The 72,089-nt window shown below is 38.5% G+C and overlaps 3 protein-coding genes, 1 non-coding gene and 1 pseudogene across 9 annotated transcripts; 3 read left to right on the forward strand and 2 right to left on the reverse strand.

Moving 5' to 3' along the window:
- Window positions 1–3,911: 3,911 nt before the first annotated feature.
- LOC107135589 (tripartite motif-containing protein 5-like) lies at window positions 3,912–27,959 on the reverse strand. Of its 6 annotated transcripts, XM_015477549.2 has the most exons (8): window positions 27,763–27,958; window positions 16,734–17,212; window positions 16,077–16,172; window positions 11,976–12,206; window positions 7,209–7,231; window positions 5,802–5,902; window positions 5,507–5,533; window positions 3,912–5,132 (listed from the first exon to the last, which is right to left on the reverse strand). In XM_015477549.2, the coding sequence occupies exons 2-8, from the start codon at window positions 17,151–17,153 to the stop codon at window positions 4,579–4,581; spliced, it is 1,452 nt and encodes a 483-aa protein (XP_015333035.1). In that variant the 5' UTR covers window positions 17,154–17,212; window positions 27,763–27,958; the 3' UTR covers window positions 3,912–4,578. The 6 variants fall into 6 exon arrangements, 5 of the variants coding, with proteins under 5 accessions (XP_015333035.1, XP_015333037.1, XP_048644153.1 ...); XM_015477551.2 differs by lacking the exon at window positions 11,976–12,206 and having other exon boundaries at window positions 27,763–27,959; XM_048788196.1 differs by lacking the exon at window positions 5,507–5,533 and having other exon boundaries at window positions 27,763–27,959.
- Window positions 12,830–15,626, reverse strand: LOC125612026 (annotated as a pseudogene).
- Window positions 27,960–38,954: 10,995 nt separating the features above from the next.
- LOC107133560 (olfactory receptor 52H1-like) lies at window positions 38,955–39,896 on the forward strand. The gene is given in 1 exon segment (XM_015475879.1): window positions 38,955–39,896. A coding segment is annotated over 1 exon segment (942 nt).
- Window positions 39,897–46,944: 7,048 nt separating this feature from the next.
- Window positions 46,945–47,051, forward strand: LOC125612215. Its single transcript, XR_007342550.1, has one exon. It is a non-coding gene; the product is annotated as a U6 spliceosomal RNA (small nuclear RNA).
- Window positions 47,052–50,747: 3,696 nt separating this feature from the next.
- On the forward strand, window positions 50,748–51,695 carry LOC107133571 (olfactory receptor 52H1-like). The gene has a single exon (XM_015475884.2). The coding sequence runs from the start codon at window positions 50,748–50,750 to the stop codon at window positions 51,693–51,695; it is 948 nt and encodes a 315-aa protein (XP_015331370.1).
- The last annotated feature ends 20,394 nt before the right edge of the window (window positions 51,696–72,089 follow it).

The raw sequence follows: 72,089 nt of genomic DNA on the forward strand, positions 1-72,089 counted from the left end.
TGGAAAAACACCCAGGATGGGTGCACACAGAGGAGGACATGCGAGGACCCAGGGAAAAAGAGGACATCTGTAAACTACAAGGAGAGGCCTCAGGACAAACCTGTTGACACCTTGATCTTGAACTACCAGCCCCCAGGACAGTAAGAAAATAAATTCTTTTTATTAAAAAATCATATAATTCATGATATTTTGTTATAGTATCCCTAGAAGACTAAGATAGATTTAAGATTCTGCTGTAACAAATACCTAAATATGTGGAAGTAGCAATGGCACTGGATGATTGATGGAGGCTGGGAAATTTTTAAGGTGCATGCTAGCAAAAGCTTAGATTTCCTTCACAATTTTGTTGGCAGGGATATTGATGTTACAGCTGATTCTGGTGAGACTCAGACATAAAGGAGGAACATGATGTTGGAAACTGGAAGATAATCTTTGTTATAAAGTGATAAAAGCTTTCTAATTGTGTTCTAGTGTTTTTTGGAAAGTAGCTACTGCAAGTCATAAACTTGGATAGTTAGCTGAAGAAATTTTGAAGCATGGCTTTGAGAGTGCAGCCAGATTTCTCCTTACTACTTACAGTAAAATATAAGTGGAGAGAGATAAATTGAAGGATTGTTAAGAAAAAAATAAAAACAGAACTTAAAGATTTGGAAAAATTCTCAGCCAATCTGTATTTCAAAAAATGAAAAAGCATATTTTAATGAGAACACCAAGGATGTATGTGGCTGGAAAATAATTTGATAAGATACTATGGATGTGAACCACAGAACTAATCCGTCATCTTAGCTAAAGCCAGGAGAAGATAGGGTGCTATGCTAGCAGAAACACTGCCAGCTGGGATTGAAGAGGACAGAAATAGAACAAAAATGGAGTATTGGAAGTCAGGGCTTCACAGGATGATAGGAGAGAGCTGTTCAGTTCCAAACATGTATTGACTTCAGAGATCAGCAGAGCTGCCTTTCTCATGGTGGGCCCAGAGATCATAGGCCTGTGGGAATGAGGTTGTCTCCTCTGTTTCACTGGACACACCTGACATGGAACAAATCTCAGACATGAGGGTGCAGCTCAAGGCCTCAGAGACTAGGCCACTGCTTAGGGCTGGAGGAGTAAGCCCACTTCTCCAGGGTGTCTCTAAAACAGGATTGCCATCACAGTGCGCCCAGCAGGGAGGGCCACCTTCTGAGAGTTCTTTATGTATTCTAGGTATTCATGTTCTCTCAGAAGAGTAGAAAGCAATGTTTTCTTTCAGTGGGTTCTTTTTTCACATATTCCTGTTTTTTTTTTTTTGAGGCTCAGAAACTTTTAATTTGATGCCATCCCATTTACTAACATTTGCCATATATCCCGAGCTTTGGGGGTCCTATTGAAAAAGTAGTTGCCTGTGCCTATGTGCTGAAGTGTTGACCCTAAATTTTCAACTTGATAATGAGTGAATCTATATTGACTATTCTTATTTTATTTGTCATCCTGGCTGGGCCATGAGATGTGCCAATATTGGATCAAATGCTCTAAATGTTGCTTTGAAAGATTTTTGTTTGTTTTTGTTTTTTAAATGAAATTGACAGTTCAAACAGTAGTGTTTGAGTAAAGCAGATTACTCTCTATAGGGTGGTAGGCTCATGCAAATAGAGGTTCTTCACAAAAAGTGGCAGTTTTGTCTCCAGACTGCCTTTTATTAGAGTGGAAACATCCATCCTTCCCAGTCTACTCTGCAGATTTTTGACTTATCTGATTGCGTATATATGTGAGACAGTTATTTACAACAAGTATCTCTGACTCTACTATAGAAGAATAGTAGAGTCAGAGATATCAAGAATGTACCTAGAGAGTCTCAGAAATAAAGCAATACTGAGAAGAAAAGGAATGTTCCACTTCTTTTGCCAATAAGACACGAGACCCTGGGCTGGGAGGACATATAATTTAGTAGAGGCATGACAGAGGGGTGTAGTGACTGCAGGCACTGAAAATAAAAATGTACCTGGCATTGGAATACACGGGGATATTTAAAATCAGGATGCAGAGACTGTGCAACACTGTGTTTGGGAAAACTGGAAAGTCACTGGCATCCTGTGCAGGTGACTGCAATGTCTATTGCAATGAGGACCTCAGAACCCCAGGTCGACAAACTTCTGATCACTATTTGTTGATGGCTCAAGGTACACAGACTGCACATTGTCCATGGATAATTCTACTAATTGAAGAGCTCATTCAGTCCTCTCATGGGACCTAATTCTTGGCACAATACAGTCCTAAGGCATCAGTAATGCAAGAGAGCATGAATGCTACTCAGAGTTTCAGAGGTAATGAGAAAACCTTAGAACTGATACAGAGATGGACAGCAGTCCAGTTGGTTTTCACTGGACTATGTGAGGCCAGGATGCCTCTCCAGCCTCTTACTAAGAAAGACTGAAGCTGAGTTCATTTAGAGGCTTCCTATTCTTTTCTGCAGAGGTCTTCATTTCTGAGACCAGGAGCCTCTGTCAAAAAGTGGATAGATACCCTGCAGTACATCCCTCTCTTCTGTTGTTTACACAATTTCTGGGTTTTATTTCCTTGTAACTGCAAATTTCATTCTGAACCGGGGTACTGGGTATTTCAGTCCATGGAAAGACATGAACGTCACTTGTCAAGAACTTAAGATAGTACTAATTGTTTCTAGTGACTGAACACCTCAGTCATCAGAGCAATGGGGTGACAGGAAGGCAAGATTTAAGGGAAAATTCATAGGTTTGATTTTCTCCAGTTTCCAAGGATAAGTACTGAGGTGTGCGTGTGCGCACGTGTGTACACACACACACACACACAGCAGTTGCGCATTGTCTATCTTGGACTCTCATTAAAATTCACCCAAAGATGAAGAACTTGGGAATTCCTATGTCAAAGAACTGCTGAGAACAGATACTACTTGACCAAACAGACTCCCTCTTTTTTTTTTTTTTCTTTTTCTTTTTCTTAGCCTAGAGTTCAACTGGGGAAGAAATGGAATACATAGGGCTCCCACGGTACCCTGCACAAACATTCACCACAGAAACAATTCTCCTAGGAGCTCACTAAATAACAGGCTTTTTTCTTCATCACAATAAGGAAAAAAACAAAAACAAAAACAAAAATACTTACCATACTACTGTTCAGAAATCCTCAAATATGCTTCTAACTCCCTGTATCATTGTAATTAATATACATGAAAATTTATTTTAAAACAGAGAAAAGGACTTTCAATGAAACAGAATTACTACAGAAGTATGAAGAAAAAAAAGACTAAACAGGCGTGAAGTTAACATTTTTAATTATACAGAAACACTTATTTACAATTTATTTAAAATTTAAAAATCTGTGATCTTTTAATCTAGTTATTAAAAAAATCATTTATTTAATCATTGTGAGGAGGATAAAAAAGAATGGACATCAGGCTACAGTATTACATTTTCTTACTTTTTTGAGGGGGTGCTGAGGACTGAATTCTAGGGCTTTGCATATGCTAAGAAAGAATCTATCACTGAACTACTCCCTACCAATGGATTACTTCTTATCAAATCAAGGTAGGTTATTAAAAATATCCTGTTGGTTAATTTTCACAATAGTACATGGAGTGAGTTTCATAAGGATTATTTATCTATTTCTTTTAAATGGTGATCTGAATCCCATACAAATTAGTTTCGTTTACTTGATAGGGACCAACATATGGCATCACCAGAATTAGAAAAACAAAACAAACAAATTGAAAAAGTAAAATACATAATATATACTTGGCACATAGGTGGTCTTGGAATTAGTATCCAGGACATAAAAATGAGACTCCAGTAAACAGTCAATCCTAGCTCCCTTTCAACAACCTGTTTCATGGGATACTGATAGCACTGATACTTTCTAGTATTTAACAGAACAAATACTCACTGGGACACTTCAAAAGATATTTTGTACTTCATTTATTTTCTCACACTGATCCAAAGTATCAGTTACAATTTTTTAAGCCAAAACCAGTTTATAAAAAAAAAAAGCACATCCATTTTTGTTGTTGTTATTCAAGGTTACACGGCTAATCTGTAAAGGGACAGAATCTGAACATAGATACTCCATACACAAAACAACTACTGTTAGTATATACCATTTAGGACACGTCTTCTTAACTCCTTGATTCCTTGATGAATAAGAAGCATCATGGGTAAACTGACGTAGGGTTAAGGGATCATTCTATAGAGAGGTACTCCTATGCATAGCCCTCAGTAATATAGAAAGGTGGTAGAAAACTCTCCTTCATCTTCTGTCAATAGCAAAAAAGAATAGAGTTTTAAAGATTTGGCAGAGGTGTTACCTCAATAATGGGATTATTTAATGAGGAATTGGTCATTTTGCCTTGGAAGCATGGAAGATGATGGAGGGATAAACGTGATATTGGGATAAATCCTCATATGAGGATTCATAAATCCTTATATATACATCTATGAGTGAACGATTTCCTAACAGAAAGGCTGAAGACAGCAAGGAAAGGTGGATAAAATGGTGCAAGTGAGCTCAGGTGCATGGGATACACAAAAGGGCCAGAGGCACTGCACAAATGGGGTGAAGGTATAAGAAGTTTCAAGAGCTTGGCCAGTGTAGTGTCATGGGCTCTGGACATGTCCCAGGATTGAAATAAGGAAAAACTTCCTTAGGAAAGGAACATCTGGAGAATTTATAGATAAGAAACCCATGGTTTGTAACATTGTAAAATGAAAGTTCACGAGCCTCATAATCTAAGAAAACCCCGATACGTTGTGGAGGAACAGTCACAGAGAGGACCAAGGTCAAAGGATCACGGGCAGCATCCTCCCCAAAAGCATTATATTCAACATTATATTCAAATGTGTGAAGCCCTATAACCCAATAGCCACATCTAGGTTGATAATTTTTACTCCGTCCTTGGAAATTTGAGGATTGAAAATAACTTCTATCACACAATCCCAGATACCAGGCCTCCTTCCTGGATACATCTACCATCCAGTAATGTTTTCCTGATGTGATAGGTGGGTAGCCCAGAACACCTTCATGATAATTCCCACGCTTGCGCCAGTATTGGGGTACATATCTTAATTGTCTCTGGTCCTCAGAAATGACAATATTTGGATTGTTGCTTGGAGACAGTGTCAGGTGAACTGTAGAAAAATTAGAGTTACATGACAGATACGATTTAGCTTTATTTGTGATGTTATTAAAGGAATCCTGGGGCTGGGGATGTGGCTTAAGCGGTAGCGTGCTCGCCTGGCATGCGTGCGACCCGGGTTCGATCCTCAGCACCACATACAAACAAAGATGTTGTGTCTGCCGAAAGTTAAATAAAGGCATTCTACCTATCTACAACTACCAAAAAAAAAAAAAAAGTCATAGAGATAGAACACTGCAGAAACAAGGTATGTGAGTAACTGTTGGAAGGAGCAACATGGACCTTAAAACATGAGAACTACCAGAGAAATCAATTCTGAAAGACGTTGAGGAGACTGTGGCTTATGATACAGTAATTTCTGCTTACCCCAGTAGCGTTGAACGTCTGTCAGCTCTGAAATGATAAAAATTCATGGTGTGAAATACAAAGGTGTCAGCACTGAAATCCATTCCCTTTCCAGATTAGGAAAAGGAGGAGGGATATCATAGGGCAGTAAACTGACAAGTGAGGATGAATGGCCACTCCCCATTAAATATGATCACATGGTGAACACACAGAGTCCACTCTCCCTTGTCTCCTCTACCCGTACCTAGAAACCAACATCTTCCCCATCTATCACCTGCCACCACTAGAATCACACACTTAACCTAGCTCTTCTCACTTTGAGACACCTGCAGCATCCCCTTCAGATCAGGAGCTCGGAATACTCTTCTTTGTTCCTTGGGGAAAGTTTTTGGCTTCCTCAGCATTAAGTCCTTACACCTAGGGATGGAAAAAGTTGACCCACACTTCAGACCTTGTGGTCCCCACCCCGACAACAACAATTTCTTCCCATCATTTCACCCCATTGATGCACTTGAATTTTCTTCACCAAGGATCCTGAGAAGGGGAGGGAAGATTCCTAACCCTGAACTCCTAAGAAATGTTTCATGGTCACCTCCCTATTTACTTTCTTTGTAATCTTGTGAGGGTCTTAACATCTCAGAAGCATAGTTTCTAAAATGAATCAAGTTGCCCCTCTCTCTACCTCCTAGAATGCATGGTCAATGGTGAAATATTGGATTTTACAAAACTGTGGTGTCTAAGAAAAAAGAATATGAGGAATATCAGTGCTATGAATGTGTGTTCTGGAGAAAATGTTCAGAAACTAAGACTGCAGGTCCTGGCTCCTGGGTATTTGAGAAATAAGATATGTAAGAATCATATCTGGAAATATTCAAAGCTTATGGCTAATAGGGAAGCCCTCAGGTGACATCTGAGGTTTCATATTCTCTGGGGAAAAATGTCAAACATTTGGCAAGGGCAATACTATGAACACAAAAGTCATAGTAGTCTGAATTTTATGTTTCTGGAAATATGCACCTTTCCTAAAGTATGAGATGTACATGGATCAACTGATTCTGGTGTGCTACTATCCTTGCACACCAAGGCAGTGCCTTCTGGCACCTTCAACTTAGTTCCTGATGGTTCAGACTCCTTATCATGCAACTGGAAGATGCCTGTACATACAGAAACTCTTTCATACACTTTATCCCTGACAGACCAACTTCAACTTCAGTCAAGATTTTTAATTATCCAGAGATTCTAGTTTGTTTGTGAAAATCTAAATAGAAATCACAAAGAAGCCCTTGGTCTCCTTTATTCCCAGAAGAAACATACAAACATGCAGGAATTGTCCCAAAGAGTAATTCTTAGTACTTATCAGACAAAGAAGAAAAATCTTGCCTACAGTAAATAAAGCAGCCATTACAACTGCAACCAGAGCTAGAAGTAGGCACATGAGGGCAAGAAATGCTGGTTCCACAGGGGGTCTGATGTTAGAACATCTTATCCCCAGGACAACTACTGTTTCAAACTCTGACCTCCACAACCCAAGTCCCCATCATAGAATCTGTCTAGTCCATACAATACTCAAATCGTGATTTGTGACTATAAATTTAAGATAATACTATATCTAAATTTACCTGATCTGGGAGATGTTGTATTCTAACTGAATGCCAGATAATTCTACTAAGTACAAATCTCTTCTTACTACACAAAAGGATCATCCCTGGTATCGCACACGTACCTTCTCATGACATCATTCGTATCCTAGAAAGAAGGGGGAAAAAAACACAAGTTACTAAATCACAGACTGTCCTCACTGACCAAGCTTCATCACATTGTCACCAGCCCCTGCTCTGCTGAGAACAGAGATGGTCACAGTGTGATGAACAAAATAGCAAAGATAAATTCAAGGGCTGGGGATATAGCTCAGTTGGTAGAGTGCTTGCCTCACATGCACGAGGCCTTGGGTTCAATCCTCAGCACCACATACACACACAAATAAAAAGATAAGTTCAAGCCAGTCATTCCATGGCTCCCCATGAGATAATTTAAATAATACACAATTCGTTCACTTATTCAACATTTACATAAACTGATATACTATTATTTGCCAAGTATAAGCAGACTCTGGATAACCAAAGTTGAGTAAAAGACTGAAAGAAAAAGGAAAATGCCAGAATTCCACATAAGGCAAAAAAAATTCTTCAAAAATGAAGGGAAATAGATGTAATACCAGAAGAGAATTTAGAGTGTATTGCTGGCACAGGAGCTTGATGATTTTTTTTCTTATTTTGGATTTTTTTTGGGGGCGGCGCGGGGGGCCCACTGGGGATTGAACCCAGACACTTCCTCAGTTAGTGAGACTGACCTTGATGGAACTTACGATTCTCCTGCCTCAGCCTCCCAAAATATTGGGGTTATGGCATGTGCCATGGTGCGTGGCACAATATTTAAAGATGTTCAGCTACAACCAAAATTCCTTCAACAAGTGGGTCAAATTCATAGAAAGAAATAAACTATAAAAAACTCTATAGTTCATTTTCCAAATTACTTCTTAATAATTTGGAAATATATTAACACAATAATTAAGTAATACTTTGATAATTTATATATGTATATATTGTGTGTGTGTATATATAACAATAAGATCACAAAGAAGGAGGAAGGAAATGAAGTATTTGTTCCAAGTTTCTATATTTTGCAGGAATTAAGTTAGTATTGATGTGAAGCAGATTGAGACAGAATAGGGTGCATTTTGTAATCACCAGATCAAGCACTAAGACAACAAAAATACAGCTAGAAAACCAGGAAGACTAAATTTCTATCCTGGAATATATTTATTCAACAATAACAACAACAACAACAAAAAAGGCACTTAAGAGAAGAAAAATACCAAGAAACTTCAGAAGAAATATAGAACACAAATAACAAAGTAGTAAATATAAACACAATTATATCAGTGACTGCACTGAATTCTATGGTCTCCATATCCTTATCACAATAGAGATTGTCAAATAACCATCAAGCAAAAATAAATGACATAAAAAGGCTAACAATAGATGAAAAAAAATGTTCTTTAAGAGTTAATAAAGGTGATCAAATGTAACTAAACTGACTAAAGAAAGAAAAAGAAAGGCGAAGTGCAGTGGCACAGGGGATCACAAGTTCAAAGCCAGCCTCAGCAATTCAGTGAGGTCATAAGCAACTTAGTGAGACCCTGACTCATAATGCAAGGATGCTTCAACATACAAATTTTAAATGTGATGCACCACATTAACAGAATGTAATACTAAAACCATATGATGATTTCAAAAGATACAGAAAAAGCATATCATGAAGTTCTATATCCTTTCATGATAAAAACTCTCAACAAATTAATTACAGAAGGAATATACAATAAAATAAAGTCCATACATGACAAACTCAGAGGTAATACCATAATCAACAGTGAGATGGTGAAAACCCTTCTTCCAAGATCAGGAAAAAGCCCATTTTCACCACTTTTGTCAACCTAGTACAGAAAGTCTTAGCCCAAGCAATTAGGCAAGTAAAAGAAGAAACAGATATCCAACATGGAAGTTAAATTTTTCCTCTTTGCAGACAACATGATCTTATTGAAAACTCTACGGATTTCACAAACACACACACACAGAAATCTTAGAATAAAAAACTAATTCAGTAAAGTTCTAGGATGTAAAATCAATATACAAAAGTTAATTGATTTTCTATACTAACAACTATCCAAAAGAAATGAAGAAACCCCCACTTATAATAGCTATAATAAAATAAAATACTTAAAGTTAACAAGGAAGTGAGAAATCTATATACTGAAACATATAAAAAAAAGTTGATACAAAAATTGAAACAGACACAAAAAAGTGGAAAGATATCTTGTGTTAATGGGTTGAAAAAACTGATATAGAGAAACACTAAAATATTTCAAATTCAGCTAAAGAAGCAAAGCTGGAGGCATCACAATGAGTTTAAAATCTATAACAAAACTATGTTTTTTTTTTTAATAGGCACTCTACTGACAAAGCTATATTCTCAGCCCTGACCTGTAATCTTTTTTTTTAAATTTTTTATTTATTTTTTAGTTTTCGGCAGACACAACATCTTTGTTTGTATGTGGTGCTGAGGATCAAACCCCGGCCGCATACATGCCAGGCGAGTGTGCCAGCCCCAATAAAACTATGCTAATAAAGACACAAAACAATGGCAATGAAAACAGATTCACTTGTCAATGGAAAACAATAGGGAGTCTGGAGGTTGGTGGGATTGGGTGTATTTATGGTCAGTTGATTTTTAATACACTGTGTACAAGAGTACACAGAAGGTTCAGGCATAGCAGCAATGCCCACTAAACCAGTGACTTGATCATATGTTCAAGCCAGCCTAGACAACTCAGCAAGATCCTGTCTCCAAATAAAAAATAAATAAATAAATAAAAAGGGCTAGGGATGTACCTAAGTGCTAGAGTTCCCCTTGGGTCAACCCATAGTGCTGGGGGTTAAGTACGGAGAAGAAAGGACTGTCTCTTGAATAAATTGCATTGGGACAACTGGATAACTATATGCAGAAGAATGATAATTAAGAACATATCATACCACATACAAAAATCATTTCACAGTAGATAAAAAACTTCAACATAACACATGGAACTGAAAAACTACTTGAAGAAAACCTAGTGCAAAACTCCATGTCATTGGTCTGAGCAATGATGTTTTGACTGAACCCCAAACCCTGGCAACAAAAACAAAATTAGAAAAATGGTACTACACCAAACTGAAAAGCTTTTGCACAGAAAAGGAAATAATCAACCAAATGAAAAGACAGGCTACAGAATGGAGAAAACATCTGCAAAGTATATGTTTTTAAGGGGTTAATATCCACAATATATAAAGAACACATATACACGTATAATTGAATAGCAGAAAAACAAACGTCCAATTTAAACACTGGCAAAGGACTTGAACAGACACTTCTCAAAAGAAGACAAACAAACTGCAGGTATATGAAAAAATGCTCAAAATCACTAATCATCAAGGAAACACAATTTAAAACTACACTGAGAGATCCCACTTCACACTTGGTAAGAAGACTATTATCACAAAGGAAAGGCAAGCATTGGCAAGGACATGGAGAAAAGGAAACCTTGGCAAAAATGTTGGGGGGAATGTAAATGAGCACAGCTATGATGACAGATAATATAGAGGCTCCTCAAAAATTTAAAAATGATCCAGCCACCCAGCAACTTGGACTATATCCAAAGTATATGAATAAGTATGTCCATGAGATATCTCTCAGATTTACTAAAACACTATTCACAATAGCCAAGCTTTGGAATCAACCTAAGCACCCATCAAAGGATGAATGGATAAAGAAAATCTCTCTCTCTCTCTCTCTCTCTCTCTCTCTCTCTCTCTCTCTCTCTCTCACACACACACACACACACACACACACACACAATGGAATACTATTCAGCTTTAAAAAAGACAGAAATCTGTCATTTGCAGCAACATGAAATGAACCTGCAGGAGATTACACTAAATGAAACAAGTCAAGCACAAAGAAACAAATGCTGCGTGATTTCATTTAAGTATGAGGAATGGGCAGAAAATGATCTCATACAAGTAGAGAGTTAAAATGGGGCTAGTCAGGGGCTAAAGGGCAGGGAGAATTGGGCACATATGTGATAAATACATACATTTTCTGTGAATTAAAATAGAGTCAATACATAGACACATAGACATTAAAAGGATTACAAAGAATTCTTATGATTAATTAGGATTACATATTTGAAAATCAGATGAAATTAACAAATTCCTATAGGATATCAATGACCAAAAACAGACTCAGGAAGTATAAATCTAAAACAGCCAGACACCAATAAAAAAGTTTAAAAATTTGTACCGCACCCAAAAGGGCAGAATGGACTGGGATGGCTTCACGGGTGAATTTCACTGAATATTTAATGAAGAAATAATACCAATCCTTCCAATCCCCGCCCCGTAGGAAATACAGAAAGGGGAAAGTCTCAACTCATTCTATGAGGGAAATGATAGATACATCTCTTGTAACCGGAAGCCATTTGTTTGTCAGCAATGAAGCTGAGGAAAAGATGCTTAAGGGCTGGGGATGTGGCTCAAGCGGTAGCGTGCTCGCCTGGCATGCGTGTGGCCCGGGTTCGATCCTCAGCACCACATACAAACAAAGATGTTGTGTCCACCGAGAACTAAAAGATTAATATTAAAAAAATCCTCTCTCTCTCTCTCTCTTTAAAAAAACAAAAAACACAAAGATGCTTAAAAAAGCAGAAAACAAGGCCTACCAAATATCACTGGTTACAGTGGATCTTCCCTCCAAGGTTTAACTTTTGAACTGCACTCGATAAAATAATAAAAATTGGATTATTTTCCTTGCTATTTACACATTTACTTATTCCATAAGCTTCATAATTGATTTGGGAATGAGGCACTTCAGGGCCCAGAGAAGCTGAAAGTCTTACCTGCAGCATCTCAACTGTTGACCCTTCCAACCGATGTTCCAGATCTGAGATGAAATCTTTCACCACCTGGCTCTGCTGGATCAGCTCACTTTCAGACTCTGTCAGGCTGTTCATAATAACTTCCTCCTCGTTCTTCAGATTTTGAATCTCCTGCTCCTCCTCAGATTGGAGGATGTCTCTCAGTTTTCCAAACTCTATCTGGACATTTTCCACCTCACTCTGTATTTTGTTCTTTGGGATGAGAGAGAGAGAGAGAGAGAGAGAGAGAGAGAGAGAGACTGGGAATAGGAACCATAAAAAGAACTATTTTACATGGGGAGTTCTCACAGGGTAGTCTTGGAACCAAGGGAGAGATTCTGAGGGAGGCCGATCTTTCCCTTTCCCTTCCTTCATGACATTCCAAAACAATGACCTTAAGTCAGCATTGTCCAGACTCAACCTGAGCTGCAATGGAATGCTTGGGTGTGCCTCAGCTTCAGCTATCCAGGACACTCCATATCTGCTCCTCATTTCATTTTCTTTCTTTTTTTTTTATTAGTATAATAGACTTTTTTTAAGTCACTGCCTATGCACTGAGACAGAAGATGGTATTTACATAAGCAGAAGATGTAACATTTTACAACTTCTAAAATCAATCTCAACAATTACAATGACCTTGCATGTCAACACAAAGGGGAGGCATAAATGTTTAAATCTATGAAATCAAACTGGAATACTTACTGTAAAGAAAAATTTAAAAGCTTTCGAATAAAGGCCATTATTATTATTATTATTATTATTATTATTATTATTATTATTTTGGTACTAGGGAATGAACTCAGAAGCACTTGACACTGAGCCATAACCCCAGCTCTATATTATATTTTATTTAGACACAGGATCTAATTGAATTGCTTAGTGCCTCGCCTTAATGAAGCTCACTTTGAACTTGCCAACTGTCTCAGCCTCCTGAGTTCCTAGGATTACAGGCGTGCATCACCACAGCCGGCCTAAAGGCCATTATTGAACCTACATGAAGAGCACAACTTGAACTTTTGAATTCATTCATCTTTTAAAGCTCTCCTCTGAATAACTTCAGTTCTAACCATGGAATTCAGTACTGCGATTATTCCTTGGATTGAAGTTTGGCAATGATGTAGTCCAACTGCCTCCTTACTTCACACTGTGAGAAACTGCTCATGTCATAATATTGAGGGGCAATTTTCACCAGCCATTCTGGCTTGATATCTGTACATGTCCAGATGTAATTCTTTGTTGTTAGAACTAACTCATTATAAAGCACCTATTCAGCCTTGTGGTCAAGAACTCTAGAGGGATGCAACTGAATGACCTGATTACCTTTCACAGTTAAGTAATGGCCTGTTCCTTCTAAATGTGCCACCTGCATAAAATACCCAGTAACCAAAGCTTTTCTTATGTTAATATAATAGTCCCTGCTTATAAAGTCAGTACTTCTATGAGGCATAGAAGTACTTTATAAGTCCATAATCTGTCCATAATTCGAGATAGCTACTGGTGTACATTGTCTGTGGATATCAGGGACTGGTAGTTGATGAAGTTGCCATAACACCACTGAACTGACCCATGATTTTGTTTAAAAGCATAATAGACATTCAGCAGGGTCAGATGATCTCCATCTATGTGGGCAAATCTCATCTTGGCCTCCATGGGGCAAACAAAACACTGTGGGACTGACAACATAGCAGTAATAGATAGGACCTCATTAGAACAATTGTAGTTGCAACTTGCAATAACCATTTTAGCAAGCTGTGGATCTAGAGGAAACTCTGCCATCATGGATCCCAATTCAGTCAGAGCTCCATCATCACTTAAAGCACCCAGATAATGCAAAATTTCTAGGGTTCTCATCAGAGTTTCAGGAGCTGGTGGATCCATAAAATCAAAATGCATCAAATCATCAAAACCAAGTTTCTTCAACTGTAACACCACTGATGCTAAATTAAAATGCACAATCTCAGGATAGGTGTTATCCTGCATTCCTGTTTTATAATGTTTCTCTGTGTAAATCCTGAAGCATTTCCTAGGTCTGGTATGTCTAGCTCAACCAGCTCTGAAGCTGATCTGAAGCTGCTCTAATTGCTGTCACCAAAAGAGTGACAGTGATGTCAGTGATGTCCTGCAATGTTAGTTGACATGACCACCATTCTTCCAATTACTCCATTTTATTTATTGGGAGGTGGAGGGTGCTACTGCTGGGGTGGAGTGCAGAGAAGAGTGGAATGATTTTTTCTTTTAATATTCTTGAGGATAACACTTAGATAAACTGAGAAGAAAATTTAGACAAGTCTATGGTTTTCTCAATTCTGTACACTGTTTTAGAAATACCTTATCTTGATTTTTAAAAACTTTTGGTTTTTTATTCTAATTTGTTATATATGATAGCAGGATGCATTACAATTCATATTTTTTGGAATAACTTTTTTTTAAGTATTTATTTTTTAGTTGTAGGTGGACACACAATATCTTTATTTCATTTTTACATGTTGTTGAGGATCGAACCCAGTGCCTCACAGGTGCTAGACGAGCGCTCTACCAGTGAGCCATAACCCCAGCCCTGTGGAATAATTTTAATGTCACCAACTTCAGAACCCATAACATCAACCTCACGCTTTATTCTTTTATAGGCTTCACCAATTTCTTCTTGATTGGTAAAGAAAAGTGGAAGATCTCCCTCCTCCTCTTCCCACATATGTATCTGGATCACTGTTTGAATTGCTGCTTCAAGATAGTTTCTCTCTGGTTCTGGAGTATAAAAGATCTCAACAGGATGTATGAGGCTAGGCATAATTAATAGTGGACAGTGATCAAAGTAAATCTGAATTTTCCCTCATGTAGAGTAGTATTCGTAACTATTACCTTTAAATCGAATCGATGTCTCACAACTTGCATTAAAACACCCATGAGAATATATGTAGCCAGTGTTCTTTCATGACCCTTATCAACGATTATTACACCATAGTGCTCCAGGAGGGGATCGTTCACGGCTTAATGAAGTAACATCTCATCAGTCATATAATTAAGTACAGTTTTTGCACTACTGCAGTCTTCAAATCAAATGGAATAACCAACTTCCTGGCCCAATGTCACATCTATTTCATCAGCAACTCTCTGAGCCACGCTCATTGCAGCCACTCTCCTGGGCTGGGTACAGGCAACTCCTCTCTGGGGTCCTGGTGAAGATCGCACATACTCCACACACAACTGTGGAACTGTGTTGTCTTACCAGACCCAGTCTCACCAACCAGAACAAATAACAACCGGCATATCTGTAAACCTATTCAAACAAAGAGCTGAAGTCATTTCTTTAGAATATCATAGTCATCAAGGTGTATGGGGTAAACTGGCAAGTGGATTAATACACTGCAGAAGTGATTTGAGTCCTGCATGTCCAGTGTGTGCTCTGAATGAGCAGAATGTGTTGAATGAGATAAATGAGGTTTCAAAGGTCGTAATACAGCGCTGATAAGCATAGCAATTGGTTGAAGCTCACAATTCCTTCTGCCTTTCTTTCTCCCTCTCTTGCTCTCTAAGCCCTCTATCACATTCTCAGTCCTTCTTTCTCATGTTCCCTGCAGGCTTCTGGTTAGAGGAGTTATCCTCCCCTAGGTCCAACCGGCGCTATTTGGGCATCTTAGTCTCTGAGCAAGTGGTTTGGAAGGAATTAAAAAGAAAAAAAGGTGGCGACTGTATTGGCACAGTGGAGAAGAACCACTTAACTCTTGGGGATGCCCACCCTCCAGCTACAACTTCCTCATTCCACTCTTGAACCTCTGCCAAAAGCTGAACATTGAAGACAGAACCATGACCCATTGCCTAAGTATTCCTTCAGTAGAATCAGAGTCTCAAAAAGCACCACAGCAACAGGATGCCAGCCAACCTCACTGGAGTGCCTCCCTGTGAACAGCTCTCTCCAAACAGCTGTACTCCTTTGTGTTGTACCCACTCTCCAGCCTCCACTCCAAAAGGAAAAGGGCAAAGAGGATTATTCAAATGCTTCCCACCTTATAGACTGACATGAAATAAAGAAGAAGATCCTGCCCAGAGTTCTAGCTAATTCCCTCAGAAAGTATTTCCCCCTACCTTCCAGAAAGTTCTCTCAGTTTGGATGTCAACTTTCCACTCCTCAGCTTCTTCCCTGGATCTCTTCAGGTTTTGCAACATTTCCTCAAACTTCTCCTGTGAGAAAAGAATCACACCAGAGTCAAGGGAAGAACTTTCTTAGCACCTAGAGAGAGGATAAACCTGGAAGAAATCAGGTTGATCTCAGAAGAAACTAGAGCTTTCCGAAACTATGTGAACAGACAATGGTAATCTATGAACTGGAAGAAATCCTGTGGTGGAAGGTGTCTTCTCTAAGTCTCTGGTAATAATGTTACCAACCTCTCACCAACAGTAGTCTAAATATTTTTGCACTAGAAGAGGAACCTGATGTTGCAGCAAGGAAAGAACTCATATACCAACCCTTCTCATTCACTCTTCTGCTGAAAGAGCTTTTCTTCTACTCGAAATCTCTACAGATCTAGCACAAGGCACTGTATTTTTATGCTCCCTGTCCAAGAGTTTCTACTCCAGGCTTAGCAATTAAGTGAAGGTAAAAATTCAACCTTTAGGCCTCAGAAGGTAAGCATAGCATAGCATAGAAACAAATCACAGACATCGGTTCCATGACACAATGTAATTAGACTAGAGTGTAAAGAGGAGATATCGTCTCTGTCTTCCCCCCACCTGATCTCTTACCTGGTACTCCTTTACAACCTCCTTCAAGAGGAATGTGGAGTGTCCACGGTGCTCCTGAGAACGCTCACAAAGCCAGCAAATGACCTGCTTGTCCTCCTTACAGAAGAGTAGGAGTTTCTCTCCATGGCGTGCACAGTGATACATCTTCTGCTCCTCCTCTGGGTTCAGCTTGACACCCCTGAGCCTCTCCACTATGTTGGCCACATGCCGATTAGGCCGCAGGTTCTCAAACTCGTAACTGATTCTGCACACAGGGCAGCTGCTCTCCCCTTTTTGACTCATCATGGACTCATAGTTTGATGTGATGCAGGCCTGGCAGAAGCTGTGGCCACAGTCGATGCTCAGAGGTTTTGTCAGGAGATCCAGGCAGATGGGGCAGGTCACCTCCTCCTTTACATTCCCCAGGATTGCTGAAGCCATAGCATCTGTTTTCCTGCTCCTGTCTGTCCTGACTTCTGAGATTCCTCCTGCTCAGATTCCTACATGATTGGAAGATTAAAAGTGGGCAGAGTAAGAAAGGTTGAAATAGAATGGATACTGACTATGTAGAAATGATAATAGACCCAGACCAAAATTTTTAAAAAAGAGGAGAAACAAAGAACAGAGTTTGGTAACATGGTGTAAGATCTTTTCATAATAAATATCAAGTAGGTCACGTCACATGATAAATTTCATATATGTAATGACTGTTATTTCCCTTTACTATTACTGGAAAGGCAGAGAAATAGAGGCCTGTTCTAGCAAGAATTTTGTGTAACCTACCATCTATCCTTGCCTGTTTTTCCCCAGGCCAAAAACACATCCTCAATGTTAAAAGCACCAAACCACTTATGCTTCAGGCATTTCACCCTTGCTCTTTCCCAGTATAGAAAGCTCCCTGATATTAGTATGACTCCTTACCTGTTATCTTATCACAAAGAGCTGCTCTGACTACCTTACCAAGAGTTCAAACACCATCATCTCTGATACTTATGCAATGCTATTTTTTCTTATCAAAAGTACATAATAAATAAAAATGAGTGTGTGCTCCTGGAAGTGTGTCTGAACCTCATAAGTTATAATCCTTTCACTAGATGTGTGAATAGAGATACTAAGTGACTTACTATTTTCAATGTGATTTATCTTCAATACATTGAGGTGAGATGAACTTATTCCATTTAGGGTCCATTTAGAAGTCTCCTCTCTACATTACAGTTAATCCAAGACAAAAGAGCTAACTGCATAGTTACCTGTTAGTCTTGTAATCATTCTACAAAATGTCACTGACGATGTGTTAGCAAATAGATTAAATATCAAAAACGTAAAATGAGCCCAAGCACAGTATAAACAACTAGGGATTAATCAACTGGACAGGCATAGTAAATTAAATAGCCAGAAGGAGCAGACATGATAAACACTACTAGAGAGATGGGCAAGTTGCTGCAAGACTAAACAAAAGGGGCAAATAGAAGATTTTCCAAGAATTCCAAGGTGAAAACAAAGGTTTAACAAACCAAAAAAGCATGAAGGGGAATATGGGATGAAAAAGGGGACAAACGTGTTAGGTAAAATAAATCACCCTTATGAAGAGTCTACTCATGTATGACACAAGCTCTTCAATGTTTTTGAAATTGCTAGCATAGGCTGGGTGTGGTGGCATGTGCCTATAATCCCAGCACCTTGGGAATTCAAGGCAGGAAGATTGCAAGTTTGAGGACAGTCTCAGCAACTTGGTGCAGACTTAAGCAACTTGTTGAGACCCTTTCTCACAATAAAAAAATTAATAAAAGGGCTACGGATGTGGCTTAGTAGTTAAGCACACCATGGTCCAATTACCAGTACCTAAGTAAATAAACAAATGAAGAAAATTGCCAGAATGCCTGATGTACAGTGAGTTGTAGGGCTTTGGTATCATATAAGTCTGCAGGAAACAGAAAATGTGACACTTCTCAATTATATAACACTAAGGACTATTTTCTAATAATAGAGAGAAAATATCAGTCTAAAAAAGTTCCTGTGTCACCCCAAACAGAACTTTGCCTGAATCATCCAACTGTGTGTACTGGGGCCAATCTGACAGCATGCCTACCTCTCAGGGAAGCAGAGCCCTCATTGAGCTAGTCCATCCTGCTCTTCAGGCCAAAGAGCAGAGGTGCCCTTCTTCCTCAGAACCAAACTTGCACTCTGGAATCTGAGCTGCTGTGGCACCCAGCCTCCCAGGAGTGGAGTCATCTCTGTGCCATACCATCTTTGAGACCTGAGCTGCTGTGGTGCCTCAACTTCTCAGGACAAGGTGTTATCACTGCACTGTTCCTGAGTTGGGAACTGCAAGGCCTGAGCCACAGCTGTGGCCCACCATTCCTAGGTCTTTGCTGCTGCTGCACCATGGCCCCCAGAGCCTGGGCTTCCTCAGAATCCTACTGTCTTGGTCCATATTTGTGCTGCTACAAAAAAATACCTGAGACTATGTAATTCTTTAAAAACAACAACAACAACAACAACATTCATTTCTTAGGTTCTAAGGGCTAGAAGGTCCAAGATTAGAGATCTATGTCTGCTGAAGCTTTCTTGGGCATCATCTTGGGGCAAAAAGAAGTAAAGCGCATACATGAAAGAGGCAGAATATGAGACAAGTGGGAAGGAGGCCAAACTCATCAGCACCTCACTCCCATGCTAACTCTCTCCTGTAATAACAGCATTAATCCATTAATGAGGACAGAAGCCTCATGACCTCATCACTTAGAGGGCCCACCTGTCAAAAGCATTGGGGATTAAGTTTACAACATGTACATTTTAGCATAGATTCGAGGGTTTGCCCCATTCCACCCCATGTCAGAGCCATAGCTATATGTTCTCTCCCTGGGCCTCAGCTGCTAGGGTACACCTCAGAGTCTGAGGGTAGGGCTGTAAGGGTGACCTACATATACCCTGGTTAATGATCTTATGAACCAGAAGTTCCTAAGTGCCACAGAAGTTGGTTCCACAAGTCTCTAAGTCCAGGATCCTTGCTCTGCAGCCACTCTGAACATATGTACCCTGGAACCCAAGTGGCATCTAAAAGCTACAGACAGGACACCAGCTGTGTTGCCATGGCTGTTGCCACAAGTTCTTGCAGTGCAGGCCACTGAGTCACATTCAGACTTTGCACATTGATTACAGCTGACAGAGCTACATGAAGACTCCACCATTATGCCTACCTAAAACCAGAGCCACCCCACCCTGTTCAAGTGGCACTCTTGTAGTCACCTGAAGTGAAAGTCTTTCCCCAGAAAAGATAATCTGCAAAGTTAACATGCAGACAGACACATGTATACTCAAGAAGTGTGAAGAAGCAAAGAAAGAGGAATCTATCAAAGGAACCTCCAGTAACTGACCCAAGGAAATGAAAATCTACAAACTGCACCCAAAGCAATTCAAAATAACAACAAGCAAAGGAGAAAATCAGCAAACTTAACAAAAGAGCCACAGAGAAATATTGGAACTGAGAAATTCAACAAAGGAAATGAAAATTGCAGGAGACAATTTCAACAGATTAGCTCAGGCAGAAGAAAAAAAAAAAAATCAACGAATTTGGGAACCTAGGTACGGTGTGCATGCCTGTAATCCCAGCTACTCAGGAGGCTGAAGCAGGTGGACGAAACTTCAAAATTAGCCTGTGCGACTTAGTAAGACCCTAAACAAAAATCTAAAGGCTGGGGATGTAGCTTACTTGTAGAGTGCTTGCCTAGCATGCACAAGGCCTTGGTTTTGATCTCTAGTAAAGCAAACAAAGAAACAATGACAATAAAAACAAAACACAAGTAGGGTTTATCTGTGGCATAAAAAACTAGCACATACAAATCAATCAATAAGACACATAATATTACAGAACAAAAGATTAAAACCACATGGTGGCCAGGTGTGGTCGTGCAAGTCTGTAATCCCAGTGGTTGGGGAGGCTGAGGCCGGAGGATCTTGAGTTCAAAGTCAGTCTCAGCAAAATTGAGGCGCTGAGCAACTCAGTGAGACCCTGGTCTCTAAAAAAGGGTTGGGGATGTGGCTCAGCAGTAGAGTGCCCCTGAGTTCAATCCCTGGTGAAGGGCTATGGAAAATAATATTCCTACAAGAATCCCCCACCCCCAAACAACAGAGGGACAGTGTGACTCAGGAGAAGGAAAGGAAACTAGCCAAATATTAAACCTCTCCTAGAAACAAGGGGCCCCAAGGTAAAAAAGCAAACTTTCATCCCTTCCTGGGTTCATCCCCAGCATCTCCACCAAAAGCAAACATTCATCCCTTCCCAACCACAATCAATCCTGAAAGGAGGAGGCAGGTATTGAAAAGCTAGGCCCTGGACTTTTACCTTTTCCCATTGCAGATGAGTTCTGGAAGGTGAAAAGCCAATAGTGAAACTCTAGGCAACAATGGGTCCCAAAGGAAGGAAGATAAGCAGTGAACATGAAAAACAAAACAAAACAAAAAAAAGTTCTGAGCTTTTCCCAGTGACAATGAGTTTCAAACTTTTGACAACTGCCTTCATGAGCTAAAATTTTAACCTGCACAACTAGGTCCCTGATTGTTCCAATAGCACCTCTACAGTCTCCAATGATTAATTCACCCTCATTGTAAATTATAAAACTCAGACTCCTTCTGTAATCTGCAGGCCATTTCTGTAACCAGAAAATGAGCCCTCTCATGCCAAATTGATTGACTGCCCTGTAGAATAAAGGAGAGCTTGCTGATCTGTTTGAGGTCGGCTTCCATCCTGGTTATTTGTATTTTCATTATGTTGCGGAACCATGTTGGTTATTTTTACTTACACCTGGTAGCTTCCCAACAAACAAACAAACAAAAATGATGACCACAACTGGTGCATGAAAGCATCTGACAAAGTACAACATCCTTTCATCATTAAAAGTATAAAAATGTAGGAATCAAGCTGGGCATGGTAGTGCAGACCTGTAATCTCAGCAGCTAAGGAGGCTGAGACAGAAGAATCACAAATTCAAAACCAGCTTCAGCAATTTAGCAAGGCCCTAAGCAACTCAGTGAAACCCTGCCTCAAAATAAAATAGAAAAGAGAGCTGGGGATGTTGCTCAATGGTTAAGCAGCCCTGGATTCAATCCCCAGTACCAAAAAAAAAAAAAAGGAATAAAAGAAAAATTTCCTCAGGAGAGTAAAGACCATATATAAAAATGCCATAACATAACATAATTAATAGAGGATAAAAGCTTTTCTTTGAAGATCTGATACAGAACATATTCATATTTGTCATTTATGTTCACCATAGTACTGAAAGTGCTGCTGAAAACTCGGTCCTTGTCCCTGATGACAATCCAATAACGAGGATGTAGTTTTGAAAAAAAAGAACAAGAAGGTTTATTGCTTTATTTGCAAAGGAGAAACATGGGGGATTCTTGCACCAAAGGCTGTGATTCTGCCTGTCAGCAGAAAGGGGGCTTTTAAAGAGGTGATTCAGAGGCTACATTCCCTGTGTGCTCTGTGAGAGTTGTAATTTACTCGTTAATTTGGGAGATAGTCACTTCTGACATCTTCTGGTACCACCCCCAAAGTCTGAGTTACTTCTTCCTATGGTGGGTGTGTACCCAAGGACTGATAAATTTGGCTACCATGGGGGAAGAAAGGTAATCCTATTTCCCATGAAATTAAGGAAAAGGAAAGATTAGGGAGGAGCAGGGAGAGAAGAAGAGAAAGAAGCATGCACATTTTAAAAATAAGTTGCAGTGCCAGAGCAGCAAGGGCTACTACATTCAAAGCATAAAATGGATCACTGTTATAAAAGTACTAAGAAGAACAACCAGATAAAAGAAAGAAAGAAAACTATACAAATGGGAAAGAAAATGGTAAAATTATATGTATTTACAGATGACAGAAAACTCCAAACACTATACAAAACCTCTTAGAGCCAGTAAATTAATTCAGCAAAGTCACAAGGTACAATGTCATCATAGAAAAATCAGGCTGCATTTCTTTGCACAAATAATGATTACCCACCTACATACCCAAAAAAGAAATTAACCAGGCTGGGAATGCAGCTTGGGATGTGCAAGGGCCTGGTTTCCATTCCTAGTATTGAAAATTAATTAAGAAATCATTCCATTTATGAAAGTGAAACCAGAGTTGGAGGATGAGACTAGATTTTCCACTTTACCAAATTCCCAAGTTTTGCAGAATAAAATCCACAGATAATCACAGAAGGGAAGTAAATGGAACAGGATTTATTTAAGCGAGAAGAAATACAATCCCACTTTGTGCTATCTTCGGAGTTTATATATGGTTCTAGGGCAGAGCATGGAGCAAATCTATGTAAACTGGGTATGGAAAAAGGCATGCTGGCTACCATCCAAGGTTCACTTCAATCCTTCTTACTGTAATCCATAATCCTTCCTGTAACTTCCATTTGGTTCACCTCCACCTTCCATTTTCTACCTCTGGGACAAAGAAGTTGGTTGTAGGTGTACTCACAGGTGAGCCTTCAGGTCTTTTACATTTGAAATAGGCCTTAACATGTGCATTCATATGTACACTGTTGTACCCCTTAGCCTCCAGGTGTGGTTGAAGGGGGCCCATTTTCTTAACTGCCTGGCCATTTTACTGATCTATTTTATTCTATCCTCATTCAAAAGCATAAAAAATAAAAATAGGAATAAATATAACTAAAGACATGGAATATTTGCACAATAAAAGCTAACCTATTGAAGGTAATTGAAAAGGGCACAAATCAACATAAAAATGTATTCAATGATTGCAAGAATTAACATTCTTAAAAAAGTCCATACTGTCTAAAGCAATACACAAATTCAAGGTAACCCTTATAAAAATCTCTATGGTATCAGTCACAGAAATAGGAACAACAAGCCTAACATTCATTGGAAATGACAAATAAAACTTCAAAAGGTCAACCCTGAGAAATTTCAAAGTATGTTACAAAGCAAAATTACTGAAAACAGTACAACTGACATAAAAACGTACACACAGATGAATGAGACAAAGTAGAGAGCCCAGAAATAAATCCAAACGTATATAGTCAAATAATTTTTTGACAGTGGAACCAAGAAAAAAACAATAAGGAAAAGACAGTTTCTTTAATAAACGGTACTGGGAAAAAGAATTTCCAAATGCAAAAGAAGGAAAGTTGACGCTTATCTTAAACTCTAGAAAAAAATCAACTTAAAGCCAATAAAAGATCTAAATGTAAGGAATGAAACTATTAAAAAGAAAACAGAGGAAAAGCTCTCTGACATTGGCCTTGGCAATAGTAGTTTGGATCATAATAAAAATCCAGGCTATACTTAGCATAATGTACTCTAGTTCTATCCATTTACCAATAAATGCCATAATTTCATTTTCCTATATGGCTGAATAAAACACCCTTGTGTATATATGCCACATTTTCTTCATCCATTCATCTGTTGATAGGCACCTGAACTCACAAAGTCAAGGATTGAACATTTTCTCTCACATGCAGAAGCTAGACCAAAATAAAGGGGAAAAGGTGGGGAGCATTCCAGGAAAAGAGAAGAGACATCAGTGGAGTAAAGGAAGAGAAGATAGGGGGAGGGAAGAGCACAGGAAATGGGAGGAATCATGGAATGAAATTGACAAATGGTTCTATATACATGAAGGAATATACTACAGTGACTTTCACCTGCAGAAAGAAGAACAGTAGAGAAGAGGAAGAGGAACAGAAGGGAGGAGAGTGAAAGGGGAAGTAGTGGGGACTGAAATGGAACAAAATGTATTCCATGCACATATGATTATGTCAAATGAACACCACTATGAATTATAATTATAAAATTATAATTATATATTATATGATTTTTTTTTTTTAAATCTAGGCTACAGGGTGATGTTCTGGGTTGGATTCCCAGCACCAGAGGGAGGCATGGAGCTCAGATTACAAAATCAAAAAATAATCATACAGAAAAGGTTCTGTACAGCAAAGGAAATAATCAACAAAATAAAAATGTCTTCTGATTGGGAAAAAATATCTGTAAGGCACAGATCAAATAACTGGTTGATATAAAAAATACACGAAGAACTCATACAAGTCAGGAACAGAAAAACCTGATTTTAAATATGGATAAAGAAACTGATGGATATTTCTGCAAAGAAGACATAAAAATTGGCTAAGAGGCATATCTTAAAAGGTACCAGACATCACTAATCATCAGGGACATGCAATTCAAAACTATACTAGACATTACCTTATACCAGGTAAGATGGCTTTTATAAACAAGATGACAAATAAAAAGTATTGGCAAGGCCATGAAGAAAAGGGAACCACTGCATACTATTTGTGAGAATGTAGTCATGTGACAATATGGAGACCCCAACAAAATGAAAAACAGAACTACCAAGTGGCCTGGTAAGTCTTCTTCTTGGGTACATGTCCAAAAGGGATGAAATCATGTTCTTATAAAGATATCTGTACTCCCATGTTCACTGTGGCATTATTCACCATAGTCAAGACTTGGAAACAATTAAATTGTCCACTGGTTGACGAATGGATAAAGAAATTTTTATGTCTGTTTGTCCATCCATCCATCATCTATTAATGATACATAATTCAGCCTCAGAAGAGGAGTCCTGTCATTTGGCACAACCTGAATGAACCCAGAGGACAAACTAGGTTTGTAAAAAGCTAAGCAACATAAACAGAACTTTCTTCTTTTGTAATTGAGGTAAACTGTTTCTCTTGGCATGATGGAAGTACTGATGTTATGTAGAAAGGATTACTTTCTCTAAAAAGGCTAAAAAATAAAATTGAAATATACTTCATTTGCTAAACACTGTCATCTAGTATCAGTTGAGGCCTTAAACTGAAAAATAATGTCAATTCCAAAATACTGTGATATATGGCACGACAGATGTGCAACATGTAGGTTCAGAAGACTAGTGCGTTCCACTCACTTCTAACACATGCCTGTAATTCTGAAGCCAGAATTAGACAGGCAGTCAGTATAGATAGGTAAATCGAGTCAGGTCCCATAAAGGAGGCCATTTTTTTTTAATTGGTTGTTCAAAACATTACAAAGCTCTTGACATATCATCTTTCACACATTTGATTCAAGTGGGTTATGAACTCCCATTTTTACCCCAAATACAGATTGCAGAATCACATCAGTTACACATCCACATTTTTACATACTGCCATATTAGTGACTGTTGTATTCTGCTACCTTTCCTATCCCCTACTATCCCCCCTCCCCTCCCCTCCCATCTTCTCTCTCTACCCCATCTGCTGTAATTCAATTCTCTCCCTTGTTTTTTTTTTTCCCCTTTCCCCTCACAACCTCTTATATGTAATTTTGTATAACAATGAGGGTCTCCTTCCATTTCCATGCAATTTCCCTTCTCTCTCCCTTTCCCTCCCACCTCATGTCTCTGTTTAATGTTAATCTTCTCCTCATGTTCTTCCTCCCTGCTCTGTTCTTAGTTGCTCTCCTTATATCAAAGAAGACATTTGGCATTTGTTTTTTAGGGATTGGCTAGCTTCACTTAGCATAATCTGCTCTAATGCCATCCATTAAGGAGGCCAATTTTGAGTCCTGGAAGTTGGAGTCTGTCCCCTGAGGGATTGAAATGTTAATTCCTTCAGAGCCCTTCTGGTACTCTCATCAAGAACCTGCCCTTGCTCCAATCAGTTGCTAAGGTAACCTGTCCCAGGAATTGTCCCACCCCACAGACAGCTATAAGCTTGTTAATTAATGTGCTGTGGGCTGCTCAATCCTGCCCTTCCCCCTTCAACCCACCTATTTCCCACCTTTTGGCCATCCCACTGAGCATTCCTGGGCCTAGTCAAGTAAGCAGGAAGGAGAGAGATAGGGGAAGAGAGCAGAACAAAGGAAGCCTAGGACATATAAAAAGGCAGAACACCTTGTTTCTGGGGATACCAGGATACAAGCTATGGCTCCCTTCTTCTTCCTGTGGGAAGTCTATGTTACCCCTTTTTAAATAAAACCCTGCCTTATATGCTTGCTTCTGCATGCTTCTCTAGTGTTCAAACTTCAACATGCAATGGAGAACTCGTCTCGTATATAGGTGGCATTAATTCCATTGACTATGGAGGCAAAGAAAGGAAGATCACATGTTCAAAGTAAACCTAAGCAAATTAATGAGACTCTGTCTCAAAAAAAAAATTATATATATATATATATATATATAATTTTTTTTTTTTTAAAGAAAGGGAATGGCAATGTGTGGCTCAGTCAGTGGTTAAGCACTCCTGGATTCAATCCCTGGTATTAAAAAAAAAAAAAAGATGACATTTTTTTAATTTCCCATGTCGTTCACCAGTTCTTAGCTGAGTTCTGCTTTTGGCAGATATGGCTCAAGGGGAAGGAAGAGCAAGGGTGGTGACTTCTTTTTATTGTTTAATTACATAGAGAACAATGAGTTTCATGTGACATATTTCTGCATGCATGTAACAAACTTCATTACAGTCCATCCCAAGTAGCCCCTTCTCTCTCCCTCCTCCCACTCTCCCCTACTTTTACCCTACAGTTCTCTCTTCTCTTTTCAGGAGATCCTTTTCGTTCTCCTTAGAGTCAACATGTGAGAAAATATACAACCCTGGACTTTCTTTGTTTTTAAGGAACTGCAGTAATTCCGTGTCTGGGTGGGGGCTGTGAAATAGGCCCGACGAGTAGATAAGAGGCCACAAAGCATCAGGGCTTCTGAACGCAGGCCAAGGTGATGGGAATGGATCTGTAGCTGCAGATCACATTATTACCCTGACGGGCATTGTGCTTTCAGTTTTAAAGATCTCTCCAGCTCTGCCACAGTTGTTGGGGAGGGAACATCTATCCAAGGAAAAAAGGCCTCTGGCACCCTTCACCAAGGTGCAATTCAAAATTCCGGACCAGGAAGGAGACAGGGTTAGGTTCAGCGTGGACAATTAAGGTCCCTCCAGGAAGCGAATGCCTTTCATCCCTTTACTCCCATCTTCTTTCACAGCACCCCTCCCCCAGGCTGCTCTCAGCAGGGAATCCCCGAGCTGGGCCAGCGGGCCTTCAGAACAGCTTCCTGGCAAGAAGTCAAACTCACCCAAGAGAATCCGGGTTTTCTTCTAAAGTCTTGTGAACTCTGCTCTCCGCAAATTGGCTCAGTAACTCCTCAGAAACTCAAGCGAAGTGGAGTCCGCGGGACCGGGCAGATGTGGGCAAGATTCCTTCTCCAAACCTGCCTCCACCAGGGCGTTCCCCCTGAGCTTAGTGCACCACCAGAGAAACGAAAGTTAAGTTCTTGAGGGCGGGGAAGAGAAATTGGGCCAATGTGCTGCCTTCACGTAAGCCTCTTGGTCCCCCTCCACACCCCAATTAGTGGGCCCCTGTGCAGCCCTGCCTTCCCCAGGAGGAGGGGTGGTAAAACGAAGGGGCACGCCCCCCACCCCTTACCCGTTCAACTTGCTATCTATTGCCTGGCCACAGTTCGAATTACTGTAGCTCTGAAATATGTTGGCTGTTACCTAGTATGTTGCCCTCTGAGTATCTTTTGCTCTACTGTTGAGTATTTTATTTCCCAGATTTTTCGAAATTATGAGTGCATGTCAATTATATAAATTATGGGTTTGATTGTGACATTTCCAGATGTGCATATATTGATTTATTCATGTCCACTCACCCTACTGTCTTCTTTTACCCTCTTGTCTCTTCCCCCTTCTCTGGTCCCTTTCCCCTTTACAGGATCTTGTTATCCTGTCACTTCCAACATAATTCATGTTAACCCAACATAGTACTGAAAGTTAGAAAAGGTGCTCCTAATGGAAATTCTTCCCATGTGCTCCTCTTGTTCCTGATACCTTAGCTGGGTTGTGCTTTCAGCCAGCTGATGTGGCTCATAGAGAAGGGTATACATAGTTAAGGATATTTAGAATACCAACATAATTCCTTGAGTCTGGGCTTGGGGGTTTTACAAGACCAGTAAACCATGAAGCCACAGATCATTGCAGCTGCCACACCATTAAGAGTTCCAAACTCAGAGGGTTTGATGCTAGAAATTGATCTGGAAAGCCATGCAGAAATATTACAATATTTTACACTTACAACAGATAAACTATGAAGCCTCAAAGAACTGCACATGTGCCCCTGTTGTCTTCTCCAAATTATGTATTTCATGCTTGAGAAGGGCCAGGCCTAATTCTCTACTGCTAGTCTCTATGGAACTGGTCCAGAGGCTGGGCTGTGGCCCATAGACCATTCATAGCTTTCTAGGGCTCCTCACTGGAAGCAGAGGTGAAGATTCAGTCAGTACCCTCTGAATTAGGAAATGAAAATATGTGAGGAGAGGGTAATGATAAGAACTGCTGTGAGCAGCTGCTATTACTCAAGACCATCATTAGTAAATCCATCCCCCTCTCCACACTGTACCCCTCAACTCTAAATTTCATAAAGTCAGGAAGAGAATTTCTCTATTTCCCCCATTTTCTCATATTGACTACAAAGTCATGCATATAAGAGTGACAGTTAAATAGATATTCAGATATATAATTATAAGAGTAATTTCTAGTTCTGTGGTTCAAATGTGAATGAGAAACAATTAGAGACATACCCAAAAAGGGTATTTAATCTGGGTACTCCCAGAGCAGTTAAATTAATAAATAAAAATAACCATTGTGTATATAATGTAAATCAGGGCCATTTGTGTCACTGCTGGAATTCACATAAAGAGGTATAGAAATAAGGAGGAATAAAACAGCCATGCTGGATGAATACTGCCTGGCTCAGGATTGATGAATTCATATACACTTGTGCATAGTTTTGGGCAAAGTCCCTAAAGACACAATTCCAAATATTAAACTCTCAAAAGATCAAATCCCCAAAGTCTAATATCCTGAAAAATCAAAATCCCAAAAACATATTCTGGAAAATATTTTAAAATTCTTTATAAGTCATCTGTGTACATTTTTAAAAGGAGATTATTTGAGAAACAGAACACTTCATAACCTCTTCACATATTAAGATATGCAAGGATCTCATACATATTTTTGTAAGCATGAACATTCAGGCATATGTACAGCAGTTGGACAAGTTTAACAGTGATGGGAAGATGAAATATAGACAGGTCCTGGTCGACCTTCTATAGTTATTTTTTCCTGCCAACGCAGATTGGATGGTGCCAGCCACAATGGACCTCAACCATCTAGGCCACTCATAGTTATACACTCATGTCTCTAGAAACCCTCACAGACTCAAAAATAATGCTTTATCAGGTTTCTGGGTTTTAAATGCAAATAGATGAATACTACTTTACTACCCCCTAAGCCCTTAACTACCCCCAGGTACTCCTGTCTATTTTCTTGTTAATATCCGCCTGCATTTGAGCAACCCCCCCACCCCCAAAGAACCTAACATACACTAACCTTCATTCAACTAAAATGATGCAAGAATCCTGCCTACAACCCAAACACTAAGTCTTTCCCCACAGTTTGATTTTTCCCTTCCTCTTGTATAGCCTCCCCCACTGCTCACAGAGGGAATTGCAGCTTTCAGAATTTCAGCTTCCAGGATTCCACTTTCAGGGTTTTAATCTTTTGAGATTGTGATTGCAGGATTTTAGACTTCAGAGATTTTCATCATTTAGGATTTCCCCTTTGAGGATTATGGTGTTTGAGATTATGACATTTGAGATTGTGTCTTTCCAGATTATGTTTGGCAATAGTCACACAAATTCATTTGTGCACACATACTTATATATACATATAATAGTGAATATAATTAAATGTAAATACATAAACACTTTGCCAGTTACTCTGTTAAAAGCACCAGAAGAAGGACACATTTATATAAAAAAAAGTTAAAGGAATTTGTAAACAGAGTTCCTCCTTATGCTCCTAATGCTAAGGAGCAGGAGAGGCAGATTAGTTTTAGGTCCATGTTACTCCAACATCACTGCTCATTTCTCTGCACCAACTACCATGGAAGAGGCAGCAGCCTGATTCTGAAGGTGCTGGGGGCAGAAGGGGCAGCCCAGGAAGTGCTGAGCTGCAGCAGGAGCCTGAGGCATCTTAAGATAAACCCTGGAGACCAAGAAATATAATTTGACATTCTGAATCCGTGCAGCCATAAATGAGGCAGGAGAGGGTCACGATGATGGATAATTTGCCGAACCACTTCATGCCCAGCATGCTACTGCTGAAAATAAGAAAATATTTTTAGTGTAGAGGTTAAACATTGTAATTGGATTGTTGAATGCTTGCACTTGGAAAACAAAATTGTGCATGAGGATATCACCACATAGTGGCCCTTATCAAATTAACTAATTTCTATGAGGTTCAATTTCTTTTGAAATATATACATAAATATAAGTATGAACATATATAAGTATAAACATAAATAAACACAACAAAACTTACTTGAAACGATATTGTGAGAATTAAATAATAGAATATTTGTAATAACTTCTGCTATTTCTTGGCAAATAAGCATTGACACAGAGTTGTACCTATTATTTTTTCTTGGTTTCTCTGATTTGAAATAAATATTTTTAAAAATGAGTATTTACTTTTAGTTTTTTTCATGATTTAAGGTTATTAACTTTGTTTAATGAAATAGAATAATTTGTGTAAATAGTCACAGCCCTTAATATGTGTTACCAAATTATAAATATTACATCACTGTAAAATATCTTTTTTCTTATCATATTCATAGCCATATAATCTGATTTTATAATTGTAATAATATCTTCAATATCACTCAATATGGTAGAGAAAGGCTATATTAGTTTTCTATTACTGTATAAAAGGCTACCCCAAACTGAAGGACATAGAAGGCTTCGGTTAGCTCACAGAGTCTGTCTCTCATAAGTGTTGGCAGCAGTTTAGAAGGGTTCTGTCTTTCAGAACCTCAGCAGTGTGTAGTGAAGGTGTCCACTGGGAGGTTAAAGGAGAAAAGGGTCTGGTTCCAAGATAACTCAGGTTAGTGGTAGAATACAGTGCCTTGCACTTGTAGAACAGAGGCCCTCAGCTTCTGAAGACTGTCCAAATTTCCTGGTCCATGCACTTCTCCATGGGTAGTTCACAGGATGGCGACTGCTTCTTGAAGGACAGTAGGAGAAAGGGAGCTACTGCTTCAGTAAGACGGTGTTAGATCATAGGGCACAGTCACAGTGCTGGCATCTCTTCATCTTGGCCACATACTGTTAGTTATGAGGAATTCAGAAGTTCTGTCCACCCTTGGGGTGGGGAGGGAATGCACAGAGGCAGGAACATCAGGAGGCAGGAGTCACTGGGGAAAGAGGGGAGCTTCAACACAGAGGGATTTGGAGACAGATGGGGAAATGGTGCCCCCACCACATCTTGGATCCATCTGCTAATGGGAATGGCCAGAAGATTCTGCTCAGGTCCCAGAGCAATAGTTATCGAAACTTCAGAGTGGGGCAGAAAGCATGTGGAACCCCTTTAAGATCACTTTGCCCAGAAGCCTGAAAATGACCCTAGAATTTTATTTAGATCCCCTGCAGAGGTAATCTCCCTGTAAGCAAGAGTGTCACAGTGCAGGGTCTGTTACTGCAAAACTCTGGAGTACCCTGCCAGCAACCCACTGCCCTGAAGACAGAACACAGCAGCCAAGACAGAAGCAAAAGCAACAGCAGCAACAGCAGCATCCACGTGTCTTGGGGCACTTCCAGGATCGCCTGGGGAGGAACACCTGGGGAGGAACACCTGGGGAGGAACACCTGGGGAGGAACACCTGGGGAAGCCCTGCTCAACTCCAACAGGTTGCCCTGCATAGCCCCCAGAAGTCCTGGCTGTGAAACACCTGGGACACTACTCCACCCTGCTTTCCAATGTCTCCCTCCAACACAGAAAACATGTCCAGATCCTGATAGGCAGCTCGTGTTGACTCACCTGGGTGCTGTTCCTTCTACCCCTGCCTGTGCCTTTCCCTCCTTGATAGGCCATGTTCTCGCTAATAGGTCCTCCTAGCCATATGACTGCCAGGAGGTCTTATTGTTAGGAAAGCTTGAAGACATTTCTCTGGTAGGTCTCAGTACTCAGTGCTTTTCGCTTTCTAGCTCTTTCCCCTTTGGGCTTCCCCTGCCTCTCCAGATTCATAAAGTTTCAGAAGCCTTTGTTCAGGGCCCCAGTGAGTGCTGATCCATCCAGCAACTAGTACACCTCTCCTGAGGAAAGCGGAATGGGGAGGAGGCATTTCCTCATGGTTTAACTTCTTATTTATTCATGTGCTTATATATTTATTGGTTCTTTTAGGTTTGTTTTTTTTTGTAACTTTAGGATTCATTTTGATATAATTATGAAAGTATGGAGTGTAATTTGCTCTAATTTAGTCCCCAGTACTTCTCCTTTCCTTCCCCACTGCCCTCTGTCTCTTCCCTTTCCTCTACTGATCTATTTACTTTTTTGTTATATTTTAATGTCTTATACATGATGGTGAGATTCACTGTGGCATATTCATATATGTCCGTAGGAAGGTTGGGTCAGATTTATTCCACTCTTCCTTCCTTACCCTGATCCTTTTCCCTCCCTGTCAATCCTCTTCCTCTTGTCCACTGATATCTTCTGTTTTGATGGAACATTTTCTCTCTCTGTCTCTGTCTCTCTCTTTCTTTCCCACTAATTTTGCACTATCAGAAAAAACATTCAACCTTTGACTTTTTGAGTCTGGCCTATTTCACATAGAATGATAGCTACCCATTCTATCCACTTATCAGTAAACAACATAATGCCATTCTTCTTATGGATGGTTAATACTCCATTGTGTATATATAACATTTTCTTTATCCATTTATCTGTTGAAAGGTACCTAGGTTTGTTCCATAGCCTGGCAATTGTGAATTGTGCAGCTATAAGCACTGATGTGGCTATATCCCTATAGTATGCCTATTTTAATTTTTTTGGACCAATAACTGAAGAGTGGGATGGCTGGAACATATTTGGTGGTTCCAGTCTTAGATTTTTGTTTGTTTGTTTTCAGTACCAGGGATTGAACTCAGGGGTAATTAGATCGAGACACATCCCCAGGCCTTTTTATTTTATTTTTTTTAATTTTTATTTTGAGACAGGATCTCTTTAAGTTGCTTAGGGTCTCACTACATTGCAGAGACCAGCCTTGAACTTGCAATCCTCCTGCTTCAGCCTCCTGAGTTGCTGGGATTACAGGAGAGTACCATCACACTCAATGCATAGAAAATATTTTCACAGTATACAGAATTGTGATCTAATCATTATTTGACTTTTCCTTTTATTTTTTTTAAGACATGTCATTTCATTATTTCTAATTAGAGGTTGTGTTAGTTACCTTTATATCACTATAACAAAATGACTGAAGTAATTAACTCATAAAGAGAAAAAGGTTATTGTGATTCATAGAGTTAAAGTTTCAGTTCATGATTAGCCCATTGCTTTTAGGCTTCTGGTGAGAATTAGGATGGCAATGGTGGAAAGTGGCATGAAAGAGCAGAGCAAAGGTGCTTACCTCATGGCCAGAAAGCCAAAAAAGAGGAAGAGGAAGGGGCCAGGGCCCTCAGTGCCCTTTGAAGGCAGGACCCTAGTGACTGGTGGATGTCCACCTTCTAAAGGTTCAGTAATCTCCCAATAGCACTACCCTGGAGACGAAGTCTTTCATTCATGGGCCTTTTGGGGGATAATCTATTGATTTTTTGTGTTGTTTCCTATGGCTACAGTCAAATTTTTCTCAGAACCTTTACTAGGATGTTCTTGATGGCAGCTTTCTTTGTATTTATTCTTCTTAAAGTTGTCTTTCACTAACCTAGGACCGTTTTATTTGAGGGCAGGGGGGACAGCTAATATCTCTTTAAATATATTTTGAAATATTTACTTTTCCTTTTCTTCCTTGAATAATGTGTGTTATTCCTTTGATATTGTCCCCTTTGTATTTTTTTCTTTCATAATCTAAGTAAATAGTTTTTAGGCCAGAGAGTATGTATTGATTTACCTTTAAGTTTACTTACTCTTTCTTCTGCCATCTTTAATCTTCTATTAAATCTGTTCAGTGATTTTTAAAGTTTTATTTATTATTTTTACAGTTTTCTAATTTTGTCTCACTAGATATTTGATATCCATAAATTCATCACTGGATCAGGATCTCAAATCACTATACTAAGCTTAATTTAGGTTGGAATGTCTAGAAGAATAGGTCGGGATATCTGGAAAGGTGAGCAGAAGGAGGAGGTAAAGAAAGAGAAGTCAGTGTGAGCCACCTTCTCACAAAACATCCTTCAAACAACCAGGATACCTGAAAATAATTCCGCGTATCCATATGACAAATTAACTTGAATAAGGAAAAATTTAGAAGCAAATACAAATGAACAACAATATATGCCATGTAACTGCATCTAGTATTACTGATATATCTAGCATAGTAACACTAATCAAGAGTAGTGAATTGAAGCTGGGCACAAAGGCTGATGCCTGTAATTTCAGCTACTTGAGAGGCTGATGCAGAAAGTTAAAGAAAAGTTAAAAGGTCTAGGGATGTAGCTCAGTGATAAAGTGCCCCTTTAGTGACTGCACTTTTTAACTCTCTATTCTTAGTGCCCCCTCAGTATTAAAGAAAAAAAATAGTGAATTCAATGAATATAATTTACCAACTATAAAACTACAGACAGAATAATGGTTCTACAAAAATAAATAAATAAATAAATAAAATAGCCTTATCCTAAACCTAAGAGCCTGTAATAATGTTAAGTTCCATGGCAAAAGGGAATTCAGATTCACATAAATTTCAGTTACAGTTCAAATAAAAGTAATCAACATTAATATAGGGACATATCTTGGTTTATCGAAATAACTCAAATGCAATAACAGGATTCTTAAAAATGGAAGAGGAAGAGAGAATTGGAGAATCACAGGAAAAGGTGACTATGGTAAAAAGGCAGAAGTATCATTGCTGATTTTGAAGACCAGTGGGCTTCTTGTGGCCAGAAAAAAAAACACAAGGAAATGTTTTCTTTTAGAGTTTCTCAAAAGACATGCAACCATCTCAATACATTGTTTTCAACACTGTAAGATGAATAGTGGGCTTGTGAACTGCAATAGATCATCTGTTTCTACTGTTTAAAGTCAGGAATTTAGGGGAACTTTTTTAGAGTGGCTGCATGATACAAATATACTCAGCATCCAAAAAAATGTATATTTGTATTTTTAAGTACATATAAGAATTTTAATCTATTATTGGGAAAATTTTATAAAACTACATTAATAAGGAGATGTATTACATTTATATTTTTAGAATAAATATTCAATTTTACAAAAGTGTCAAATATTTCCATTTTAACACATAGATTCAATGCAATCAAATAATCCAACTTGTGTGTGGTGTGTGTGTGTGTGTGTGTGTGTGTGTGTGTGTATGTGTTAGTTATAAGACATAACTTCTAAAACTTTTATGTCAGTGCAAAGTACTGAAAATGGGTAAGAAAATTTTAAAGACAAAATTGCAGGGCTTAGGGCTGGGGATGTGGCTCAAGCGGTAGAGCGCTCGCCTGCCATGTGTGCGGCCCGGGTTCGATCCTCAGCACCACATACAAACAAAGATGTTGTGTCTGCCGAAAACTGAAAAATAAATATTAAAAAAAAAAAAAATTAAAAAAAAAATTGCAGGGCTTAAACTCCAATGTCAACAATCTAGAAAGTCTTAGTTGTATTGGAATAGTATTGGTGAAAGTATACATAAAGACTAACTAAAGAATATTGGGAAAACAAAACTATTCTTAGGCTTCTGAGAATGCTGTCTCAACTGATGTTGTCGGATTTGTCTAGAGCTGAATATCCTGTGGGTCCAATATCCACAAGCTATTAAAACCCCAGTGACATTCTATCTCAAGAGAAATTACTTATTATGATGTCTTTTATCCCCTATGAGGGAAGGGGAGTGGAGGGGCCCATCTAACCTAAATGACCTGGGAATATGAGCAAATGCATAAATGTTTTCATTTACTTCTTACGACAATATTTCCTAGTTTAAAATCGTACTCAGTTTCTTCTAAATAGATAGTTCCTACTAACCCTGTTCACCAAGCGACAGAACTCAGAGTCTGGTGAGTTAAAAAGTGCAGTCACTTAGTGAAGAGAAAGGCCTTCACTGGCTCTGTCATTTCATCAAACAATGCAGACTCCCTTTACTCAGGGTCCAAGTATGGGCTGAGCCCTGAAGGACCTGGCCCTGACAGAAAGGGATTCTTCTGGCACCAATGATTCTATGACAAGGAATTAGAGCCTGAGGAGACTATTGGCTTCAAGTGCAGACCAGCAAATATAGCTGGTCTGTACTTAGAGCCAGGAATAGATGGATCCAGGAATTCAGAAGAAAAGGGCTCTCTGGGCAAAAGGAATGAAGTTTTCACTAAAGCAGCAGATCTGAGTTTGGATGTTTTATTTTAGCCTCCCTTTGTAGTTGTAATGATTATTGAGTTTTCTTCTCCTTCAGTGTTGTCCTGAGGTGGGGTGTATGTGTGCAGCAATTCTGTGCTATAAGTGGCATTCTCTCCAAAATTCCCGAGATGCTGGGAGCTTTCTCTGTCCACCTGCTTTTCAGGCCACAGGAGACCACATGACCATCAGTTTAGATAGGATTTCATGGGGACTCTGTTGCTGTACATTCTCCATAGAAGCTCAGTCCCTATAGGAGTTTAGTTTGCATCAGTTCTGAAGATGGAACTTATAGCAGGCATTCATACAGGGAGCTGTCTTGGACAATGGGAACTAGTTACTTTTCTCCTAGGTAGATATAGTGGTTTTGCTTGGGCTGATTGAGGACTCTGAAATTCAAAACTAATCGAGAAGCCTCCTTCTGTAAAGCTTTGACTGGATGGGTGGGGTGGGGGGACCTAGAAGAGTTGAGAGATGTCACAAAATCCTATGTGGTTTCTCCCATCTCTTCTTGTATATAGGACAACGGAGTCCTGCCAAACACACTCATGCAAGTTGTGACTTGTGACGGGCTTGCAAAGTCCACTTCCTATACTTAAAAGCTTTAGAATGATTTTGCAAAAATTTTGTGTGTGTGTGTGTGTGTAAGGTAAAAGCAAAACTTCTTCAAAACTCATGTAAGGATGGCATATATGCTGCAGGGCCTCTCCAGTGCCATACCTACTGGTGTCAGTGTGCCCATTTCCCTTCCCTTCTCATTTCAAAGTACTCTATAAAACAGATCACAGAAGTGGAGTTAAAGTGTGAAGGGCATTTTCAATGTAAAGACCACCCCAAATGTGCTATTTTCTACACAGATGGAGCTTTTCACACATAGAGTCCAAACACTGGCATACCGAAAAGAAAGGAGAACTTTGAGGAAAAGAAAACTTTTTTTTTTTTTTTTTTTGCAAAACTTCTTAGTATCTCTTTGTTTTAATTCCAGTGGAGGAGAGTCAGCTGTGTTTGATTTTGCCTATGACAAATTGCACTAGTTGTTTTCTATTTTGGAGGCATTGTGAGACTCACTGATCATCACTGATCTATAAAGCTATCTCCCCAACTAGCAAAGGGAACAGAGATCCTCTAAGGTTTCCAATATTGCCTGTGAAGTCTTAAATCATACTGAGCTCACTGCTTGTTCAGAAGGGGGAATGTTGTTCCCTTGTCCCTGAATGTTCCCTGGTAGATGGCATCTCAATAAATATACCTCCAAATTTGAACCATATTTCAATCATTGAAGTAAAAGTTCCCACATCACCCCAGCCCTGAAATGTGCCCCTTTTTCTTCTCTTTTTGTTATTTTTTTCCTCCTGCTTTCATATAACAAACTTCATCATATATAACAGTTTTAGTACTTTTATTATTATTATTATTATTATTAGTAGTAGTAGTAGTAGTAGTAGTATTCTCTTTCCATGTCCTCCCTCTTCTAATATTTTTTGCCTTTTGCTTCAAAATTGATTTTTTTTTGCCCTATGAATGAGGGCGCAATTTAAATAATCCACAATGGAAAAGAAAGTTATTGATGTATAATCATAAAAAATTATTGACCCCCAAAATAGCTATATCATAGGGTTTATTAGAATATATATATATATGTATGTATATGTATATGTATATGTATGTATATATATGTATGTCAATGTATAAGACTAGTCAATCCCACAGGTGCCAGCTCATCATCCCTGGGAGAGTACATGCTTCTTATGTAGGAACCCTGAATGTGATAGTTGCAGTAACCAACTATTTTCAGCTCCACAGTAGAATTGGCAGATTTCATAATTCACACTGACAGCTGGTTTGTCCTTAGGGCTCAAGAACCAGTGGATCCCAGACCGAAGAGACCATGTATAACTCAAGTTGTTACAACCCAAGTTCCTTCATCCTTCTTGGAATACCTGGCCTGGAGCACTTCCACCTCTGGATTGGGATTCCCTTCTGTGTCATCTACCTTGTGGCCATTGTGGGCAACTGCATCCTGCTCTACCTCATTGCAGTTGAGCGCAGCCTCCATGAGCCCATGTTCTCCTTCCTGTCCATGCTAACCAGCACGGATCTCATCTTGTCCACTGCCACAGTGTCCAAACTGCTCAGTAACCTCTGGCTTGGCTCCCAAGAAATAACCTTCTCTGGTTGTCTCACACAGATGTTTTTCCTGCACTTCAGCTTTGCAGTGGACTGAGCTGTCCTATTGGCCATGGCATTTGATCGCTATGTGGCCATCTGCTTGCCCTTGAGATACAACACCGTCTTGACTCCACAGGTGATCATCAAGCTTATGGTGAGCATTGTTGTGAGGAGCTTCTCTATTGTCCTGCCAGATGTGTTTCTTCTAAAACGCTTACCATTTTGCAGGACCCGCATCATCCCACATACATACTGTGAGCACATAGGTGTTGCTCAGCTTTCCTCTGCTGACATCTCCATCAACATTTGGTATGGATTTTCTGTACCTCTCATGACTGTCATCTCAGATGTCATCCTTATTGCTGTGTCCTATGTCTTCATCCTCCGTGCTGTCTTTCAACTCTCATCCCTGGGTGCCCGCCAAAAGGCCCTGAGCACCTGTGGCTCCCATGTCTGTGTTATCCTCATGTTTTACACACCTGCCTTCTTCTCCATCCTTGCTCATCGCTTTGGGCACGGTGTCCCTCGGAATGTCCTTATCCTATTTGCCAACTTCTATGTGGCCATCCCTCCTGCCCTAAATCCTGTTGTTTATGGTGTGAAGACCAAGCAGATCCAGGAGAAATTTATTCTTCTCTTCACTTGGAAGAGGCCACAGTGAGTGGACACCAAAGGTGAAATTTAGATTAATTGATTTTTTGAAATTTTACGTAACATAGAAAGACACAAAATGAGGGTATACCTCTTAATAATTTAAAATTTAAGCATTCTACCCTTGTAAAGAATATAAGGAAGTGGAAAAGTAGAGAAAGACAAGCCATTTAAATTTCTGAAACATGAACTCTTTTCTTTAATACCTTGCCTCTGTGTGTGTGTGTGTGTGTGTGTAAAAGCTGATGCTGGATGCAGCAGAGCCAAACTAAGGTTCATATTATTCTTGTTGCTAATTTTGAAGATATTTGAAGAATAGATATTTCCCCAGATGCAACTCATCCTGTGGTTTTGAAATAAAAGCAAAAGTCTTCTGCCTTCCTTTGTCAGGTGGTTATCAACATTCTCTGCTATAATCAAACACTATGTTTCAAACTTTGGTCCTGATAACATACATTATTATTACTTTTTCTTAAATTCTCTACTTGCTTTATTTTTTCCTCCCCATCTGGGAAAGCTTAGAGGTACATATTTTTGTACCCATTTTTCTTAATTAAATACACAAAGAAATCCAACACTTTTAAAAAATATCCCTTAGATTTTATTTTATGGTTTAAGATTAATAATTAAAAATATGTTTGAGAGAGTAATATTATTTAATTTGTTTTTGAATAAGGAGTCACAGACTTAACAAAATTGTAGAAAGATGCTTAAAGGAGGATCCAAGCACAGAATACAGATTTATATGATTCTGAATTCTGAACTCTTCATCTAATTACTTCTTGGGATTCTACTCACACTAATGCCTTACAAACTCTCCCATGAAGAGTCCGGCTGGGCAAAATAACCGGGAGGTGACAAGCAACTTGAAGGTTGAAGCAGGAACTGCTTTATTGCGGGGAAACTCAGCGGGAACTGAGCAGGAACTCAAGGTAGCAGGCACCCAAGGTAGCGGGAGCCGCCTTATTTCAAAACAGCAGAGGTATATATACCTAACTCATTATACACAGCTTGACTCAATTAGCATCATCCAGTTACAGCAATCAGTCAATAAGGAATCTCTACCATCTTAATGGCTTGGTGGCGTTGCCTCACAAACCACTCCTCCTGGCAAACTGCCAGGCGCCATCTTGACTTGATTTGCGGTCCCCAACACTCCCAGATTATTTTCTCCAAAAATGATCTGGAAACTCACTACGTGTCTCTGTACCAAGTGTTCTTTCCCATCTTCCTTCATGATAAATTGCACTATTAAAAATAGGAATGCTACTGCCTTAGAACTGTGATTTGCCTTTATTTCTCTTATGATGCCATCTGACAAAATTAACTCAACATACCTGATATACAATCAGAGACATGATAAGTTGTGGTATAAAAGTGTATTAAGAATTGTAATGCAAAATAATAAGAATAATAAATTGAACAATTGAGTCTGAAGTTTCTATTATTCATTCTGGTGAATATAAACATCACTTTCTGACCTTTATTATGACATGGAATTTGACAGAGCTTTAGTGTATTACCTATCTCTCTGAGAGTATTTCATAGTCTTTTTGAAGGATTTCCAACCTGTTCCTTCTAATGCACTCTATGAAAGCCATAATGAGCATTTTACAAGTTACGTGTGATTGGGTCACCATTACCTTGAAATTTTTCAGTGATTCCAGGTCCTCAGGACTATGCTTGAATATTGTCCTCCTTTAAGATGATTGCAGGACAAGGAAAACTTAAATGAAAAGAGCAAGCTCTCATAAAACTCCAAGTGTTACATTTTAGTTATATTTACTTATACGTAATTTATGTTTATTTACAATTTATAGCAGTTCCTTGCATCTTTGAGAAAGTAATTCCAGAAATAATCTTTTTATATTGCCATACCCAGTGTCTTGTGATTGTACTTAATATAAAATTGGTATAAATTTCCAATGGGGTTGGGTGGAAGCCACCAATAGTCCTCTTGGGAAACTGCCTTAGGATAAGACCATCTAGATCCCAAATCTCCACTCAAAATAAAGGCATGTTTTAAATCATAATAAATATATATTTAAAAATTGAAGGAAATAATGAGTAAAATTGGCATTCTGACATAAAGATCCTATTTGTATGTGTGTATTCAGATATATTTTTTCTATCTGAAATGTTGGTGAAGTGGCTCAGAAGAGGCTCATATAGGAACTTTAATTTTGGCATTATTGAAAACTATCACTTATTTTCTTATGTGTTTTTCTATCCAATATCTGTTTCATATATTTCTTGAAGGCTGAAACATAGTATTTTGTATTTTTTTACACTCTGCCCAATGAAAATACCTAATGCCCCTCATGTTTTTAATGTTTTTCAAGTATATTCAAACATCAACAAAACTCTTTTCTCTCAACTATTGTTCATGGCCTTTTAAATAACTGTTGATAGCTAGCATAGATTTCACAGTACATTATTTTAGCCATTGTTTTATATCCTAAACTCACCATCTCTCTTATATACTCAGCTGAAAAATATATTCAGGGTATCTTGGTGGAGTTAGCTCTGTATTTTGAAGAAGTTGCTGAAAATGTCCCAAAAGGCTAGAATGATACAACTGTTGATAATTGAATTAAGACCACATACCCACCATTACTTGCCTAGTTTCAGCTTCACAAATATGTACAATTTCTAGTCACTGTTATTGGCTTGGTGCCTCTTATTTAGGCTTCAATTAAAAGTCCTTCCTTGCCGGGCATGGTGGCTCACGTCTGTAATCCCAGTGGCTTGGGAGGCTGAGGCAGGAGGATTGCGAGTTCAAAGCCAGCCTCAGCAAAAGTGAGGTGCTAAGCAACTCAGTGAGACCCTGTCTCTAAATACAATCCAATATAGGGCAGGGGATGTGGCTCAGCGGTTGAGTGCCCCTGAGTTCAATATCCTGTACAAAAAAAGAAAAAAAAAAAAGAGAGAGAAAAATCTTTCCTTGAATACTGTATACTATAATACGATCTCTTATATACATTCCCATCGCACATGCACTTTTAATTTTAGGACTATCAAAGTCCTGATGAGATGATTACTGTTGTATTTAGTTTTTAATGTCTGATCTCCATTAGTCCTGAGGACCAAGTTAGCACCTGCCTTGTTCACTAATGTATTCCTATTGAATGCAATTGTGGTAGCACATAATAGCTGCTCAATAAATGGATTAAAACAAATGAGTTTTAGCCTGGATTTATAATTCAACATAAAGAAAAATAAAATTCCACAGCATCAGGCTGATTCACCACAGAGGCAAGATGAAGAATGCCAACCAAGATTGGCCAGTGAAGAAACCATCAGAAAGAGAGGCCTCTTCACAACTGCAGAAATGCCAGGCACTGAAAAATGTCTCCAGGGCATTGTCATCTAAGGATACAAGGGGATATATTTCAACTCACTAAGATTTTGATTCTATTATGCTACCAGCGGTATTACAACATGTTACCCTAAAGTGTGGTCTGTGGCATTTTGAATACTTTGAAATACCAGAAATCAGAAGGGCCTCAGAAAGAAGTCTCCTCTGCTCTTGTCCATCTCTCTTTATTTCCTGTTTATCCCCAGAAAAAATGTCATAGAAACTAAAATTCTTCTTTCTCAAGGAAAGCGTAGAAACTAAAACTCTCCCTGGAGGAAAGACATAAAACCTGGAGAGGTTGCTCATCTACCTCACCTGAAAGGAGGATCTAAGACCTTAATTTCTGAGGACTTACTTGGAGGGAAAGGAATGTTACACAGACTAAGAAGAATCCGAATCAACAGGTGTCATTAAGATTCCCCAGCTAGTTACCATGAGATCCTACCTTTTTTGTCCAATCACATTTCTACCCAGCTGTCCCTTCTTCATTGAACCTGAATTTAAAAATGCAGTTTTCACTGAGTCTTTGGATCTTTATTTCTGAAATCTCCCGTGACAACTAAAAATCAGATTGAATGAATATGATATGTTTTCTCTTAACAATCTGCCTTTTGTTTTAGCGGTGTTGGCCATCAACATTGGAATGGATAAGAGAAAGAACCTACACATTTACATCTTTACACTATGGTTTTGGATTCTAAGATACAAGCTTTCACTAATATTAGCAGAGGAATAAGTTCCTAGTATAGGGAGTGTTAATTTGTTTGAATCACTGGGGCTCATAGGTCTCTCTGGCTCAGAAGCCCTCTCTTCTAATTTGTCTTTCATCCCAGGAGAAGACAAGGGAGGTATTTTTGTGCTAAACCCTCTAGGCTCTGTTTTTGTTCGTCCCCACTGTGACGTGGATCCCACATCTGTTCCTTTTGTCCCTCTGTCTGTCCTTCCTGACCTTGCCACTTCTGTCTGTGGACTGCCTTTGACCTACTTTATTTTATACCCTCTGTTCCTAATCCTGCCTTTGCAAAAACAATTCCAGGACCAGGACTTCCGAGGTATGACTTTGTGGGGAGTAGGGGAGAACACTTGGAGGAAGTAAAAGCTGGTGCAGAGGGGGCCTGAGGAAGAAGAGCAAAGGAGGTGGGGAAAGGGGAGACTCCAAGAAGTAAGAAAGGCCTAGGTTAAAACGTGAACATAGTTCTAGAGCTTATGCTTACTGAAGAGAGTAGAATCAAAGAGGAATGCCTAGCAAGATATTCATTCTTTCTTCCTTTTCAAAATAAATTTTGTACTAGGAATTGAACTCAGGACCTCCTATTTACTAGGAAAGTGCTCCACCCTTAATCTATACTTCCAGCCCATTTTGGCTTTTTATTTTGAGACAGGGTCAAGTGAAGACTCCAGGCTGGTTAAAACTTGTGATCCTCCTGTTCAGCCTTCTGAGTAGATGGATTATAGGCATGTGTCACTGGAACTAGGAGGAGCTTAATTCTGAGTCCTTTACACTAAATTACCTAAACTATTTTTAGATTTTTCTGGAGGTCAAAAGTTCTAATGCTAATAATATGAGAAATGTTTAAGACAATAAGTAGTCATGATATATTTAGGATGGCCCATTCCAGACTGGGACTAGCCATCTGATGATTGACATCTGAAAGTCCAGCTCAGAGACTTTTCATTTAACTCCTAAGTATAAGCATGTGCTTATATTTGTGAACACGTATGTGAAGGAGTGTCTGTTGTTTCTTGGGAAGATGAGGGCAAGCACCAACAAGCTTATTTCCCCGTTCACACCATGGAGCAGCAAACATACAAAATGGGGTGAGGACTTGTCTTCTGGGATGAGTCTTAAAGGCAGTTCTCTGCAATTTATAGACCAACCACGGGTGCCCATTATTTTTAAGGAGGTAGAAGTAAGATCATCGTATCAGTGCATCTAAAATAAAAACCAGCCATAAGTTATGGTACTTTACGTTAAAGATATTACTGAAAAATGTGTCTTGTGTTTAGTGTTGAGTGGGACTGAGCTAGAATATAGAATGTGTCATGACATACTTTTAGTCTTGGGTGAGAAGAGAACAACACTCATTAATCAGAGATCGATCAATAAGTAATAATGAGTAGAATATTTGCTAACGACAAAAACCAGGATTGTGTGATCAAAGAGATTGTGATCTAAGACAAAGACTTATTAATACATTAAAGAAAATATACAGTTTGTGATATCCAGGAAGATTGAGTAAATCATGGAAATGCAAAGCTACAGATCTTTTGTTTTATTTAGAACTTTGAAGGTGGGTGGGGAAGATAATAATTTCTCACATCTTCCTGTGTCCTTACTTCCAGACCATCTTTCAGTGGGGTGTAGTGACAATGGATTCCTTTGGTGAAAGTCTTCATCAAGTTGAAGATACATGAATAAGGGAAGCAAGTTCCCATGCTCTTTGAGATCTTTTCATTTCCCAGAAACGTTTAACAGCACTGGACACTGCTCTGTGTTATTTTATGGTAGGCTATGCAGGGACATTTGGGAAAGAGACCTAGGTGAATGGCAGGGTAGTGAACCTGAATGAACTGTATTAATTGAATGATGAAATGAATTAGTGTGGAGTCCCAAGGACACTCCTATGCTAATTTCTTCACCCTATACTTATTGAAAACTATTCTAAGAGAACTTACTTCTGTCCTATTAAAGTTTACTGTTTATTACATGAGAAAGCTAATAAAGCAAAACTAAAATAGTGCAGTAAGCATTCTGATTCAAGAAGGCAAAAGGCCTCATGAGTTCTTAGGAACATTTCTAGTTTGAATATTTGTCAGTAAAGCTTGTTGAGGATGGTAGGTGAGTGGGAGTTAGCCAGTAAAAAAGAGACAATTAATTTAGCTGAATATCAAGATCAAACACAAGTGCAGGATTTCAGACAGAAGTATTTCCAAAATGTGAAGGTTAAATTGGGGGTGACATAGTTGATGAACCAAAGTTATCTCACTTTTGACGTGGGAGAGGATTCTGTGAGCTCTTCCAATTAATACTCTTACTTGAGGTGGGGTGTTAACATGATGCTTAAGACCAAGCAAAGAAAATAACTGAAGTCCTTTAGAGTGTCATGTAGGAACTCTATCCTACCATGATGTCAATAATGCCACAGGTCCTGGTTAGGTCTAGAAGAGTTTTATGCAAATTCTTCAGGTATGAGTTAAGTATTGGAGATGTAAAAAAGTGGATGCTATTCACCCAGCCAGTTAATGTGTTTCCAAGTAACATAATTTGCTGCCCTTGGTGGATAGCTGACAGGTGGGCGTATTTTGATAACTTTTAAATTATTTTCTAAAATTGTGAGACAAAGCAGAATCAAAGAAAAAATAAACAAATGAGCAAATAAACAAGTAAAAAAAAACTTATTAGGAAGTTCATGGAGATGAAAGAGCTTTCCAAATTTTCAACACCTTTGTTTGTTATTTCTATCATCCTTCTAACAATAGGCAAGATCTACCAGTTCCATCTTTTTATATGTCAGAAGTTCAATCTCTATTGTTACCTTAATTCAGACTGCGAGTATCTACTTCTCTACAACATTCTATAATTTACTGCTTATAAATTGTGTGATGAATACAAATTAAGAGTTAAATATATCATTTGAGTGAATGAAGTATTTAGGCTTTTACAAAATAGTTACAATAAAATTTTAAAAATAAGTAGAGAATGCTCACTTTAGCAGCACATATACTAAAATTGGAACAATACAGAGAAGATTATCGTGGTCCCTATGCAAAGATGACATACAAATTTGTGAAACATTCCATGTTTTTAAGGATTTAAAAATCAGCATACTACAGTGATGTGACTACATCATTATTTATAACAGCTCAATTCACAATAGCTAAGCTATGGAAACAAAGTAGGGGCCCTTCAAGAGATGAATGGATAAGAAAACCTGGTGCATATACCATTAAAGTAGAAGAAATTATGACATTTGTTTGTAAATGGATGGAACTGGAGACGATCATGGTAAGTGAAATAAGCCAATCCCAAAAAAACCAAAGAATGTTCTCCCTGATATTCGGATGCTAACTCACAATAAGCAGCAGGAAGAATATAAATTCACTTGATTAGACAAAGGGAAATGATAGAAAGGAAGGGAAAGGAAATAAGAAAGAGTAGAATGAATCAGACATAATTTTCTTATGTGCATATATGAATACCTGACCAGTGTAACCACACATCTTGTACAACTACAAAAATGGAAAGTTATACTCCATGTATGTTTGATATGTCAAAATATATTCTATTGTCATGTAAAACTAAAGAGAAGAAAGGGAAAAAGAAAGAAATAAGGGAAGGAAGGAAGAAAGGAAGAAAGAAAGAAAAAGAAGCAAGCATAGAGGACTTTTAAGCTTTCTGTATGTTTGGAAATCAACCATATTCTAAATAAATTATTTGCTTTTTATAAATAAGAAGATAGGGCTAGTGATATAACTTACCACTGTTCTTGTATGTGGGAAGCCCTGAGTTCAACACTCAGCCCTGTAAACCCACATACACAAAGATATATGCTTCGATTGTCTTGTTTAAATTTCTGACAACTTCTACTTATTTCATGTAGATTAGTGTATTTGTTTCTGGTTATTCAATAAGCATAACTGTTAATTTTTATTTTTTCCTTTCAGTTTCTATATTGTCCCTTTTCCTCTCCTTAGATAGCATGGGGTGCATGTGTGGTAGGGTGTGAGAAAGGGAAATTCCACACAATTTTGTGGTACTAAGTGGGAACCCTGGATCCTGTGTTATGGGCTCTTGATGAAGCTTCTCGGTATATTGGTATATTGGCCTCTCCTGTAACTAAAGCTTTTGTTAATTAGGGGGAGCTTTCTTTGAGTAACACACAGGTGAAATCCACTGCTGACTTCATCCTTGCCATTTCTTCCCATCTGGAAGTGATAGGTTTTCCATTTTCCTTTTCTCTCTAGTTGCAATAGACCTTAGACCACATCTTCATTTCTCTTGGAATAGTAAGAATATACTTTCAAGTTCACTGTATTTAAAACTTATGATCCTTCTGCTCGGCTTTCCAAGTTGCTAAGATTACAGGTATGCACCACCCTGCCAAGCTAGTCTGCCTTTCCTTCCTTCCTTTCTTCCTTCCTTCCTTCCTTCCTTCCTTCCTTCCTTCCTTCCTTCCTTCCTTCCTTCTTTTTTTTTCTTCTTACTTCCTTCCTTCCTTCCTTCCTTCCTTCCTTCCTTCCTTCCTTCCTTCTTTTTTTTTCTTCTTATTTTCCTCCTCCTCCTCCTTCTTTTTTTTTCTTTCTTTCTTTCTTTTTTTTTTTTTGACACCAGGATTGAAGCCAGGGACACTTGAATGGAAAGTACAACTTTCCATTCTTGTAGTTGTACAAGATGTGTGTTACACTGGTCATGTATTCATATATGCACAGAGGAAAGTTATGTCTGATTTATTCTACTCTTTCTTAGTGGAAGGTAAGCCAAAAGGAGTACACCAGGAGATATATTTTAAATACTCTTTTAATTTTCTCTCTATATATTCTGGCTTTTTTTTCAACCCCTCCCCAACTTGTAATTGCTAAAGGAAAATGCATTTAAATTAGGAGCCCGATGCAGAGGTCTTGGTGCCACCTAATGATACATAGGCTAGAGCAGTCACTGAAGGGATAGCAATGAGTGGATGTAACACAGAGATACTTAGAGGGTGAATACTTGTGATAGGATAATTGTTTAGAAGATGGGGAGGGTGTTTGTGAAGAAGATATGATTAAGATAGAGTCAAAGTTTCTAGACAAAAACACTGTGATGTGCTGTCATTTGTTGAGTTATATAACAATGTAGTAGAATCAGGGTTGGTGCAAGAGACAGACAAGTGGGGTAATTTGGAATATTCTGAGTGGGGTGTACCTGTGGGACTTTTAAGTGAAGATGGCAGGCATAGGATAACAATTGTGTGACTGAGGAGAGAGTACTGTGTTTAAGACCATAGACTTCAAAATGTTCAACATAGGGGTCTCAGTGATAAGTCACAGGATTTGTGAAGATCTCCCAGATGAAGTTTCTCACCAAGAAAGCAGTTAGATATACACAGAACACTGAAGAATTTCAACACTCAGGGGACACAGAGAGAGAGAGAGAGAGAGAGAGAAAAAAGATTGACACCAAGTTTAGAGAAAAAGAGTTTCTATCATGGTACAAAAGAGTTTTGGAAAAAGACTCAACTGTTTTAAGAAAGTTTTTCCAGAATGAGTCATTAAGTGGACTAAACTGGGAAGAATGCCACTGGGCAACTTTGCCTGGAGTCCAGGCTACCCATCTCCTGTTTTTCTTCTTGGAGGGTTGGGAGAAGGACTTGATCATCTTTTCATGAGGCAAATCTAACATAATAAGTCATCAGACTATACTCTTTTATTTTTATCTTTTCTTTTCTTTTGGTACCAAGGATTAAATGGAGGAATGCTTAATCACTGTGCCACACATCCTGTTTACGTTTTATTTTGAGACAGGTTCTCTCGTTAAATTGCTGATGCTTGCTTCGAACTTGTGATCCTCCTGCTCAGCTTTACAAGTTGCAAAGATTACAGGTATGCACCACCCTGCCCAGCTAATCTGCCTTCCCTCCCTCCTCCTCCTCCTCCTCCTTCTTCTCCTTCTTCTTCTTCTTCTAAAAACAAGTATTGAAGCCAGGGGCATTAAACCACAGAATCACATTCTAACCTTTTTAAAAATTATTATTTTGATATTTTGATATAGGATGTCATAAGTTGTTTAGAGCCTCACTAAGTTGCTGAGGCTGCATTTGAACTCAAAATCCACATGCCTCCTGAGTTGCTAGGATTACTAAGCCTGGCTAAACATAGTCTGCCTTTTCTTGAACATTATTCTGGACTAGGAATGTCTGAAGGGCAGATTAAGTCATTGAAAAGTTAAATTTTAGGGAAGAGTGTTTTTTTCCTCTTTATGTTGGTGAACTTTTCTTTAACAGTAATGAGAACCAGGGAAGATGGCTTAGTGTGAGGGAGAAGCAAGAAAGAAAAGAGACCCCCTGTTTTACCTAAGGATTTAGACATTGATCCTGCCTTTGTTAAGCACCTTGTGATCCTACATATTAGTTATGGCATTTCTCTAGGGCTGGGAATTCACCTTGAACTTTGCTCCAATTCCTAACTAGCAATTAAGTGGGTCTCTGCCTAATATTATCCTATGCACACATTTTCTTAGAGAATTTTCTGAGTTGTTGATACAGAGGCAAGACTATTTAGTTTTGTGACTTATGTCTCTGGGACAATGTTTAAATATCACTTCTATTATGACTTAAAATTGTGTCTGAAAATGTGGCAGACATTTACTAGCAAAGAGAAGAAGATAATTAATCATTTCCGAGAAATGAAAGTGAATGGATACTATTGGAGAAACCTCAGAGGTTAATTTCTATTGAAGATGATAACCAAATATCATAAAATTTTTATTTTCAGTTTCTGAGATTCCTCCAACCTACGATCATAATGGTGGCATTCAACATGAGCAGCTTCAATCCAGGCGTGTTCATTCTGCTTGGAATTCCAGGGCTGGAGCCCTTCCACCACTGCATCGGGATTCCCTTCTTTATTATCTACCTTGTGGCCCTGGCAGGAAACAGCGTCCTCCTCTACCTTATTTTCACGGAGCGCAGCCTCCATGAGCCCATGTTCTTTTTCCTCTCCATGCTGGTTGCTACAGATCTCATCCTGTCTAATACGTGTGTACCTAAAACATTGAGCATCTTCTGGCTGGGTCCTCAGGAGATCACCTTCCATGGATGTCTTACTCAGATGTTTTTCCTCCACTTCAGCTTTGCCATGGATTCTGCTATCCTGCTGGCCATGGCATTTGATCGCTATGTTGCTATTTGCTTCCCCCTAAGATACTCTGCGATTCTTACCCATCAGCTTATTACTAAGATTGTGATGGGTATTATCAGCAGGAGCTTTTGTATCATCTTCCCATGCATCTTCCTATTAAAGCGACTACCTTTCTGCCGAACACTCATCATTCCCCACACGTACTGTGAGCACATAGGTGTTGCCCGGCTCGCTTGTGCAGACATCTCCATCAATATATGGTATGGATTTGCTGTGCCTGTGATGACGGTCATGTCAGATCTGATCCTCATTGGTATCTCCTACACTCTCATACTTCATGCTGTCTTTAACCTTCCGTCCTGGAATGCCCGCCAAAAAGCACTCAGTACGTGTGCTTCCCACATTGGTGTCATTCTTACATTCTACGCCCCAGCCATATTCTCCGTCCTTGCCCACCGTTTTGGTCACAATATTCCTCACTCCTTCCACATACTTTTTGCCAACCTCTATGTGACTTTCCCTCCTGCCATCAATCCAATCATCTATGGGGTGAAGACCAAGCAGATTCGGGACAGAATCAACCTCCTCCTGTCCCCTAAAGGGAATCAATGACATGAGATTGAGGGCGTGGCAAAGACAAAAAGTAATACTAGTGATGTGAGGGTTTTTTCCATTTTTTTAAAAAAGCTGATATTTCCATAATATTGACTTCAATTTATATAAAATCCTAGAAATCCACTATGGGTAAGAGAAAGCAGTAAGAAAAGATTTGTATGTGAAGAGAAGCTAAAAATTGAAGATGTTTTCATGCACAGATAGATTAGAGGGAGATCTTTGTCTCATATTCAGATAAAATATCCAAGACATGTAGGATAGCATATTGATTATATATAAAATAGAAGATTTTTATAAACAAGTTAAAAGTAATGAAAAGCCTCATAATTTGGGTTATCTTTGTAGAGCACATTGAAGCTGAAAGTTGGTAAACATAACATGGGATCATTACACTTTCTAAAGCATCCTCTGGGAAAATTAATCCGCTAAAGCAACTGTTTCCAAACAGTTACTGGATACCTGAATCACCTGAACATCTAGGTGAAAATGCCAACTCCAGGCTCTATTCTCCGGCCATGGACTTTTGCATTCTTTAATAATCCTCCAGGTGATTCTGATACCAAGATCCTGGCTCCTTTCATGTCAGAAAAGTCATGGTCTTTCGAAAAACCTATAAACTTGATTCTTGTAATAATTTGTGGGGGGCTTAAAGGAAAGACAGCACTCCTGTATATTCCCCATAATTGCTTCTTGTCTAACATTATTCATGCATCCTAAAACTTCATATAATCTCATAAAATCATAAAACTTCATAAAATCTTATATCATTAAAATATTTATTTTCTGTATTTGTTGCATTATCTTTTTAGCTTGGGTCATTCTTTCTTGAAGATTTTTCTCCTTTGGCAGAATGTTTTTTTTTCCTCTCACAAAACTAAACAATCTTGTCAATATTTCTGGTGAATGTAGTGTATGTAATAGATAACCCTATAGTAACTTGATAGGGCAGATTGTGTTTTCTATAATGACCACAATGATATTTTCTAGCTTCTGTGCTTTTCTGCAAGGTGTACATCTTGCCATCCCATGTCAATGGATTCTGATCTTTCTTCTTGAATCTGGGCTGAACTTAGTATATCTTTGACAAATGATATCCACAAAAGTGATATTTGGGGCTTCGTATGTTAGTTTAATAAAAGTCTTCACATAATCCACCATGGTTTATTCAAAGGCTTGATATTAGTAGACTCCTTCTTAGCCCTAGTTACTAGGCTGTGCACATCCCAGGTCACATGGAGGAGCCATTAATAAATATTCGAATAAATGTCCCCAATTGAAATCCCAGACAGCAGACAACAACTACCAGCATATCATTAAGTCATCTTGCACATCCAGTCTAATTGAGCCTTCAGATTGCTTGTAACTAAAATATGGAATGTATAAAATATGCCTAATGCTCTGTTGTATTTGGCTAAGGAGATTTGGAAGTAGAGTTTTGAAAGTGCTAACACTGATTTTATGCCACATATGATAAGGTACAAATAAAGGGATATGAGATAATAATCAAATTGTTCAGTGTTGAAGCAGAATTTAGGGTAGATACTAAAGAGTCAAGCTTAGCTATGTTGTAATAAATGTGGCTTTTTCCACCCACAGCATCTTCACAGGAGGAAAAATTCTCCAAGTAAAAAATGCTTTAGGGAGTTGTATCATCTATAGATCAAGTTTGTAAGAATATTGTTTACTAGGAATACAGAAATATTTAAGGGTGTGCCTTATAAATATTTTCTACTAGACAAAGAACTTCTATGAATCTTAGCATTATTCTCCCCTGACATGATAACTCTCAGCCACAATTAGGCAGTGGACAATCAGGGAGATATTTGTGGGTGTGGCTTTTGTCTAAGGATTAAAACTATAAAATATTCATAGATTTTTAAAAAGAGAAATCCACAGATGAAACCACCATCAGTTTCTACTTAAAGGGGCATAGTCTTTTGAAAAGAAGTTTTTGAATCTTCAACTTCTTCAGGCAGACAACATGCTGAGAAAGTTACTCAGGTCATTTCTCATTGAAAAAAAAAAAAAAAGACATAGTCTACTGAGGCAATTGTCCATAATCCTTTCCAGGAAGGGGGCTTGGGTCCTTATTGGTAGGTAAGAGACAGACATGAGAGAGAAGTGGATACAGTGAGGTTAAGGAGATAATGCCACAAACTTGACCTACTGTGCTGACCCCACATGATTTCTTTCAGATAAGCAATTTACTTCACCCCTGCCAGAATGAGGTCAATTGGATATGTCACATTATTTAGTAAACAACATGTCATCTGCAGGAGAGATGCAGGCCCTAAATGATCCTCCTTGCTGTTAAGAAGAACACAAGCTACCCTGAAGTGGAGGATTTTATGATCTTTCCACAGACCGACCACATTGCAGAACTCAGGGAGATAAGATGATAAGAGGCAACACTCTTAACCATAAAATTTGTAAGAACATGTTCCCAATTAGAGCCCCTCAACATGCACCCAAATGACTCAGAGTTGCCTGGATCTTTCACATGTCATTATAATAGTAAAATCTCCCCTCCATGGGGTAAGACCATGTGCAGTGAGGACGTGGAAGTCTGATGCAATCCTGTTATCAAAGGTCAACTGGTGGACACAGGCAGAACTTTTCTGGAAACTTCTCTGAGATGCCCAACAAAATTGGGGAGCAGGAAATATACACTGTCCCTCTCCTTTCCCAGGGGAACCACTTTTTCCCTTGAGAGTGTCCCCTTTTTCCTTTACCTATCCCTTCTAATAAACTCTTGCTACTATGTGTGATGTGTCTGAAATTTTTCTGGCACAGTAGCAAGAACCAGTGACAGATGACATCCTTGGTTGCTTTGTCTCTGTAGGTGGCCTTGCTCTGTAACATTTATTCATAGAATATTGTTACATTTTGGACTGAATTTTAAAATTATAATGACAAGTGATTTAATACCTCGCCTGTTCTTTGACCTATAAGTATCTATTGCAGGCATCCTATCTCAGTATCACTATCCTATATGGCTATATAAAGGTCAGAATACTCAATTATTTACCTTACAGGACTTCAGTTTGAGAAGAACTGCATTCAAAGAACTGTACAGGGAACTGAAAACAAGAACTTACTTTTTAAATTTCTTGATTGACATATATCAATTGTACAAATTTACAAGATACAAGGTGATATTTTGATTCATGTGTATACTGGGCAATGATCAAATCTGGGTAATTAATTTATTCATCAAGGTAAACTTTTTTCACTTCTTTATGATGAGGATATTCAAAATTTTTTCTTCTAGATATTCTAAAATAAGACATTGTTGTTACTAAATTCACCCTGCTGTGCCTTAGAATACCAGAATTTGTATCTTCTATTTGTCTGGAACATTGTAACCAGAGACTTGTGTTTGCCCACTCCTTCTTTCCCTTCCTCATCCAGTTTCAAGTGATAACTGTTCATTTCTCAAATCATATGAAATGTGTGCTTAAATTAATCTCATAATGGGAATGAGAGTGTACGTCTTACGGAAGAGATATATCCATGGATATTGGACATTGGAGGAGATATGTATTATTATTGCCAGAGGATGCACTTTCACAGGTTACATCTTCCAATCATGTCCAAAACAGTATCTTGCATCCCATATACTTTCCTGTAATAGTATCTGCCTTCCCAGGAGGTACAGTCTAATTCCCATCCCTTCTTCTGGGTTGACTTAACTGATTTCCTTGAAAATGAATATGATATACTGAGATATTTGAGGCAGTGTTGTAAGAAAACTTATAACATCTTCATTGGAATCTTTGAATATTTACATTTTTGACACTTTCAAGAACACAACCACTGTGTGGTGAGAATTCCAAATCACAGGGAGAGGCCATGTGGTGGACAGTCCTGGCTGAGCTTCCAGTTGACAACCAGCATCAATTCTGGTCAAGCTTAGAGATGATTAGGACTCTATCAAAAATCTGATTAGCCAGCTGAGAAAGAGAAACCAAGTGAGAAGTACCCAATGGATGCTAGAAAATTCACAAAATCAAAGGGGATGATGACAAATTCTTTTAAAACCACTACATTTGGAGGTAATTGTATGAATAAGAGATAACTGGGAAAATTGGATTCTTAGGACTGTGATCTTTTTCCAAAAATCTTGAACTATCTACCTCAGCTATTTAAACATCTCAAAAAATCTCACAATTTGTATTGATTCAAATACATTCAAATCATTATTAATATAAATTGAGCATATTTAGTCTTGAGCACATCACCTACTATTGTCCACTTACTTTTTCTTGAATCACAATCCAGTCTTTGAACTTCAAGCATTAATAATACATTGAACTTACTGGCTTTTACAGTTATACATTTTTGCTTTATTCTCTTTTCCTAATTCTCATACTTGCCAGCATTAATATTATGATCCATTCTTAAAATTAATCTATAATACAAGCATTCTCTCTCTCTCTCTGTCCACCTGTCTCATTTCTTCCCTGTCTCTCTCACACATACTTGTAAGCACTTTCTTGTAGCAATGCAGCCTCCATACCTAAACCTAACTTTGCAGCTACTATGTGCTGTGCCACAGAAATGGGTTCAGCAATTTCCTTCACATTCATGAATTATTGATTTTCACTCAGTTGCATCTGTCCCCATCAAGATAAATACCTGATAACATGTCTTCCACCTTAATATGTTTCTTTTTTTAAATTTTTTTTACAAAACATTACAAAGCTCTTGACATATCATATTTCATACATTAGATTCAAGTGGGTTATGAACTCCCATTTTTACCCCAAATACAGATTGCAGAATCACATCGGTTACACATCCACATTTTTACATAATGCCATATTAGTGACTGTTGTATTCTGCTACCTTTCCTATCCTCAACTATCCCCCCTCCCCTCCCCTCCCATCTTCTCTCTCTACCCCATCTACTGTAATTCATTTCTCTCCTTGTTTATTTTCCCATTCCCCTCACAACCTCTTATATGTAATTTTGTATAACAATGAGGGTCTCCTTCCATTTCCATGCAATATCCCTTTTCTCTCCCTTTCCCTCCCACCTCATGTCTCTGTTTAATGTTAATCTTTTCCTCCTGCTCTTCCTCCCTGCTCTGTTCTTAGTTGCTCTCATTATATCAAAGAAGGCATTTGGCATTTGTTTTTTTAGGGATTGGCTAGCATCACTTAACATAATCTGCTCTAGTGCCATCCATTTCCCTGCAAATAGTGATAATTTAAGTTCTTCTTTTCCTATTTTTATAGGAATTTAATTTCTTTCGTCTGTCTAATTGCTTTGGCCACTGTTTCGAGAACTATATTGAATAGAAGTGGTGATAGAGGGCATCCCTGTCTTGTTNGTGACTCCTTCTCCTGTAAATCATTATGCCTAGCATTTAAAAGTGGTCCTGACATGACTCTTGGTGTGTCTTGCTAGGGATCTTATCTAAAAACTCATCCCTATGTTTAGCAGCTGGGACCATTGGTGCTCTGAGCCAACTTCAGCCACTGTGGACCCCACATAGAAGCAGACCTTGGGTGCAAGAAATGTGCTACCTGTGCTGGATCAAGCCTTCTCTAATGGTGGTGCAACTTCCTCACCCAAGCCACTCAGATTCATATGCTATCATCTCTAGAAACACCCTCACAGACTCAAAAATAATGCTTTATCTTGTTTCTGGGTTTTCATTCCAACTAAATTGATGCAAGGATCCTGCATAGAACCTAAATCCTAATCGTTTCCCCAGAGTTAAGAGTTTGATTTTCCATTCTTTTTGTATAGCCTCCCCCAACTGCGTACAGTGGGAATTGCAGTTTTCAGAATTTCAGCTTTCAGGATTCAGTATTCAGGATTTTAATCTTTTGAGATTGTGATTGAAGGATTTTAGACTTCAGAGATTTTCATCTTTGGGATTTCCACTTTGGGGATTATGATGTTTGAAATTATGGCATTTGGGGTTGTATTTCCAGATTACATTTGGCAATAGTCACATAGACACACACACACATACACGTATATATACATATTATATGCATATTACATATACATGTAATAGTGAATATAATTAAATGTAAATATGCAGTTCCCCAGATATTCCTTTAAAAGCATCAGAAGAAAGACACATTTATATAAAAAAGGTTAAAGGAATTTATAAACAGAGTTTCTCCTTATGCTCCTAATGCTAAGGAGCAAGAGAGGCAGATTAGTTTTAGGTCCATGTTACTCCAACATCACTGCTCATTTCTCTGCACCAACTACCATGGAAGAGGCAGCAGCCTGATTCTGAAGGTGCTGGGGGAAGAAGGGGCAGCCCAGGAAGTGCTGAGCTGCAGCAGGAGCCTGAGGCATCTTAAGCTAAACTCTGGAGACCATGAAATATAATTTGACATTCTGAATCCATGCATCCAAAAATGAGGCAGGAGAGGGTCATGATGATGGATAATATGCTGAACCACTTCATGCCCAGCATGCTACCGCAGAGAACATGAAGAAAATATTTTTAGTGTAGAGGGTGAATATTGTAATTAGATTGTTGAATGCTTGCACTTGGAAAACAGAATTGTGCATGATGAGAATATCACCACATAGTGGCTCTTATCAAATGAACCAATTTCTATGGGATTCAATTTCTTATGCGTAACATAAATAAAAACAACACAACTTACCTGAAGTGATATTGTAGGAATTAAATAATAGAACATTTGTAATCATTTCTGCTATTTTCCTAGCAAATAACACTGATTCAGAGTTGTGCCTATTATTTTTTTCTTGGTTTCTCTGATATGAAATAAATATTTAAAAATGAATTTATTTATTTATTTGTTTGTTTGTTTCACATACTTACCTTTAAAGTCACTAACTTTGTTTAAGGAAATAGTGTTGAGGGCCACAGCTGAGTCGGGAAGACGCATGGCATTTTTGCCAGAAGTAGTGGTTGAGAGGTGGTGCTAGAGCCATTAAGATGATGACTTTTGAGTTCTGGCAGAGTTCCCGTTGAGTTCCACTTGAGCTCTCGTGGGGATTCCTGGAGAGTTCCCATTGGTTGGGGAAGTGCCGGAGGAGGGATATTTCTGGTTGCTGGTTGCTGGGAGGAGCCGCGTGGCGTTCAGAGCAGTTCCCGGGAGCGTGTGTTGAGTGTGCTGGTGGAGTTCAGAAATAAAGTTTGTTCCTGCTTCAGTGGCTTGTGATTTGTGCCCAGCCAGACTGCAGCAAAATAGAGTAATTCATGTAAAGAGATACAGTCTTTTTAACATTTGTTACCAAGTTATAAAATAAATCCTACATCACTGTAAAATATCTTTTTTCTTATCATATTCATAGCCATATAATCTGATTTTATAATTGTAATAATATCCCTCAATATGGTAGATGAAAACTATATTAGTTTGCTATTGCTGTATGAAACACTACCCCAAATTGAAGGACATAGGAGGCTTTGGTTAGCTCACAGAGTCTGTCCCTTAGAAGTGTTGGCAGCAGTTTAGAAGGGTTCTCTCTTTCAGAACCTCAGCAGTGTGTAGTGAAGGTGTCCACTGGGTCATATTTTCATCTGGAGGTTAAAGGAGAAAAGGGTCTGGTTCCAAGATAACTCAGGTTAGTGGTAGAATATAGTGCCTTGTGCTTATAGAACAGAGGCCCTCAGCTTCTGAAGACTGTCCAAATTTCCTGGTCCATGCACTTCTCCATGGGTAGTTCACAGGATGGCTGCTGCTTCTTGAAGGCCAGCAGGAGAAAGGGAGCTACTGCTCCAGTAAGACGGTGTTAGATCATAGGGCACAGTCACAGTGCTGGCATCTCTTCACCTTGGCACATACTGTTAGTTATGAGGAATTCAGAAGTTCTGTCCACCCTTGGGGTGGGGAGGGAATGCACAGAGGCAGGAACATCAGGAGACAGGAGTCACTGGGGGAAGAGGGGAGCTTCAACACAGAGGGATTTGGAGACAGATGGGGAAATGGTGCCCTCACCACATCTTGGATACATCTGCCAATGGGATGGCCAGAGGATTCTGCTCAAGTCCATGACTGATAAATTCTTTTCAGTGCAATAAGTTATTGAAACTTCAGGGTGGTGTGGTGGTGGTGTTGGAAAGCATGTGGAGCCCCTTTGAAATAATTTTGACCAGAAGCCTGAAAATGACCCTAGAATTTTATTTAGATCCCCTGCAGAGGAAATCTCCCTGTAAGCAATAGTGTCACAGTGTAGGGTCTGTTATAAGAAACCTCTGGATTGCCCTGCCACTAGGCCACTGCCCTGAAGACAGAATGCAGCAGCCAAGACAGGATAAAAAGCAACAGCAGCAACAGCAGCATCCACATGTCTCTGGGCACTTCCAGGAACACATGGGGAGGAACACCTGGGAAAGCCCTGCTCAGCTCAAACAGCTTGCCCTGCACAGCCTCCAGAAGTCCTTGCTGAGGACAACCTTGGACACTGCTCTGCCCAACTTTTCAATCTCTCCATTCACCTCAGAAAACATGTCCAGGTCCTGATAGGTAGCTCATGTGACTCACCTGGGTGCTGTTCCCTCTGCCCCTGCCTGTGCCTTGCCCTCTTTGATAGGCCAAGTTCTCATGCTAAGAGGTCCTCCTAGCCATGTGACTGTTTGGAGGTCTCTTCTGGGAAAGCTTGAAGACACTTCTCTAGTAGGTCTCAGTACTCAGTGCTTCTCAGCTTTCCAACTCTTTCCCCTTGAGCTTGCCCTTCCCCTCCTTTTCCTCTACTGATATTTCTGCTATTTCTCTCCAGATTCATAAAGTGGCAGAAGGCTTTGTTCATGGCCCCAGTGAGTGCTGATCTATCCAGCAACTAGTGCACCTCTCCTGAGGAAAGCAGAATGGGGAGGAGGTATTTCCTTATGCTTTAGCCTTTATCTATTTATTTTCTTAAAACTTTTTGTTATGGTAGCTGTTGCAAATATCCAAGAGAAACACAGCTCTGACTCGAGCAAAGATTTATTGACAGAGAATATCTACCAGGTCACCCTTTTGTAAGGTGCAGCAGTTCTTACACTATGGTCATGTACAAAGACATAGTTAAAAAATAACCCATCTGGTCCTGTGTTGGCTACATGCCTTATTTCACTTAGCATGATAGTATACAGTTCTATCCATTTACCAATCAATGACATAACACCATTATTCTTTATGGCTGAGTAATATTTCATTGTGTATATATAACACCTTTTTTTAAAATCCATTAATCTGTTGAAGGGTACCTAGGTTTGTTCCATAGCTTGGCTATTGAAAATTATGCAGAGACAAACACTGATGTGGCCATATCCCTGTAGTATACTTATTTTAGTTCTTTTGGATAGATACTGAGGAGGGGGTGGCTAGATTATGTAGTGGTTCCATTCCTAGATTTTTATTTGTTTGTTTGGTTTTGGTGACAGGAATTGAACTCAGGGGCATTTAATCATTGAGCCACATACACAGTCTTTATTATTAATTTTTTAAGTTTTTAATTTGAGACAGGATCTTGTTAAGTTGCTTAGGGTCTCACTATATTGTTGAGGATGGCCTTGAACTTGCAATCCTCATGCCTGAGCCTCTGAAGTTGCTGGGATTATGGGAGTGAGCCACCACATCAGGGCATAGAAAATATTTACAGAGTTGTGGACTAATACATCTTTTTCTTTTCCTTTTTTTTAAGACTAATAATTTCACTACTTTTATTTGTAATTAAAGGTTGCTTTAGTTACCTTTATACCACTACAACAAAATGTCTGAAATAATTAACTTATTTATTTTTTAAATTAAATTATTTATTTATTCTAATTTGCTATATATGATGGCAGAATGCAATTCATTTATATTACATGTAGGACAAAATTTTTCAAGTCACTGGTTGTACAAAAAGTATTTTCACACCATTCATGTCTATACATTTACTTAGGATAATGATGTTTAACTCATTCAACTGTCTTTCCTATTCCTTTACCCCCTCTTTTACCCTTCCTACCCTTTGCCCTATCTAAAGTTCCTCCATTCCTCCATGCTTCTCCTCCATTGCCATTATAAGTCAGCACCCTCATGTCAAAGAAAATATTCAGCCTTTGGTTTTTTGATGGCTTACTTCACTTAGTATTACATTTTTCAACTCCATCAATTTACCTGCAAATGCCATGATTTTATTCTCTTTTAAAGCTGAGTAATAATCCATTGTGTATATATACCAAAGTTTCCCTACCATTCATCTGCTGAAGGGCATCTGGGTGTTTTCACAATTTAGCTATTGTGAATTGTGCTGCTATAAACATTAATGTGGCTGTAGCATGCTGTTTTTAAGTCCTTTGGGTATAAACTGAGGTGTGGGATAGTTGTGTCAAATGGTGGTTCCATTCCAAGATTTCCAAGGATTGGCTGCAACATTTTGCAGTCCCACCAGCAATGGATGAGTGTGCCTTTTCCCCCACATACTCGCCAACACTTATTGTTGTTTGTATTCTTGATAGTTGCTATTCTGACTGGAGTGAGATGAAATCTTAGAATAGTTTTGATTTGTATTTTTTCTAATTGCAAGAGATGTTGAAAATTTTTTCATGTTTGTTGATTGATTGTATATCCTCTTTTGAGAAATGTCTGTTCAGGTCCTTGGCCCATTTATTGATTGGGTTATTTATTTATTTATTTGTTAAGGTTTTTGAGGGCTTTATGTATTCTAGAGATTAGTGGTCTATCTGATGTGCTTCTGGTAAAGATTTGATCCCATTCTGTAGGCTCTCTGTTCACCTTGCTTATTGTTTCTTTTGCTGAGAAGAAGTTTTTTAGTTTGAATCCATCCCATTTATTGATTCTTGGTTTTAATTCTTGCACTATAAGAGTCTTATTAAGAAAGTTAGGGCCTAATCCAACATGATGAAGATTTGGACCTACTTTTTCTTTCATTAGGGGCAAGGTCTCTGGGCTAAATCCTAGGTCCTTGATCCACTTTGAGTTGAGTTTTGTGTATGGTGAGAGATAGAGGTTTAATTTTATTTTGTTACTTGTGGATTTCCCAGCATATTTGTTGAAGAAGCTATGTTTTTTCCAATATATGTTTTTGGCACTTTTGTCTAATAAGATAACTGTCGTGCATATAAGAAATTAAAAATAAATAAATAAATAAGAAAATGGCCGCTGAAATTAGAAAAAAAAAAGATAACTGTAATTATGTGGGTTTGTCTCTGTGTCTTCTATTCTGTACCATTGGTCTACAAGTCTATTTTGATGCCAATACCATGCTGTTTTTGTTACTATTGCTTTGTAGTAGAGTTTAAGATCTGGAATAGTGATGCCAACTGCTTCACTCTTATTGCTAAAGATTGCTTTACGGGCTGGGGATGTTGCTCAAGCGGTAGCACGCTCGCCTGGCATGCGTGCGGCCTGGGTTCGATCCTCAGCACCACATACAAAGATGTTGTGTCTGCTGAAAACTAAAAAAAATAAATAAATATTTTAAAAAAAAATTCTAAAAAAAAAAAGATTGCTTTACCTATTCTGGGTAAAAAAAAAAGTATTTTTCTAGATGAATTTCATGATTGCTTTTTCTATTTCTCTGAGAATGTCATTGGGATTTTGATTGGGATTGCATTGAATCTATATAGTGCTTTTGTTAGTATGGTTATTTTGAAAATATTAATTCTGCCTATCCAAGGACAAGGTAGATCTTTTTATCTTCTAAGGTCTTCTTTAATTTCTTTATTTAGTGTTCTGTAGTTTTCATTGTAGAGGTCTTTCTCCTCTTTGGTTAAGTTGATTCCCATGCATTTTTTTTGAGGCTATTATAAATGGGGTTGTTTTCCTAGTTTCTCTTTCTGAGGATCTGTCACTGATGTACAAAAATTTCTTTGATTTATGGGTGTTGATTTTATATCCTGCTACTTTGTTGAATTCATTTGTTAGTTCTAGAAGATTTCTAGTGAATTTTTTGGGGGCTTCTAGGTATAGAATCATATTGTCGGTAAAAAGTGATAATTTGAGTTCTTTTTTTTCCTATCCGTATCCCTTTAATTTTTTCATCTATTTAATTCCTCTGGCTAGAGTTTCAATAACTATGTTAAATATAAGTGGTGAAAGAGGGCATCCCTGTCTTATTCCAGTTTTTAGAGGGAATGCTTTTAATTTTTCTCCATTTAGAATGATGTTGGCCTGGGGCTTAGCATAGATAGCTTTTACAATGTTGAGATATGTTCCTGATATCCTTAGTTTTTCTAGTGTTTTGAACAAGAAGGGGTGCTGTATTTTGTCTAATCTTTGTCTGCATCTATTGAGATGATCATATGATTTTTATCTTTGTGTCTATTGATGTGATGAATTACATTTATTGATTTCTGCATGTTGAATTAACCTTGCATCCCTGGGATGAACCCCATTTGATCATGGTGCACTATCTTTTTGCTGTTTTTGTATTAGATTTGCCAGAATTTTAGCATCTATGTTCATTAAAGATATTGATCTGAAGTTTCCTTTTTTTGATGTATCTTTGCCTGGTTTTGGAATCAGGGTGATATTTGCCTCATATAATGTGTTTGGAAGTGTTCCCTCCTTTTCTATTTCATGACATAGTTTAAGGAGTATTGGTGTTAGTTATTCTTTAAAGATCTTGTAGAACTCAGCTGTGTATCCATCCAGTCCTGGGCTTTTCTTGGTCGGCTTCTGATGACATCCTCTATTTCCTTACTTAAAATTAATCTGTTTAAATTGTATATATCATCCTGATTTAGTTTGAGCATAATCATATGCCTCTAGAAATGTGCCAGTGACTTTTTGATGTTTTCTATTTTATGGAGTAAAAACATTCAAAATAATTTCTAATTATATTTTGTATTTCTGTAGTGTCTGTTGTGATATTTCCCTTTTCATCACAGATGTTAGTAATTTGAGTTTTATCTCTCCTTCTCTTCATTAACATGGCTGTTTATCAGTTTTATTTATTTTTCAATGAACCAACTTTTTGTTTTGTCAATTTTTACAATTGTTTTTGTTTCAATTTCACTGATTTCAGCTTTGTTTTAATTATTTCCTGTCTTCTACTGCTTTTACGGTTGATATTTTCTTTTTATAGGGCTTTGAGATATAATGTTAGGTCATTTATTTGTTGACTTTTTCTTCTTTGAAGGAATGAACTCCATGCAATGTACTTTCCTCTTAGAACTGCCTTTATAGTGTCCCACAGATTTCAATATGTTGTATCAGTGCTCTCATTTACCTCTAAGAATTTTTTAATCTTCTCCTTGATATCTTTTGCAACCCAATGTTCAGTCAATAGCATATTATTTAGTCTCCTGGTGTTGGAATAGCTTTTATTTTATCATTAATTTCTAATTTTATTCCATTGTGGTCTGATATTTCTACTTTTTTGTAATTTCTAAGAGTTGCTTTATGGCACAATATATGGTCTATTTTAGAGAAGGATCCATGTACTGCTGAGAAGAAACTATATTCACTCACTGATGGATAATATACTTTCTATATATCAGTTAAGTCTAAGTTATTGATTGTATCATTGGATTCTATAGTTTCTTTGTTTATCTTTTGTATGGAAGATCTATCCATTGGTGAAAGATGTATGTTAAAGTTACCCAGAATTATTGTGTTGTAGTCTATTTGACTCTTGAACTTGAAAAGTGTTTGATTATGAATGTAGATGCTATATTTTTTGGCATATATATTTATAACTGTTATGTCTTATTGTTATATGGTTCCCTTAAGCAGTATGAAATGTCCATCTTTATCCCTTTTGATTAACTTTGGCTTAAAGTCTACTTTATTTGATATGAGGATGGAAACCCCTGCTTGTTTATACAGACTATGTGAATAGTATATTTTAACCTAACCTTTCACCTTTAGTTTGTGGACATCTTTACCTATGAGATGAATCTCTTGAAGACAGCATATTGTTGGGTCTTTTAAAAAATCCAATCTACAAGCCTATGACTTTTGATTGGTGAGTTTAGGCCATTAACATTCAGGGTTATTATTGAGACATGATTTGTATTTCCAGTCATTCTTGTTTATTTTTTTATATTTAACTTGACTTGGTTTCTCCTTTGGTTGGATTTTCCTTTGTTGTAGTTCTTCCTTTTGCATATTTTCATGTTGTTTTTCATTTTCTCTTTGTGGCATATTTTGCCAAAAATGTTCTGTAGTGCAGGCTTTTTTGCATAAATTCTTTTAGCTTTTGTTTGTCATGGAAGGTTTTGATTTCGTCATTAAATCTAAAGCTTAGTTTTGCTAGATATAAGATTCTTGGTTGGCATCCATTATCTTTTAGAGCTTGGTGTATGCTGTTACAGGATCTCCTGGCTTTGAAGGTCTGGGTTGAAAAATTTGCTGAGATCTGAATTGGTCTAACCTTATATGTAATCTGATTTTTCTCTCTTACAGCCTTTAAAATTCTATCCTTATTCTATATGCTAGGCATTTTCGTTTTAATGTGTCTTGGTGTAGATCTGTTGTAATTTTGTACACTTGGTTTCCTATAGGCCTCCTGTATTTGATTCTCCAATTCATTCTTCATTCTTGGGAAATTTTCTGATATTATTTCATTGAAGAGATTGTGCATTCCTTTGGTTTGAATCTCTGAAACTTCCTCTATCTCAATAAATCTTAAATATGGTCTTTGATGGCATCCCATAATTCTTGGATATTCTGATCATGGTTTCTTAGCATCTTCACTGTGAGGTCAACTTTATTTTCAAGATTGTATATTTTGTCTTCATTTCTGAGGTCCTATCTTCCAAGTGATCTAGTCTTTTGGTGATGCTTTCTTTTGAGTGTTTTATTTGGCTTATTGTTTCTTTCATTTCAAGGATTTCTTTTTTTTTTTTTTTCCAGAATCTCTATCTCTTTCTTGAAGTAATCTCTTGCGACCTATACTTGCTCTCTTACCTTTTTTTTTTGGTGTGGTTGATGGTTGCCTGTATTTGTTCTCTTATCTCTTTATTGGAGTGATCAATTTTTGCCTGTATTTGCTTACTTAGGTTGTTCTTTAACTCCCAGATCATTTTAATTATGTATATTCTGAACTCCTTCCCTAACATTTCATCTACTGAACTACCTGTGGATTCTATTGTTGTAGAATCTTGGTTTGTTTGGGGCAATTTCCTACCTTGTTTTTTCATGATATCTATGCATCTTCCTCTCTTGCAGTGTAGACCTGAGATATCACAGCTTCTGCCCTATTGTTTTATAGTGTCCCTGCAGGTTACCAATACCTCACCTTTAAGGGGGAGATCAATATTACAGCACTCGATGTACCCAATGTACAGCCATAGATCAGTTAGCTTCTATTTTTACATTTACAGTTTTGTTGCTATAATTAGAAATGATGAGTTTGGTTATCTTCTACCATATAGTCAATAGGTTTGCATAATGGTTTACAGTTTTTAATGATAGAAGGTGGTGCTAGAGGGTTCTCTGAGATATTTATGAGGTAGGATGTGAGAATATAAAGGTATTAGATTATATGACGAGTGAAAAGGTAATTATAAGAAGTTGACTGTTAGTAGGAGAAACAAGAGAGAGGCAACCCCATGCAAAACTCCCTGTTACCTCAGCAACAGGATCTCTGTTTGCACCCCTAGTAGAGATAACTCTGGTGCAGCCAGGCCACAGAGACCTTGGTGATGTCTTACCAGTTCCTTATTGTTGTCCCTTGTTAGAAGTGGCAATATCCCAGTTTTGTGATGGAGGAAGCCTCAAGCTTATACATACCCTGAGGTTGGGCTGTGGAGCCACGCTTTAGTGAATAAGGAACCGCAGTGTGGGTGGGCATAGGGTAGGCCTCTCTCTGGGTGGCCAGGTGGCACAGAGCTCTGAAATAATTAACTTATAAAGAGAAAAAAAGTTATTGTGGTTCATAGATTTAAAGATTCAGTTTCTAATTAGGCAAAGTACTGAGAATGAGTAAGAAAATTTTGAAGACAAACTTGCAGATTATATCAATAATCTAGGAAGCCTTAGTTGTATTGGGATAGTATTGGTGAATGTTTACAGAAAAAGACAACTGAAAGAATACTGAATAATACAAGAATGGTCCTAGTCTTCTTAGAATTCTGCCTCAACTGATGTTGTCTGATTTATCTAGAGCTGAATCTCCTAGGGGTTCAATATCCAGAGGCTATTGAAACTCCCAGTGACATTCTGTCTCAAGAGAAATTACTTAATATGATGGCTTTTATCCTCTTTGAGGGAATGGGAGTTCTAACCCAAATGACCTGAGAATATGAGCAAATTCAAAATTGTTTTTATTTACCTCTTACTACAATCTTTCCCAGTTTGAAATTATTCTTGGTTTCTTCTGAATAGATACTTCCTACTGGTTCACCAAAAGATAAGATTCAAAGTTAAAAAGTGCAGTCACTTAGTGAAGAGAAAGGCCTTCACTGGCTCTGATATTTCATCAAACAATGCAGACTCCCTTTACTCAGGGTCCAAATATGGGCTGAGTGCTCGGGGTCCTGGCCCTGGGAAAAAGGGGTTCTCCTGACATCAATCATTCTATGACAAGGAGACAGAGCTTGAGGAGACTATTGACTTCCAGTGCAGACCAGCAAATATAGCTGGAGATAGATCCAGAAATTCAGAAAAAAAGGGCTCTTTTGGCAATATAAATGAGATCATAATAGGTTTTTATTAAAGCAGAAGACCTTGGTTTGGATGTTTTGTTTGCCTCCCTTTGTAGTTTTAATGATGGCTGTGTTTTCTCTTTCTGAAATGATTTCCTTGTGGCACTGAGGAAATAGGCTTCCTGTTTGGGGAGGGGCAGCAAATCTGTACTACAAGTAGATGAACTCTGTCCTCTCCAACATTCCAGAGACATTGGGGAATGTCTTAGTCCACCTGCTTTTCAGGCCACAGGAAACCACATGGCCATCACTTTAGGTAGGACTTCATGGGGACCTTGTTGCTATATATTCTCTATAGAAGCTCAGTCCCTGTAGGAGTTCAGAATGCATCATCCCTGAAGATGGAACTTAGAGCAGGCATTCGTGTAGGGTGCTGGCCGCCTTGGGCAATGGGAACTAGTTACGTTTCTCCTAGGTAGATGTAGTATGTTTGCTTGGGCTGACTGAGGACTCAGAAAAAAAAAAAAAATCAAAACTAAGAGAGAAGCCTCAGTCTCTAAAGCTTTGACTGGGCACCTAGAAAAGATGACAAGAGATCCCTGCCAAACACATGAAAATGCAGCTGTTGTGACTTGCTTGCAAGGTCCAACTTCCTATCTTGAAAAGCTGTTTTAATGACTACAAATTTGTCAGGGATGGTAAAAGCCCAACCTCTTCAAAACTTATTCTATGGGTGGCTCATGTTCTATTTAGTTCTGGTGTATCACTGTGCCCGATTCCCATTCCTTCCCTTGCAGTGATTGGTATATAGTTCATATGAAGAACTCTATAAAATACATCACAGAAATGGAGTTAAAATTTGATGGGTATTTTCAATGCAAAAGCCACTCCTGCAGGCTTGACGCTACTTAATGCAAAGTTGTAGATACCCAAAGATGATGTTCAAGCTCTATTAGTCCAGAAAGGAAAACTTTGGAGCAAAACTTCTTTATTATTCTTTAATTCATCTCCCATGGGGGAGAGTTTGCTGTGTTCAATTTGGCCTGTGACAGATTGCGCTGGCTGTTTTCAGTTTTGGAGGCACTGTCAGACTCATTGATAGCTTGAGCTGTCTTCCCACTGACAAGAGGTCCTCTAAGGTTTTGGATATTGCCTCTGAAGTCCTAAATTATCTTCTGAACTCACTGCTCTCTAAGCAGGGGCATGTCATTCTATTATCCTTGTATGTTCTCTGGTAGATGCATTCACTAATATTCACATCTTAGAAAGGATAATTCCTAGTAGGAAACCGTACTTCCATCACTGTGCAATAAATGTTCCCACACCACCCGGGCACTAAAATAGTCCCTTTCTTTTTCCTTCACTTTTCTTTTTTTTTTCTCCTGCTCTTCCTCTGAGTTCAGGTGCCATTCCCAACATGGGTGCAGAGATTCTAGGCCTGTGGGAATGAGGTTGTCTCCTCAGTTTCACTGGACATGCCTGACATGCCAGAAATCTCAGCCACGAGGTTGCTACTCAAGGCCTCAGGGACTGGGCCACTTCCTAGGGATGAAGAGGTAAGCCCACTTCTCCAAGGTGTCTCTAAAACAGGATTACCATCAGAGTGGGCCCAGTAGGTAGGCCCACCTTCTGAGTTCTTTATGTATTCTAGGTATTCATGTTCTCTCAGAAGAGTAGAGAGCAATGTTTTCTCTCATTCATATTTTTTTTCATATTCCTAATTGTTTCCTTTGAGGCACACAGAAGCTTTTTAATTGCATGCCATCCCATTTACTAATTCTTGGCATATATCCTGAGATTTTGGGGTCCTATTGAAAAAGTTGTTGCCTGTGCCTATGTGCTGGAGTGTTGATCCTAAATTTTCAAGTTGATAATGAATGAACTGGTCTTGGCAATTTTTATTTGTCATCCTGACTGGGCTATGAGATGTGCCAATATTGGGTCAAATGTTCTAAATGTTGCTTTGAAGGTTTTTTTGTTTTTGCTTTTGTTTTTATTTTTATATGTTTGTTTCCACTGACAGTTGAAATAGTAGTATTTGAGTAAAGCAGATTACTCTCCATAGGAGGGTAGTTTCATGCAATTAGAGGTTCTTACCAAAAAGTGGTAGTTTTGTCTCCAGACTGCCTTTTATTAGAGTGGAAACATCCACCCTTCCCAGTCTACTTTGCAGACTTTTGACTTACCTGATTGCATATATATGTGAGACAGTTACTTACAACTAATATCTCTGACTCTACTATAGAAGAATAGGTCCAAGAATGTACCTATAGCATCTCAGAAATAAAGCCATACTGAGCAGAAAAAGAATGTTCCACCTCTTTTGCCCATAAGACACGAGACCCTGGGCTGGGAGTACACACAATTTAGTAGAGGCATGACAGAGGGGTGTAGTGACTGCAGGCACTGAATATAAAAATATACCTGGCATTGAAAGACATGGGGATATTAAAAGTCAGGATACAGAGACTGTGCAGCACTGTGTGTGGGAAAACTAGAAAGTCACTGGTATTCTGTGCAGGTGAGTGTAATGTCTATTGCAATGAGGACCGTAGAACCCCAGGTCGACAAACTTCTGATTACTATTTGTTAATGGCTCAAGATACACAGACTGCACATTGTCCATGGATAATTCTACTAATTGAAGAGCTCAATCAGTCCTCCCATGGGACCTAATTCTTGGCACAGTACAGTCCTAAGACATCAGAAATGCAAGAGAGCATGAATGCTACTCAGAGATTCAGAGGTAATGAGAAAACCCTAGAACTGATACACAGATGGACAGCAGACCAGATGCTTTTCACTGGACTATGTGAGGCCAGGATGCCTCTCCAGCCTCTTACTAAGAAAGACTGAATGCTGAGATCATTTGGAGGCTTCCTATTCTTTTCTGCAGAGGTCTTCATTTCTGAGACCAGGAGCCTCTGTCAAAAAGTGGATAGATACCCTGCAGTACATCACTCTCTTCTGTTGTTTCCACAATTTCTGGGTTTTATTTCCTCGTAACTGTAAACATCATTCTGAACCGGGCTACTGGGTATTTCAATACATGGAAAGACATGGACATCCTTGGAGAGTCACTTGTCAAGAACTTAAGATAGTACCAATTGTTTCTAGTGAATGAGCATCTCAGTCATCAGAGCAATGGGGTGACAGGAAGGCAAGATTTAAAGGAAATTCATAGGTTTGATTTTCCCCAGTTTCCAAGGATGAGTACTAAGGTGAGTGAGTTTGCCCGTGTACATACAAACACACACACACACACACACACGCACACACACACACATACACACACACAGCAGTTGGGAATTGTCTATCTTGGACTCTCTCTCATCAAAATTCACCCAAAGATGAAGAACTTGGGAATTCCTATGTCAAAGAACTGCTGAGAACAGATACTACTTGACCAAACAGCCTCCCTCTTTTTCTTCTTCCTCCTCCTCCTCCTCCTTCTAGAAGAGTTCAATTGGGGAAGAACTGGAAACAAAAAAATGTCAAAATATATGGGGATCCCACCACACCATGCATGAACATTCACCACAGAAACAAATCCTCTTTGGGCTCACTGAAGAACTGGCTTTTTTCTTCATTGCAATAAGGGCAAAGAAAACACTTACCATATTACTATTCAGAAATCCTCAAATATGCTTCTAACTCCCTGTATAACTGTGATTAATACACATGAAAATTTATTTTAAAACAGGGAAATGGACTTTCAATGGAATAGAATTACTACAGAAGTCTGAAAAAAGACTAAACAGGTGTGAAGTTAACATTTTTTTATACAGAAACACTTATTTACAATTTTTTAAATTTAAAAATCTGTGATCCTTTAATCTAGTTAGTTATTTCTTTTTTTAAA

The sequence above is a fragment of the Marmota marmota genome, unplaced genomic scaffold (assembly GCF_001458135.2).
Source record: "Marmota marmota marmota unplaced genomic scaffold, marMar, whole genome shotgun sequence".
NCBI lineage: Eukaryota > Metazoa > Chordata > Mammalia > Rodentia > Sciuridae > Marmota > Marmota marmota.

Bases quoted from the DNA above. Each gene is read 5' to 3' on its own strand.
- LOC107135589 (XM_015477549.2), bottom strand. From the start codon at position 17,153: ATGGCTTCAGCAATCCTGGGGAATGTAAAGGAGGAGGTGACCTGCCCC. The intron at 12,207-16,076 runs GTAGGGGGAAAT...CTCATCCCAAAG, and splicing joins CTGAGAGAACTTTCTGGAAG to AACAAAATACAGAGTGAGGT. The intron at 5,133-5,506 runs GTAAGCAGAAAT...ATTTTTCTACAG, and splicing joins AGACGTTCAACGCTACTGGG to TTCACCTGACACTGTCTCCA.
- LOC107133571 (XM_015475884.2), top strand. From the start codon at position 50,748: ATGGTGGCATTCAACATGAGCAGCTTCAATCCAGGCGTGTTCATTCTG.